Source organism: Haliotis rufescens, unplaced genomic scaffold, assembly GCF_023055435.1.
Source record: "Haliotis rufescens isolate VD_foot unplaced genomic scaffold, xgHalRufe1.0.p SCAF_14, whole genome shotgun sequence".
In the NCBI taxonomy this organism is placed as follows: domain Eukaryota; kingdom Metazoa; phylum Mollusca; class Gastropoda; order Lepetellida; family Haliotidae; genus Haliotis; species Haliotis rufescens.
Window position 1 is genome coordinate 21,832,919 of NW_025963824.1, and position 60,415 is coordinate 21,893,333.

At 40.5% G+C, this 60,415-nt stretch overlaps 2 protein-coding genes across 2 annotated transcripts; both read left to right on the top strand.

Moving 5' to 3' along the window:
* The first annotated feature begins 343 nt into the window (after positions 1 to 343).
* LOC124115118 (glycoprotein-N-acetylgalactosamine 3-beta-galactosyltransferase 1-like) lies at positions 344 to 34,620 on the top strand. Its single transcript, XM_046475941.2, has 8 exons — positions 344 to 380; positions 3,798 to 3,984; positions 23,220 to 23,344; positions 24,910 to 24,957; positions 28,648 to 28,698; positions 32,029 to 32,510; positions 32,969 to 33,160; positions 33,552 to 34,620. The coding sequence occupies exons 1-8, from the start codon at positions 344 to 346 to the stop codon at positions 33,783 to 33,785; spliced, it is 1,356 nt and encodes a 451-aa protein (XP_046331897.2). The 3' UTR covers positions 33,786 to 34,620.
* Positions 34,621 to 43,187: 8,567 nt separating this feature from the next.
* On the top strand, positions 43,188 to 55,764 carry LOC124115120 (glycoprotein-N-acetylgalactosamine 3-beta-galactosyltransferase 1-like). Its single transcript, XM_046475942.2, has 5 exons — positions 43,188 to 43,406; positions 45,030 to 45,089; positions 47,349 to 47,830; positions 51,459 to 51,650; positions 53,746 to 55,764. Exons 1-5 carry the CDS (start codon positions 43,220 to 43,222, stop codon positions 53,989 to 53,991), a joined length of 1,167 nt encoding a protein of 388 aa, XP_046331898.2. The 5' UTR covers positions 43,188 to 43,219; the 3' UTR covers positions 53,992 to 55,764.
* Positions 55,765 to 60,415: the final 4,651 nt, after the last annotated feature.

A 60,415-nucleotide genomic window follows, 5' to 3' on the forward strand; every position in this document is an offset into this window, starting at 1 on the left:
ATGCCAGTAAAACTGTTTATTTTGTACGTACTTGCAATTGTATACAGTCTACTTGATTCAGTGAATTAAATTGCTTGTGAATATAAAACATGGATAGACCAACCAGGAAAGATATCGATGATGGTACCAGTTAAATTCAAAGTACAATAGAAAATAGTGTTTGATAATACTTTGTGCGTGATCAAGTACATGTCCATTGAAGTATTGTACATACAAGTAAATTTCATTATAATAAATAGGCGATGGTGTTAATTATGATATATCCTTACTTGTCATCGATGTCTTGACATCGGACAATGAACGATAATACGATATTCTAATTCAAGATATAAATAACTTCGTAATGGGAATGTGCCGGAAGTCCAAGAAATACAATGTTCGTAGGTAAAATTAAAAAGCTACTAAATAGAATCCAAATGGAGCCGAAAACAATGCTTTTTTCAGGCCAGAACTGAGGCAATATTGACTTGCCAAATCATTATTGACTTATACACTAAGTGCTTGATCTTGTACATATCCATTGCAGTAATGTAAATACAATTAAGTTTTGATTATAATAAATAAACCACAGTGTTAACTATGATATATCCTATAGAATCCAAATGTTGCCCAAAACAATGCTTGATTTCAGGGCCCAAACTGAAGCAATCTTAAATTGCCAAAATTAATCATTCTTGACTTGAGTTGGAGTTCTTTTCAGGTTTATATTCTGGGGTCTGGTAGACACACAACGCTGTGAGTATCGCATGGAGAACTGACCAGTAGAGAGAATCACGCTTGGATCAGCCTGGGCCAGTGTAATCGGTATCCTCCCATAAGTTACACGCCCAATTTGTCACACACCTTAAAACAACGTAGGTCACAGCTGAAGGCACTGACGGGTCTACCCTATGTTACCTAAGTATTAGAATGGAGTGATCCAAGAAAAGTAGAAAAGTAATCTTGTAATTTATGTACTTATATAAAGATATATATCTAGATATATCATACTGTAGAAACATTCTGTATTCGCACTGGTTGTAGCACTGATTAATTAATTGAATTGAATGTCTCTGAATAGTCTTTGTGTACTCCAACCCTGCATGGAAGCCTGCACCAAAGTCGCTGAAGAACAACTTCCCTTCAAACAAACACAGGCATATTTTGATAAATGAAACATCTTCATGTGCATTAATGGAATCCCAAATGTCTACTTTGTTTGCAGAAACCGTTTCACTGCGTTCTACATGTACATACATTTCATACATGATAAATTGATTTAGTCCCAGCTGCAAATACGAGTCCTTTTCAAATTAAATCCATTTGCTTGTTTCTATCTAAGTAATATATTTTCGGAGACAAAGCGTTAATCTAACCGTGAAGTACAACTATCCAAATATCCCATGCGAGTCTATAATTGTTTTGCTAGTCCATATTTCTTCAGGCGGGTGCCACCCGCTGAAAGAGGTGCACAAGCAGACTCTCTACATGTCCCTTCCGATTATGTATCAAAAGCCACTTAACTTTTTTAAATTAAATAATTTCAATTCATAGTGTCTACGGTAAATTAGAGGCTGAGGCTTGCTGAACAGATCATTAGATCATCATTTTTACCTGTGTTTTTTTCAACACTGGTGGATAGGTTATATGTGTATGTCTGCGCATATCCCTTGAGATCCTTTTGTGAAAACACATGTACTGATTCACAGGAACAGGCAGGAACATTCTAAACACGTCGCTTCACAGGCAGGCACATACTTAATACGTCAGTACACTGGCAGGAACATACTGAATACGTCAGTATACAGGCAGGAACATACTTAATACGTCGATGTACAGGCAGGGACATACTAAATCCGTCAGTACACAGGCAGGAACACATTAAATACGTCAGAATACAGGCAGGAACATACCGAATTCGTCAATACACAGGCAGGAAATACTAAATACGTAAATACAGACAGGAACGTACTAAATACGTGAAAAAACACCGGCAGGAACATACTAATTACGTCAGTACACAGGCAGGAACATACTAAATACGTCAATACACAGGCAGGAATATACTAAATGCGTCAGTATACAGGCTGGAACATACATAATACGTCAGTACACAGTCAGGAATATACTAAATGCGTCAGTATACAGGCTGGAACATACTAAATACGTCAGTACACAGGCAGGAATATACTAAATGCGTCAGTATACAGGCTGGAACATACATAATACGTCAGTACACAGTCAGGAATGTACTAAATACGTCACTATACAGGCAGGAACATACTAAATACGCCAGTATACAGGCAGAAACACTAAATACGTCAGTATACCGGCAGGAGCATACAAAATCCGTAAGTACATAGGCAGAAACACACTAAATACGTCAGAATACAGGCAGGAACATACCCAATACGTCAATACACAGGCAGGAAACACTAAATACGTCAATGCACAGACAGAAACGTACGAAATACGTCAATACACAGGCAGGAACATACTAATTACGTCAGTACACAGGCAGGAACATACTAAATACGTCAATATAAGGCAGGAACATACTAAATACGTCAATATAAGGCAGGAACATGCTAAATACGTCAATATACAGGTAGGAACATACTGAATACGTCAGTTTACAGGTAGGAACATACTAAATACGTCAGTATACAGGCAGGAACATGCTAAATACGTCAATATACAGGTAGGAACATACTGAATACGTCAGTTTACAGGTAGGAACATGGTAAATACGTCAGTATACAGGCAGGAACAGGCACGACGAAAGACAAATCCTGATTGTTACAACTAATGATTGGTGATATCAAAGTCATCAAAGATGCGATGTGGTTGGGGGACAGGGAAGTAGAAACCTTCTTTCACCATAGGATAACGTCGGATCATAGGTTTTCGGACATCATACGTTTTCGGACGCTCATGTTTACCCCGATTACTCGTGCTATAACATAGGGTGTGGCGTCACACAGACTTCGAAATAGTTAGATGATGACCTGTTTTTTAAGATAAAGTCGTCTTAATATGTTTGACAGCTGTTCTTGTGATTAGTAAGAAAGCTACGAATGTTTCTTAAGTGTCCGAAAACCAATAACACCGGTATAAATATGAAAAAAACCAGGGGACTTGCTTGTAAACAAACGATGAACATTTAATCCGGGTGTCTGCTTAGCTGGTGATGCAACTGGTTGTGACGTCCGTGCGTAGGTGACCTGGTAATATGTATTCCCGAGACTGGATAAGAAACTTTACCAACATAAGGATTTACTATATTGTTTACAGATTAATGTCAGGCAAGATTTGAACAACACGTGTATCATAGTAGCGATTTTATGAATGAGAGTATGAAGGTTATATCAATTGCAAGTTTGTTTGTTTGTTGTTTAACGCCGCACTCAGCAATATTCCAGCTATATGACGGTGGTCTGTAAAGAATCGAGTATGGACCAGGCAATCCAGTGATTGACATCAAGAGCATCAATCCACGCAATTGGGAGCGATGACAAGCATCAACCAAGTCAGCGAGCCTGACCACCCGATCCCGTTAGTCGCCTCTTACAAGCACATGCAGTAGCCTTTATGGCCTTTTATATGTACCTATTTTACCCCGGATCTCCAAGGGTCCAATAGCAAGTAGTAAATTGGTTTTTATATGATTTTTTATATAATGTTCTATCCATATAGGAGTGGTACCAGGTTGATGATAATGAAACGACTTGGTAGTGACAGCACTGCCCTTACGTTTCGGCTGCCATTTAGGGAGGTCACTCTATCTATAAATACGAAAGAGTTGCCTTTCCTTTAAGACCTTCGCACCAAGCTCCTCACAGCGATACCCCGTTCGCGGAGCTCTTTATACTATGTTACCGAGAGTGTAACGAAGGTGTCAGGGGCTTTGAACAAGGAGCTTGACCTTCGCATTCAGTCGTCTACCTTTCAACTGCAGACATTTGCGAAGACGTGTAGTCAGTCCTGTATCATGGAGCCAATAAGGTATGGTACGTATGCTGCTACAGCTTGACATGCACATGTATTACTACATCACCATTCACGGTGTCCTTTACTGTATTGTACTTGTAGTGATCATTCTGAAACGTCGCCCGTAACCCTCGAATTGTTCATAATGTTTTAGAAAATACGCAAACACGAACGCCGAAGTGACATTTCCGCCATATTGGACATTGAATACAAAACCACATTTCATTGTAGGCCGGTCACATGGGACGCCTACTATATAGCATCATCACGTATATTTCAGCAACAATACATACATCCCTGATTTCCTCATATATATTAGAATCAAATGACAAATGGTCTTTGTCACCAATACAAAGTGTCTAGATGAAATCAAGCGAAATATATTAGGTGTGAAATGAACGCTGTGCTCGGTAAACTGCACTTATTTGAATTGTGAAGAAAGCTAAATTCATATTTTTACACTGTGTAGCATTTCTCCTATTTTGAGACACCCATTTTATTGTAGACATTAGCTCAATGTTTTTAGAGTATGCCAGGGAAGAGTATCGTAGCAAGAATTAGGGAATTAAAGATGGATACATTACAATTACTTGGTAAATGCAACAGAAAGAGTCAAAGTTTCGGTACTAAAGGCGTTTCTGACTATTTTTCTTGGATACAATGGATAACATAATATTTCTGGTTATTTACAAGACAAATTTATGTATATACGATCCCTGAATCAGCGAAAGTCCCCTGGTAAAAATCCGCGTACTGATGTCATCGTTAGTGATGTCATAAGTCAACATTGTTGAACATATTTGGTATTTGTTTTGAGGTGAATGAAAGTACACACGGTCATTTATCCTGCTGCTTACAGTTACCATCGCTATATGATGGAGATTTAGCGGATGTTTTACATATTTTTTCACAAAACTAATTTCATGGATGTTTATCAATGTTCTCAATAAGATGTCACAGGGCTCCAGATAACTTTTTGAGCAATTGAGTTTTTTAGGGTTTCTATTTTAATTGGGTTATTGGATCTATATTTCTCAATGGGTAACCAATATTTTTTAACTCATCTGTTCATCACTCTATTTAGGTTTTACTCAAAATGAGCTAAAATTTTGAGATTTCAAAAAAGATTTTTTTTTTAGATATATATAAGGGTTCTAACTAAAGACTTGACTTGGAAAGTAAATTAGCTCGTAATTGTTGCTTCGGAAATTAGCTCCATTGTATGCATGCTGAAAAAGCTTCATTGGGTATTTACACATTCTGTTTTTATACATTTGAGTTTGTCATTTAATGCATGCGTTTCTGTACGCAAGTTAATTGAAAGTTATTGGGTTTTGAATATTTTTTGGGGGTATTGTACGCAAACAACAGCTAATCTGTAGCTCTGCTGTCATACGTAGATAAAGGCCATAACATTTATGAACCATTGATAACATCCTGTTGGATTCAACACTGTTTGCATAGGATATTGTTGTATACGATGTTTCTTTCCAATAGAAAAATGTTCGAAATGAATTGTTAATGTAACTGCAACATGTACGTATTTCTTGGGAGTGTAATAGTCAACATTGTAATTTCATATAAACAGGTTAATGAATAGCCGTTTCATTGTATTTTAAAACTGAAACTGAATATATTACTTTAACAAAATGGAGGTTTGTTAAATATATATAAGTACACATTTTTAGAAGAATTTGTCTTGGTCTTGGTTTGATTTACTGAAACACTGATGTCGAACGATTCGCCAGGTGCGCGTTGGTCACAAATGATTTGCGAATTATACCTGTCGTTTAATATTATATAATCAATCAAATTAAGCTGTTTACTATGTTTATCTAAAAAAATGTAATTCAATCAATCAAGTTTATTCTCCAAACCACCAACCGTGGTACATGAGTTTATAATTTACATTATACATAGTACAGTATTCATAAAAAGATGGCAGATGTATGAAAAATGTTCTATTTTATTTTTTTTCAATTTTACTAAACAGTTGTAAAAACAATTAATCTGACCAAATTTTATTAGGTCTTTAACGTTACGTACGTTAAGTAATGTACACATTTTAACAGGTTTGGCCAGATGATAGATTTATTAGGAATGACGTCAATTCTTTGATGGAGAAGGGCTTCAGATCTAATATGATAATAAAACTTGTCTCCAACTGCAGTAGAGTTACATAATTGGCGATGTCGATCTTCTCTTTGTACACCACGTCATCGGCCAGTCTCGATGAGTAAGTTATGAGTTTTAAGGAGATTATTACGTTCAAGGTTTTGTTTTAACTTATAATGTTGATAATGTTGTCCCTTAGGTCTTGAGATGATACTATTTCTCCGGTTTTTGTAAGAATTGGTATTTTAGTATGCTTGCCCTAAAGGGCGACTATGCTTGTCGTAAGAGGCGACGGGATCGGGTGGTCAGGCTCGCTGACTTGGTTGATGCATGTCATTGATCCCAATTGCGTGGGACACAAGAAGTACAGATGGATTTGCTCTTAATAACTGTTAGTCCATGATATACATAGTTGCATGCGAAACATATTATTCTCTATGGTGTTTATCCCAATTCTGGTTGTTACATTTCTGCAGGTAGGGTTACTTTTAGCATGTAGGGTTACTTTTCTGCAGGAAGGGCTACTTTTCTACAGGTAGGGTTACTTAACATATTATTCTCTATTGTGTTTATCCCAGTTCTGGTTGTATCACACTGTTACATTTCTGCAGGTCGGGTTACATTTCTGCAGGTAGGGTTACTTTTTGCATGTAGGGTTACTTTTCTGCAGGAAGGGCTACTTTTCTACAGGTAGGGTTATCACTGCAAACACGAAAACGTCGTTTTTTCCGTATATGGTCATTGGACGGAAAAACGACGTTATTTGGACGTTTTCAAACCATCGTTTTTCCGTCCAAATAACGTCGTTATTTGACATCGGAATTTACTGGGAGAGAACGATAGCGTTAAGCTCCTCCCTTTCTTGATTGACATTGTCAATCAAGCAACAGCGTCTACCGGTGTTTCTACTTCTCAGATTTCATTGGTCAGTCCCCGCGTGTTAGATTACAGGCCCGCGTTTGACGCTGCACTCGAAGCGCTTAGCGGAAGTACTGAAATCAATCGTTCTGCGCATGCGGATTACTTAATGCCTTGACCAAATTTTCCGTTCTGTGCATGCGCGATTTCGCGTATTGTTTCCTAGATTTAATGTCACCACTATTTGACAATGTTTCATAAACACAGTCACGTGAAGGTTCGGAATCGTAACGAGTAACTCCATTTAAATTGAAGAGGATCCCCATTGATATGGGAGATTCCAAGATGAAACTATTCTATGGCTATCTAGGCTGCCACCCAAACCGATCTAAACGGGACCCTATAGCTTATTGTATGCTATATAGTCATATGGAAGTGGACAAGAACTATACATTATATTCCGGCCGATTGTTCTTGCATTTAAGTCAGGAAAATGGACTTAAAAGGGGAGTTGTTTAAAATAATTATTTTAATTATTCAATGTTGCCTATACACTAATCTGGACGAACTTCTCATTGTTCTGTTTATGTCATCCTATATACTATTAGTATGTTACCGTTCTAAAGTCAACCTCTCACATAACATTATATTGTTCATAGTATCAAAGTTTAATCAACAATATCAAGAGCAGCGATTTAAACCACTGAAACACCCAAACACAAGGCTGTTATCAAGCGCTAGTGCAGACGTGATGCATCGTAAAAGCTGTATCGTGATGTCTTCAGAAATTCAATTATACTACGAGATAGTACGGCTAACGCTGACTCACCGGTAGAACAAAGACAATATCGCTAATACAGATATAACGTATTTGAATGTTAATACTAAAGACAAACAATCATTATTTTTGCAGTGACGATATAACACGTATACACGTTTATTGTTAACTTTCATCAGTTTTGCTCTTCATTTTAATAACTTTGTTTTCACATATATATGTAGCAATACCCGACAAGCATGTCATACATAATTATGGGGCAGTTTTCAATCTTGTACTGACTTACTCTGGTGTTAATGAGCGAAGTTTATTGGCTTGTGTGTAAAACCCCGTTTTTCTGGTAATCCTATTATTACTTAGTTTATTTCTATCTAATGACACCATGTTCTCTGGATCATGGCTCCGTGACTATCCATAACAGTTAAGATGAACATTCAGTTCAAGTAAATGAATGAGTTTGTTTTGACGCTAAAGTCAGTCAAAAAACCAATGATGTGAGGTTTGATAACACACTTCTACCAGGTCGAACATCGTGGATCCTCATTTTCTGCCTAAAGAGAATCATAGTTCATATGCTAATCCATCTGCGAATACCCTCCCACTCAAGATGACCTTACATGTTGCTAAATCTACCATCTATCCCCCCAATCTCACCCCCCCCCCCCCCTCTCACCCCGCACGCGCACACACGCACACACACACACACACGCACGCACGCACACACACACACACACACACACACACACACACACAAACAACTGACCTAAATAACCTCGACAGGAAATACTGCTGATAGCCTCTGGTCAACTCAGCCGCGCCACCGCAGAATGTTCGTCCAACTCTGCAGGAGGCATTCTCAGTGGCTTCAAACGCGCTGAAATGTTTTCGCCTTTGCATCCAAGATGGCGGACAAGTGAAATCATATGAAATTTGGCTATTTTAGGTCCTATCTCTTTTTTGATTACCCAATAAAGTCAATTCATAGTTACACGGTTGTGAAGAAGCTTACAACTTTATAAGACTTATTCATCTCATTCCAAAAAAGCTACTCGCGCTCACATAAAGTTGTAGTTATTATGTCACTGTTTTATTTCTTTAAAAATATATTACATGTTCAACAATAACAATTAAGATGAACATTCAATTTCCGATATAAGTAAATGAATAAGTGTGTTTTACGCCACAATCAGTCAAAGACCAACGTTGTCCGGTCTGATGACACACAATCTACCAGGTAGCACATTGTGTACACCCTATCCCCATTGAAGTCTCCACTGTGGGTATTCTGGGGACGAAAAGGCCCCATGTACCTAGGAATTTCATCAATACATTCATGCGCGGCATTCTCTGCCTAAAGAAGATCATATAGTAAACATGCTAATCCAACTCGAACTACCATCCCGCTCAAGATGAATGTTTTATGTAACATCCAACAGGCCCACATTTACGCACGCACGCACGCACGCACGCACGCGCACACACATATTTGGATTTACCAATCCCTGAATTGAGAAGACGTGCGTTACGAAGCTCCTCCAAGTCATCATCAATATCCGTATATGTCTGTGATATCATTAACCATCCAAAGCCGAATATACATTTATTGTGTTTTCTTGACAACATGTTATAATTGGGATAACACTTTCCGAGTAAAGTACAGATTCTCGTACTTTCTTGGGTTGAGTCCCGTCCGGGATTTGAACCCACACTGTGAGTGAGGCACCCAATCGCCAGAACACAAAGTTGGCGATCTAACCCAGCCACCGAACCAAAAATGGTAGTCCAGATGACGTATACTTTGTGTACTCCTCTGACAAGAGAAAAATGGCACGGCTTCTATGACCGAAAGCTTTAACCAACAATGCCTTTAAGAAAGTGGTCAACAGTAACACACATTATATTTGGATACCACTTTCTCAGTAAACTACATATTTTTAGGGTGGAGATAATAGACGTTGATGGTTGATTATCAATGGACAAATTAAAGGCAAAACTTAACTTATGAATGATTGGTAATGGGAAATGGACAATGGGCAAACGGGAGGCGGGGTAATCAGCGCCATGCCAGTTATCTGTTGGCTTCCCTTGTTGCGTTCCCTTCTTTGCTATCTTTTTACTTTTGTTGTTCTTACAGGTACAAATATATGTTCTCTGCCTCATAGCATTTAATAATATGCACCTGATGAAGGAGAAAGTATATATTCCGAAACGCAGTGTTCCTCCGTTGACATCCATAAATAGTTTTCCTTGTGTGTATCAGTACTTAATGCCCTTCAAAGACTCAATCTAGCTTTGTTTTTAAATGTGGTGATATTTGCGTAGAATATAATATGGTCATGCCTATATACATTTGGGTCTTTGTCTTCATAAGCATTTAGACATACAATTTAGAGCTAAGGACATTGCTAATTCTGCAGGCATGAAGTACACGTCATAGCAAGCTGTGATCTTTATTCATACTTTAGATATTCGTAATGGAGATCTGTAACTGAAGTTTACCGTAATCTTCCGCAACTCTCACCTCCTGACCAGTTGAACGTCTTAGTGCATTCAGATGCCATTGTAAAATTCCAGGCTGCCCCTCTTTCTGTGATGTTTTGACGGATGACATCTATTGCGTTATAATAATCTCTGTTTGCTGATATATAATATGTACATGTTGTAAAATATTTACGATATGTTAAACGTGTAATTCGATGCATATGCAATGCAATGTGAACATAAGTGCGGATGCACGAAGGCGGTTATAGTCATAGTTATACTGCGATGGATGTAGGGGAATGGTAGGGGGGTGTATGTATGTATGAAAGCACGAATACCGATACATGAGGGCGGATATAGTTATAGTTCGATGGATGTTAGGGAATGGTGGGAGGATGGATTATGTATGAAAGCATGCGCATGGATCCATGATGGCTGACGTAGACATAATGGTGGGGAAAGAAGAATGTGATGTGTGTGTGTGTGTGTGTGTGTGTGTGTGTGTGTGTGTGCGTGCGTGCGTGCGTGCGTGCGTGCGTGCGTGCGTGCGTGCGTGCATGCGTTGTGATACGAGGGTTGGCGAACATGTTGTCAGATGATTGTGTGAGTAAGTTAAGTGGTTGAGGATGTGGCAGGTATGAGTATTGATACATGCAGACTTGGGGTTGGGGGACTGGGTGTGCCTGTACTGAGGTCTTTTGTTTCACTCACTTATAGTGTTTTCTTTCACTCAAATACTGTTTTACGCATTTTAATGACTGAAACTGTAGTGACTCAAAGGTCATACTGGCCGGGCATTCAACATATCTACCCCAACTACATACGTAGCCATTTTTATGGTGTACAATTCTTCTTCTACCTCACACACACACACACACACACACACACACACACACACACACTAATTGTTTTATTAAATGTATCTTCGAGAGTCAGTAAGAAACTAGAAATAACTGCCTTTGTTCGGTAAACCTCACCAAGTTTCAGCTTTCGCCTCTTCCTTTGTGGACTGAGGTTTCACATTTGTAAAATGATCTCTCTTATCTGTCTGTACCATCAACTTAACTGCCCTCACCCCCTGCAGTTTTCCCGTCCCATATTGCCAAGCAGGTGACCCACAAGGAGGAATACCGCCCTCCCTCAGTCCAGTGATACTGTGCCTAGCACAATATGTTGGGGATACGTAGCCTTGCTGTGGGCAAACATTTTGTAACAATTTGGCAAACTTTGATATGTAAACAGCAAATATTATTCAGTTTTATTTCAACAAAAACGGAAAAAATCCGATCCTACTTATTTTGTGGATACCATAACAATAAATCAAGCCAATAGATCGTTTGAGCTGGCATGAATATAAAAAATAATTAGCAAGTCGATAGTCATAATTCCCTCTGTTGGTCCCACGTGAAATGTTCTTCATGAATAGAATAGATGGCTGATAGACGTTCGACCGAATAATATCATTTGCTTACTTCAACTGTTCATCTAATTTCCATGAATGTATGTTACATAGTTCATATGTTCATGGGCTTCTTCACTGAATGTATAGTATGAAGGACTACTTCACTTGAGGATAAGTAACATAAATAATGATGATAATTATGATAGTATTGCCATTATTATTCCTTCAGATTATTAAAAAAAAAGAGAAAAAGAGAGAGAGAAGAGGTATGGAGATTGTGAGATTATTTTTAGCATCGGAATTGTTAACATAATTCTTAAATATATTATGTTTTGTTTGTTTGTTGTTAAATGCTGCACTCAGCAACGTAAGGATATTAAAACATTACATTTAGGTTCAGTTGTATTTTTATATTTGTATCATTTTGCAAATGTTACAGAGACCTGATAAGGGATATATAATAATGTATAGTCGCTATTCTTAAAGTAAGAATATGTTAGATTTATCAACCAGAAGTATTGCACACAAGAGGATAATCAGATTTCATGACACTATTCAACGTCGAAGTCAACGATATTTGTGTATGTTATTGCTACATGACACGGATACGTCATGATAAAGCAATTAGAAATTGGCATTTGATGATATAAGATAGCTACGCGATAAATCACAAAGAACAAAGAAGGAAGCGATATTTATTTCACGATAAACCATTGTTCTATCATGACGTCATTTATTGAGATTCGAACATGCACTCGCACCTTGAAAAGTAAAATTTGTAAATTTGACCTTATTTTTGAGAGGTATGTGTCTAGTGAGTTGTTCCCAATAAATGTTGCTGGAGAATCCGAAAATGAGAGTGATATGACAATCGGTATTGGGAGAAAAGGTACAGATGATTGACGAGAAAATTGTGAGAATATGCGGGACCAAACTCAAATCCTAAAATGGATTTATCTAGCATGGCCGCTGTCGGATTCTATTCAAGGAATCATCATTATTTAAGTACGGGTAAATATTGTAAAGCGTGTATTTTTTCCTAATTTAACACCCTAAAAGAGGCTGTACGTAATGTTGATATCTCATATAGAAATAAACGAGTCTCGGTCGTTGTTTATCGTACAATAAACAACTCCCACTCGGCGTTTGTTTCTTAATGACATGACCATATACACTAACATTATATCTTTTCATGTTTATCGGTCAACAAAAGCGACATAAGCATTTCCATTATCATGAGAAACCCTTGCCAAAAGTAGCGCCAACTGCACCATTGCGACAACATCAGGAGCATGTTTCATGATTCATAAATGATGACATTGGATGCTCGCAAAAACGCGAGCTCATTCCGATCCACTAGTGGCACCCGCCACAAACACATCCAAAGGCAAGCCAATTGTTCACCCGAAAAGGCAGAAAATTGCATCTGACATCATTTTTGTCATTGATACGTCAAACCTGGAAATGCCGTCTACACGTCCAACACAAAGCCCAAGCCAGGACCCAAATCCTTCAAACCCGGCCAAAGTTCTGTTAATTACATACATTTCCCCCTAACCTTAAATAATCTATACTAGTTCTGAAGTAAATTGTATTTACCCGTATGAATCGTCTTATGTTATTTATTACCGATAAACAGAATATGCACACTTTCTGAAGGTACTGTGTGATAAGTCACGCACCAAACCTTTACTCTCGATATACATGCTGCTCTTACTTAAAAAAGAATATTTGGTTAACAAGATACGTATATTAAAGTACCATGCTTTCCTGATGTGCTCTCATTCTAATTTGAAATAATGGCATAAATAGTTACCACTCATCTTTCAATATTTTTCAAGGTTGGGTTAATCACGAACATATTTGAATATGTACAACATCTATACTTACTTATCTTTATACTTAAAGGCATCAGGTTTGTCTGTCATAAGACCCCGAAACAAATATGTCCAACACAGCCCAATATTTGGCTCTTGGCTCCTTGTTCTTATATTTTATAAGTATTGTTTAAACAACTGTTTTTTCTGTAAAATATGTTCATTTCAGAAATTAGATGTTATTCTAGCTTTAGGTCTGTGGTACGTTTACTGCATCAGCATTACATTAAAACGATATTACATTATATAAATACATACACAGGAAATGCTTAACATTTATCTTTTAAGGAAGAGTGCAGGACGACTTGCTTTATACATATAAATGTGGACATATATGTATGGACATTTGGATGATACAGATATACCTCCTTAAAGATAGTGTTCGTAGATGACTGTAGAAAATGGAATAATTATGTGAGTAATCGGGTTAATACCACGTTCAGCAATATTTAGCCATATTGCGATATTGGTTTCCAACATACAAGACGGACCATGAAATTATGACTTGAATTTGGACCTGGCTTTCTGGTGTGATGTAACACCCCAGAATCTCCGGTAGAAAAAGGGCTCAAAGCACGAATTAAGATCACGAGATGATACTGATGTATGCATCTTGACATATATTTGCGTAGTATTACTACCTTAATTCATCAGTATATATGTATTTTGCATAAAAGGATATTATAGGATCGACGCTGACATGCGCATATAACCTATTCACCAGTGCTGTAATATTTCATTTCTTCTGACACATATCGACACGAGAAATTATATTTAAATTTAAAAGGAGCCCAAGTGGGATAGAAATTTGAGTCTGAACCTGTTGAACAAGGCTTGTTTCATTTTGGGCTATAGCATTGCCGCAAGGCCTGGGCGGAAGGGAACACCTGTTTGCACCCATCAGATACCAATCACAACTTCTCTCTCCAAACGAAAACAAAATACGAAAAATGTCGGAAGTGTATCCTTCTAATTTTCTATTCAGATACATGTTTTAACTTTAAAGTAATTATATGTATCTCATGTATTATTGGTATCTGTGATGCTGGTACCGTTTTGTTGCCATTGTGTAGCTTTTGTGGAGTTATTATGAATATCAAATACATGCCTTGAAATATGGACTTGTGAAAGAACTCATCATTGAATCATTTGCATTTAAATTAATGCATATACCATTTACTTGGCGTGTATGGACATATTATCCATCTACTTATACACACTTATTATGGACATATACAGAATTTCATTGTACCTTATTATTTAAAAAAATACCCGTGAAGATCCAGGTTAGAATAGGCATTCAACAAACCATGCTTCTACGAAGGCGACTTGGCTCGCTGACCTGGTTGATGCATGTCATCGTATCCCGAATGCGTAGATCGGTGCTCTTGATGATAATGACTAAATTGTTTGGTCCAGACTGGATTATTTACGAACCACCGTCATATAGCTGGTATATTGCTGAGTGCGGCGTTAAACAACAAACAATCAAACAAAATCTATATAATTATTAAACACCTTCCAACAATGAGAAATTAAACTTATATTTTCTAAATATTCTGTTATATTTATAACATAATTTGATTCATAATTTAATTATTGCGTTCCTTTTTCCCTGTCATTCAATGTGCATGTTCAAACCCCTAAACTTTTAATATTTCATTTTTCATAAATGGCTACGTTAGTGCGTTGCCTAGATCTCTCGTTACCTACTCACAAGAATAGATTAAAATTATTTGTTTAAACACACAAATGTATCATCAAATGTCTTTAAATCTATAGACTAGCATTATATCTACCTATATACAACTTTATAGTGTCTCAGTTCGCTGGCTATTATTTGGCTTGTGTTAGGTCCTACTTGGTCCGGGCTGTCAAAATCTACTTTAAACACATAGATGTATCATAAAATGTGTTTACATCTATAGATTAGTATTTTATCTACCTATATACCACTTTATAATGTTTCAGTACATCGTATTTAAAGAAAACTGGTCCATTAAAGTCAAACACTTTTCCTGTATTTTCTTAAGAAAATCTCTGTCAGAAGTGTTGAGTCCGACTTGGCCCGGGCTGTCAAAATCAACTTAAACCTCACAGATGTATATTCAAATGTATTCACATCTATAAACGAGTATAATATATTAACCTATACACCACTTTAAAGTGTCTCGGTTCGCTGTATTTAAAGAAAACAAGGTGCTCAAAGTGAAGCCCTTTTCCCTCTACATTCTCAACATAGTCTCTATCAAAAGTGTTTGGCTTGTGTTGGGTCCGACTTGGCCCGGGCTGTCAAAATCAAGTTTAAACTCACGGTTGTATCATCAGATGTGTTTATATCTATACATTGTTTTCTTTAAATACGATGTACTCTGACGGGAACATAAACATCATAATGATAATGATGATGATAATTGTTTATGATGAGGATGATCACCATATTTTAACGTCTGTGTTGTGATTAACAAGGAGGCCTTTCATGATTGAATTTAATCGTGCACTATTGCACATATTTATTTATCTGAAGATCCTCTTGTGAAGCATGTCAAGACTGAAAACAAGTCATTCAATGGATTTTCCTAAACGACCCATTGATGCAGTACTGAATATCAATGTTAATGTTTATTTTGTTGATGGTGCTGGACGGTACAGAAATGAGTGTCAATCAAGCGAAGTGCCATATCAAATCGACCTAGAACCAGTCACTTGCTACTCGAAAACGTCAATGTGTGATTTTGTGTCAAAGTTGATGTCCAGCTTGACACAAACACAGTATCTTTGGCATGGTTCGATCCTCTTGTTACCGTAATGTGTGGTTTTGACTCCGAGACCATCAATGGTACGACCCAGAATATGCAGAGGGCGTCGTGGGAAATGATAATTACATATAAAATTCTTTGGAATACGCCCACGTACAGAGTCAGACGTATCCAAGCGAACAAACCTGATATGGTCCTTTTTGATAAATCCAATGAAAGCATTGTATGACCGATTTATCTTTTTCTTTTGAAACTAATGAGATTCAGGAGAAACAAGGCAAAGACAGTATGAGGACCGTACTTACGAAATGTCAAGCTAGCTTCCCAAGTTGTTATACTCGCCATTCATGACAAGAAAAATCCCGTTTCCAGACGCTTAAAATAGTGTTTATATTAATTAAACTGCACACATTTCCAAATATTCGAAATATTCCAGTGTCCATACCGTCCACCATCCTTGAAGGATAATGATGACGTAGACGACAAAAACGACAACGACAACAACGATGTGCTGGATTGACTTTCAGAAAGCATATGATTCTGTCTGTTTGGGAATGTTTGGACATGTTGTAGAAATTTCGTCAGTGTCCACATCGTCCACTATCCTGGAAGGTGTATCTTGCCACAAATGTTTGCGGGTAGAGACACAAAACCAAATAAAGACATGACACATGTGTATGCATACAATTTGGAATAATATGGACAGTTTACAATCCTAGACACATTCCACATTAAGCCATGTTAGATCATGTTTACACTGCTGTTTTATGTATGAGAACACAAGAAAGTACGGATTTGTCAGTCATTCAAATCTCGGGTTCAGCAAAAGTTTTCGTATCTATTTTTAGTAAAAATCGTTAGGAGTTTTGCGATCAGGGTGTTAGTTGTCAATTTAGGTGCTTAAAATGCACTTTAATGAATCCTTGGAGTCTGTAAACTTGAGAAACGTTGTAATGTTATTAATACAGAGATCAGTAAAAGATAAAGCATATATTTTGTGACCGGAACTAGCATGTTCGAGGTAAAGCTTACGTTTTGTGTACCATCAAAAGCATGCCAGTGATGACATTTCTTCAAAACATGACAAAATCCCTATCATCCACAACATGAGAGATATTAACCACGAATGTGTGTACCGAACTCTCGAACCTATTCTCCGATCACGACCGCCTCACCATAAAAATACATATAGATTTGGACCTGTGAAGATCAGGGTTAGAACAGATCTTCAGCAACCAATGTTTGTATTAAAAGGTGACTATGTTTGTCGTGAGATGCGACTAACGGGATCGGGTTGGTTGTCAGGCTCGCTGACTTGGTTGATTGGATGCATATCATCTTATCCCAATTGTTTGGATTGATGCTCGTGATGTCAATCACTGGATTGTCAGGTCCAGACTTGATTATTTGCATGACCTCCGTCATATAGCTGGCATATTGCTGAGTGTGGCGTTAAACAAAAAAACAAACAAACAAACAAAACATATAAATTTAACCGCTTATTTCAAATTCGAGATAAAAATACATAGCGCCAATTCGAATTCCCGAACTGACTTTACAATAGAACTGTGTACCATGATATCGAAGTTTGAATTTGCCACCGTGACAGCTTTAAGAAATCTTAATTAGAATTTTACTTAACTGTAAACAATTCTCCTCGATACAGGTTGAGGAATCCGTAATGAAGTCAAAGAAAGTGATCATTTGCAACATTGTCAAACTTAGTTTCATCCACAGAAACCACGGACCTTTTTCGCAAAATTAAAATTCAACTCAATCCTTCACTTGTTTTTCTGTCACAATGTTTATTGATTATTACCTGCGAAATACATTTCAATTAGTCATCGAGATACATGTCAATTAGCCACACCTTACACCTGTTGTATACTGAATTGATCGTCTATCCAATCGTATTTCTATGGATCTATAATACACAGTCTGTTACTCAGTTTTATTTCGCTTATCGACTTTCTACATAGGTGAACAGGGACATTTATTTTACATGCAAACAACATGTTATTCAGGAAAATATAATTACATGATAGGGGTTTGTGAACACACAAATAATTATTTATTCAAACACCTCTTCCTTTAAAAAACATATATATTAACACACACAAATGGTTTTTACAAACAATAGTTGATTTTATGCTTCCAAACAAACCACACGCAAGCTATTGTTGAATTTTAAAATATAGCCAAGGTAAATGTATCCACAATCATATTTAATCACAAATATCGTTCTGTTCTATATAAATGTAACAAGTGAACTAACCATTTCAGTGTATCTCAACATGGACAAAACTGTTGAAGATGTTCAATGAGTGAATGTTTATTTAATGAAGTAAAAACGTAGATTCTTTCTTTTGGTAAATACATGTAGCTGTACATCTTATAGATGTTCCAAGAAAAAATGATATAATATCTACCTGTATACCACTTTATAGTGTCTCAGATCGCGGTATGTAAAGAAAACTTGGTGCTCAAAGTGAAGCCCTTTTCCCTCTACATTGATGATACAGCTGTGTGTTTAAAGTTGATTTTGACAGCCCGGGCCAAGTCGGACCTACCACAAGCCAAACACTTTTGATAGAGACTACGTTGAGAATCTAGAGGGGAAAGGGCTTCACTTTGAGCACCTTGTTTTCTTTAAATACGATGTACTGTGACATTATAAAGTGTTTTATAGGTAGATACCATACTAAGCTACAGATATTAACACATTTGATGATACATCTGTGTGTATAATTGATTTTGACAGCCCGGGACAAGCCGGACCGAGCACCACTTCTGATATAGACTATGTTGAGAATGTAGAGGGAAAAGGGCTTCACTTTGAGCACCTTGTTTTCTTTTAAAACCGCGACCTGAGACACTATAAAGAGATATTTAGGTAGATATAATACTAATCTATAGGTGTGAATCCATTTCATGTTACATCTGTGAGGTTTAAGTTGATTTTGACAGCCCGGGCCAAGTCGGACCGAACACTTGTGAGACTGTTGAGAGTATGGGGAGAAGAGGTTTACTTTAACCAACGTGTCTGCTTTATACACGATGAACAGTGACATTATTAAGTGGTATTTTCATAGATATAGTACTATCTTATAAATATAAACACTATGCCGATAGATGGAAATTTGTATCGCGAGAGCTAGAAGTATTTGATACGTTTCAAATCTTATTTCGTTTAACGATTGCTCTTTTACATGTTACCTAGATCAGCGACGCTTACACACAGCTCCACTTTCTGGATTTCAAGCGATTTACTCCGAAATACCTAATTATGTTTCACGTTTTTGGTTGGTGATTGTTCATTAATGTCATGTGTGTATGTTGCATCAATAATATGTAGGTATGATCGCCGATAATGAAGTAATTAGCCAATAACACTTTGGCCCGTCTTGGCCCGGCCCGGCCCGACTTTTAGGCAATGCCCTCGTCAGTTGTCTAATACGGTCAAGAGTAAGATCTTCCGGAAGACCACTGCACTGGAGGTATGTGGATTATTGAGGAGGTACTACGTGTTTGGAACTGGGAATTGAACACTAAGCACTTTTAGAGAAGAGCTCACAATAAAACGTTATGGACTCGCGGACGGACTTGTGTTTTCATTTCAAGACGTACATTTATCAGGTTGAACTTCCTAACTGTAACAATAACTGAACTTTACGCCTTTTATACACATTTGTGATGGGGCGACAATGCGACAACGAGACATATTTTGACCTTGAAAATGTCGCGTTACGGCATCGTCGCCCTTTTGTAAAATAAAGAAAAGGATTATCAAAGAGCGACAATGCGACAAATGGCCAATTGTCGCGCTTTTGTTAATTTTGACACGTTTTGCTTGTTTTTGTAAAGGCGTCAATGCGACAATGCGACAACGAGACAATGTCCCTTCCATAGTAATCCGTGCAAATAAAACTGAGTAATGAAATAGAAGTCTGACATGCCAGTTAAAAGATAGAGTGTTGCAGCTTCTGATTTCATAGATCTTCAAGAAGGGTTATCAATAATGGGATGGGTGATGAGTTCAACTGCATACGCTGTGATTAACAATAATGCTCCGAGTCAATACATTTTGTCAAATGTATGACATGTATTACGTGAATGAACATATTGTTTATACTCGTCCATGTTTTTGACGGACAAAATAATTTACATGCTCGGTAAAACTGAGGACGGGCATCATTGTGTGTTTCCGTGCTTTGTTCAGGTGAACAATTGACTTGTCCTTGCATGTGTTTGTGACGGGTGCCACTTGTGTGGCAGGATACGTTCACCTTTTCCCGAACACCCATTGGATGACCTGAACCACTTCGGATTTTTATCCCACATCAGTCTGATACACCATGATATAACTGAAATACTGATATACTGTACAGTTGAAAATGATGTTTAATGCGATTACCGTAGTGTGTTACTGCAACTGTTCATATTTTGTGATGTTATGTAATACGTAAAAGAAAGCATATTCAATTAGCCAATTGATTTGAATAGAATATACTTGCGTCAGTGTATTTTATTAACGCCCCAAATCGTAATTTAAACACATAAAATAACAGATCACACATGGTGCCTTGACTTACTACTAGATTTAATGGGCCACCCCGGAATAAAATAGTTCCCCCCAAAGCGAGGAACATATGTTTTAGTATGTTTACAAGAAATATATTCCAAACAATATCCTCATTAGATGAGAAGATCTTTTACAGAATTACCTGAGTAAGTCAATTATAATGACAGAGCGTCGTAATACGTTTACATCAAGTACAATACGTCAAAATGGCCGACACGATAAACGTGACGGGAGATATTTTCGAAGTTGTTAATTAACCTGTGGCTATTTCAAGCCTTTGGCATCACTGATCAATTGGCCGATCATTGAAAGGTGATTGTGAAGATGTGTCAAATAGATACTAAGGTAAATTCATAGATTTCTGTAAATTGTCACTGCGACAGTTTGGATTTTTTTTCGTGTTTTTTCTCTCTGGGATGGGTTGTAGCGAGGGTATCCTTAAATGGGCTTGCAACCACGCTTCTGTATGAATTCGTACCAGGGAATTCCAAGGGTTTTCCCCAGGAATGTGGAAGTAGTCAGTGTTTACGCCTTTTCAAGAATACAGTCACGTGAAGAACGTCATGAGACCGACCTCGCGTCCAAGTCGTATATCTTGTAAACTTCACATTAAAAAAATAGTTATTGTTATAACCAAATGAAACACAACCCATTATCCGATAGGGGTAACTGTACATAGCCGTTACCACAATAAACTTGGTAACATTGTTTGGTTTGACTTCTTGGCGCGTGTCTGAATTCCATTAACATGTAACATATCCTAAAACTAGCTTATCATCAAATCTCGCTGCACTGCGCGCGAGAGATACTAGAGCAAGGCGTCGGGGGACCAGCGCCATCTGATTGGCCGTTAACAGTGGTACAAGGCGGAGCAAAAAGCATCGTTTTTCCGTCCATTTTACGCTTGAAAAACTCGACCCTTTTCTGGACACTTTCTAGACGCTGACCAATTAATCAATTTTAATGAATATTTAGTCGTTTTTCCGTCCAATGACCATATACGGAAAAAAACGACGTTTTCGTGTTTGCAGTGTTACTTTTCTGCAGGAAGGGTGACTTTACTTCAGGTAGGGTTGCTTTCTTTTGCAGGTAGGCTTCTATTTGCCGGTAGGGTTACTTTTCTACAGGAAGGATTACTTTTCTGCAGGAAGGGTAACTTTTCTACAGTAGGGTTATTTTTCTTCTGCAGATAGGGTTGCATTTCTTCTGGTAGGTTTACTTTTCTGCAGGAAGGGTTACTTTTTCTACAGATATGGTTACTTTTCTGCAGGTATGGTTACTTTTCTGCAGGATGGATTACTTTTCTACCGGTAGGGTTACTTTTCTGCAGGAAGGGTTACTTTTTCTACAGATATGGTTACTTTTCTACAGATATGGTTACTTTTCTGCAGGTGTGGTTACTTTTCTGCAGGATGGATTACTTTTCTACAGGTAGGGCTACTTTTCTGCAGGACCCGTGAAGATCCGGGGTAGAATAGGTCTTCAGCAACCCATGCTTGCCGTAAAAGGCGACTATGCTTGTCGTTAAAGGCGACTAACGGGATCGGGTGGTCAGGCTCGCCGACTTGGTTGATACATGTCATCGATCCCAATTGCGTGGATCGATGCTCATGATATTAATCACTGAATTGTCTGGTCAAGACTCGATTATTTACAGACCGCCGTCATATAGCTGGAATATTGCTGAGTGCGGCGTTAAACAACAAACAATCCAACCATCCATCCATACTTTTCTGCAGGAAGGGGTACTTTTCTGTAGGAAGAATTACTTTTCCACAGGTTGGGTTGCTTTTCTGCAGGTAGGGTTATCTTTCTACATATAGGGTTACTTTTCTGCAGGGGGGGGCGGGGGAGGGGGGGGGGGGGATGTAGGGTTATTTTTCTACAGGTATGGTTACTTTTTTGCTGGTAGGGTTACTTTTCTTTTCCATTTTCTGGAGTGCATGGAATCTGTTCACAGCTGCACACATACTCACGCAACAGTGCCCACCCACGTTGCACTGATATCAAGGACTTCTTGTTGCCGTATTAGTATTTGAACAATGTCAATACACGTGTTGGATTTCGATACACGTGCATAACACACATTTTGCATATTTTTGCAAGACATTGCACAACATGTTAAGGTATTTGGTTGGGTCATTTGAGAATTGAAAAATTGGTTCTCCACAAAATAAATTTTGCTATTTAATTGTGCTGCACAGGACCACATGGCTTCTTCAGACGCTGTCGTATTCCTCTCTGTATCCCTGGCGGTGCTGATAACACTGTCACTGTCATGTCACGGACGTCCGGGCGGTGCTGATAACACTGATACCAGCCAGGTCAGGGATGGGTTGACCTTCGTACTATTATAGATACTAGACAGTCAGTCAGCAGTGTGTTTGTGCTATTGCAGGATCCCCCCTCCAGACGACCCTGGTATGAGGCTCAAAATATACCTTTTCCTGGTGCTAGGCTGTCTGTCGGTTGTCCCATTTGTTATGTGGATGGGTACCAAGTACACCCGCACTCGTTTCCAAGGTAACGGGAATCTGTTTTGTGTTGTGTGAGTGTTGGGGTGGAATGTGCATGTGCCATGAGACTTGAGTTGGTGCATTTTCCCGAGGCAAGTGAGTTAACTGACTATAAAAGTCAAGTGTCCACCCTTGCCGAACTAGGCTGGCTATTACGAGTTATGTCCCTTCTGTGCCCCCCTATTGATCAATGAGATTCCACTTTCATATCACTTGCATTTGCTTCAAACAAAATGGTGGTGCACAGTCAAGACGATCTAATCGTAATCAAGATCTACATGTAATAAAACGGGTTTTACCTCGCTAAGTGCATCTAAACGACTGAGCACCTTGATCAAAAACAAGAAAAGATTAGCAAGACATCTGTCTAAATTAATGTTGTTTACAAACAGGATGCCTTGTTTGTTACGCGATTTTGATTGGACTATGCATAGACTCGTTAGTCCAGCCAAAATGTTACTCCGGAATTCCAGCCTAGTTCGGCAAGGATGGAAAGTGGACTGTTATAGTCAGTTAATTCCCTTGCCTCGGGAAGATGGAGTTGGCGTTGATGTTCCACTGTCATATGTATGTTTATTGTTTTATGAAGGTGTTCCGCCCTCCAGCAGTCTGCACCAGGCGAGGTCTACACGGCTTTGTGTGAAACTCAGCAGCTATGTAGTGAAAACTCCCATTCTTAGTAGATGTGCCAAGGTCACAAGATTGGAGTTACTAGACGGGATTAATATTGTATTGTTTACAGAGTATTGTCTTAAAATCTTGAATCCTACTGTTTCAAATTGTTCCGAATCTAGCACGTCTTGTGTGCGACATCCACAGAAAATGCTCCTGCAGACAGACTAGATTCCCAAGTTCTGCCCACGTGCGGTTTGGATCCGGTCAGTCGTGGTATGCAATCACCGTTGTGGAGAGCGGCAGAATCTTCCTTGTGTCTCACCGGTCGCGTGTCTTTGCTGCACTGCTCAGGAAGAGGGAGTAAACAGCATTTCATATCAGGGCCTAAGTGACTCCGATCGTAGACGTTAAAGCTTTGGTGAAACACGTGATTCGTCTGCAGGGGTGGGCGGTTTGCTTGTAGACCACACGACCTGGCAAATTGACGCAAATATAAACGATAATATTTTGTAAAAGCGACACATTGACACGTTTATTATCAATCCTTTAGCTAGGTGAGATAAGGGATGTTCTATAATAATAATCTTTGTATTGAGGATTTGTTATTTGATTTGCTATTCACAATAGTGCGGCGTCGTCTACCGGGCAGCTTACAAGGTTCTGTTCTGGATAATAGTGAGTGAGTTGGGTGTTACACCACTTTGAACAGTATTCCTCGAAAAACACAGCACGTCAGGGATTTTCTGGGAGGAAAGCCCGAAGTGTTGCAGGTCATAGACTTGTGCTGACAAATCTAGAAACATAAACGGGGCGAACCGGTATTCGAACCCAGCATCATAGGTTTCTGTTTTCCCAAGGGACTATTTAGACGACAGGACAACCTGTGCATCCTCTTTCCCCGGATTATAACTGCGAGCAGTATTAGTTACAACTTGACCAATCTGTCTTTATTTACAGATGCAATAATTTCCCGGAATCTGTTCCAGGCTCTGCCATCTGTGCCATGTAAGTACAACATTCATCCTATAAACATTCGTGTGTATCATATTCTTATGACACAAAATAAGGGAAAGATGTGTGTTATTTATTATATACGTTAGCATGAAAGAATAAGTTTTCCGAAATTGAGAAAAGGGATATTTTCATTGCAATTAACATAAGGCTTGATGTTAACACGTGGACGGAACAATTGTCATGCAAGAGTTACCGCCCCTCAAATTGTCTCCCTTTATCATAGTGTCTGGCCCATACACAAACAGTTGACTTACTGTTTACGTTAGTTCCACATTGACAAGGCGAAATAATGACTGATGGTCATTTATGGGGTTAATATCGCTTCTTGCTGTTTATTCTATTGAAATTGTTTCGTTATAATCTGTACATTTCTCTTTTAATTCGTCAAATTCGTCAATCGAACAAATGCCACTTTTGTTACATGGCCAGCGTGTATTCTTTCACTTCCATCAGCATATTCTTTTGTTTAAGTTGTTTTTGTATATAATCAAATCCAAATGCATGATTAAGAATTTTCGTGACCCTAAATAGTTTTTATTACTTTTGTTTTTATGTTTTAAGATTTTGCAAACACGGAACTACTTTTTAAGTCTCAATGACAAAGGGTGGTGAAACGTCGCTGCATGTTAGGTAGGGGGAATTAACGTTTCAAAGTTTTGCTTCTGAAATGAAATAACTAGAATATTCCATGTGTCGAGTATTCGATATTATTATGGTTGATGAAACATCAACATATAATAATCCTATACTAATTACTATGATGTATGCTGATGATACAGTAATATTTGCTGAAGATATTGTAGACTTGGAGCATAGCTGTAATAATGATTATAACTGGAAACTGACTGTTACTATTGATAAGACTAAGGTAATCAAGGCATTTCAGACATAAATTTCTTCTAAATTTAAATGAAATAAAAGAAGTAAATCAATGAAGTACTTTGGGATTGTTTTTAATAAGTCATGTAAATTCCTGGCAACAAACACCACATTAGTGACTCAAGCTAAGAAAGCAAATGCATTTATTGTAAGTCAGAATCACAGCTAAAGCTCATCATTGCTCCATGGTATGGTGGTAATGGAAATTTAAATATTACTGAAAACATTCACACTAATTTCTTAAAATATTAAGAGTACAACAAGTACCCCACATGACATGCTCTATGAAGAGCTGGGAAGGCTACCAATCGCCTGTGTTATTCAGCAAAGAATGATTAGGTTCTGGGGCAAGCTGGTCACTGGTAATGTACTTTTATTTGATTAAGCAGGTATCCATGGAACTCGTTTGATTTAGAACTTATAACCACAGACTCCCAATAGATGGGAAGATAGACGATGTTCTCCGTAATAAACGACTTTGTCCAGTATGAAGTGTCCACCTGCACTTCACCCTGGAGTGCTGCCATGTAGATACACATGTTCACCCTGGAGTGCTGCCATGTAGATACACATGTTCATCCTGGAGTGCTGCCATGTCGATACACATGTTCACCCTGGAGTGCTGCCATGTAGATACACACGTTCACCCTGGAGTGCTACCATGTAGATACACATGTTCATCCTGGAGTGCTGCCATGTCGATACACATGTTCACCCTGGAGTGCTGCCATGTAGATACACATGTTCATCCTGGAGTGCTGCCATGTAGATACACATGTTCACCCTGGAGTGCTGCCATGTAGATACACATGTTCACCCTGGAGTGCTGCCATGTAGATACACATGTTCACCCTGGAGTGCTGCCATGTAGATACACATGTTCACCCTGGAGTGCTGCCATGTAGATACACATGTTCACCCTGGAGTGCTGCCATGTCGATACACATGTTCACCCTGGAGTGCTGTCATGTAGATACACATGTTCACCCTGGAGTGCTGCCATGTCGATACACATGTTCACCCTGGAGTGCTGCCATGTAGATACACATGTTCACCCTGGAGTGCTGACATGTAGATACACACGTTCACCCTGGAGTGCTGACATGTAGATACACATGTTCACCCTGGAGTGCTGCCATGTAGATACACATGTTCACCCTGGAGTGCTGTCATGTAGATACACATGTTCACCCTGGAGTGCTGCCATGTAGATACACATGGTAGAGGAGATAAAGCTCACTGTCTTCTAATTTGTCCTGAAGAAAACTGTGCACTTTAATTAATTACCTTGAAAGACCTATTGTAATACACATAAAGACTTATTGAATATTTATAACGTCATGGAACTGTGTAATTTAGCAAGGTTTCTGAATGTGAAATAGTAAGTCTTGCAATGAACTGTTTGTTGTCAAGAATACTTCATGTAATTGGGTGATTGTTCAGACGCTTCATGTGCTGTTCACGCCAGCCACTGGTTTACTCTTTACACCTAGGATGTCTTGTCTCATTACCTTAAGTCTGTATTACTCTCATTACTAGATATGGCTGTATTGAAATGTTGTTATTATAACAATCTGTGAATATTGTAAAAAATATATACTCACACGCAAAAGAAACGCAATTAGTTTTAAGCAAATAGGTAACAAACACGGAACCATAAGCTGGAGAGTCTGTCCAAGATGTTGCCCGTCATTTCAACGTTAACATAACCACAATTTACCGTCTCCTGCATCGAAACAATGCTACACAGACCCCAGATGACCTTCCTCGAAGCGATCGTCCTAGGGTCACCACACCTCGACAAGATCGGCAGATTACCCGTCAACACCAGCGACATCCGTTCCTAACTGCAAGTGAAAGTGCTCGACAGACCACAGGAACACATAATCGACACATTAGCCGGGACACTGTGATCCGACGTCTCCGTTCCAACAACCTCAGATGTCGCCGACCTGCACGTCGTCCTCTTCTCCAACCACGGCATCGACAAGCACGACTTCAGTGGGCACAGGGTCATCGCAATTGGCGTCATCATGAGTGGAGGCGTGTCATCTTCTCTGATGAAAGTTGCTTTTGTGTCTCCCATGCAGACGGAAGAGTCGGAATTTGGCGGCGTCGAGGGGATCGTTTCGCTGACAGAAACGTTGTTGAAAGAGATCCATGGGGTGGACCTAGCGTCATGATATGGGCAGGGATTGGACTTAATGCGAGACTTGGACCCATGTGCTTTCTGAATGTTGGTCAAGGTCGGGGACACGTCGTCACTGCTCAGCGGTATATCGACCAAGTGATCAGACCCCACGTTGTTCCATTTTTTGAACAACATCAACAACACATTTTCCAGCAGGACAACGCTCGTCCCTATGTTGCTAGAGCTACCATGGCCTTTCTGCAACAATACAACATCCGTGTTCTACCGTGGCCAGCCCAGGGCCCTGATCTGAACTCCATCGAACATCGGGGTGCATTCGTGTGTGTGTGTGTGTGTGTCCGCGCTTGTACTAGTCCGGACTAATGCCGATTAATAGTGCTTGCCCACTGAGATACCAAATAGATATGTGTACCTCATTATCCCACTATAAATCCTGTAGGCAGACTTGGTATATTGGCCGATGGGTACCGCTGTGCACGATGGCGTTGGGCGTTGCTGTCAGTTACTATGCATGCCTGGCCCAAAGACTGCATGGGTAAAAGCAACAACCTCACAACTTGACATCAGCCCTACATCTTCCAGCATAGTGAACAGTGACTAATGCCGACCTACCTGTGTTAGTTATTACATGTATAGGTTTTCTGTTGTAGCGGTGGAGATCTCGCCGACAAGAGTGGCCACCGGCGCACGGAACAGTACAGGTAGGCGTGATGGGAATACTCACCACACAAATGCATCTTCATAAGGAGCTTCGGATATAGTTGGAGTATCTGCACGTTTTCTTGAAGTCAAAAGATCGCTGCCCCCATGTAACGTTCAAATGAATCGCACATGAACACGTTTATATAGAGGATTATATAGAGTATTATATAGAGGATTATATAGAGTATTATATAGAGCACACTCGTGATTAATCTGCAAAATTAGAACTCGGCAAAGCCTCGTTCTAATCGTGACAGATTAATCACTCGTGCGTAGATTTTTCGGTAACAACCGAACACAGTGGTTAATCCTTTTTTCTCCCATTACAATACGCCATAAAATGTCGAGCTCGTAGTTGAAGATTTCCCGTGTTTAGTAACCGCTCGGGATTCCCCCCAGCCTCGTTTTCGAATATGTTCAGTGAGACAACTGCACCATAAAAAAGGGATCTAGCGAAGACAACTCACACGAGTTTTCCGTGACAGGAAAGCCACTTGTTAGCATTCATGTTATGTTTTTTGTTAACTATTAAAAGCTGATGGGAGTAACGTTTTGAGAATTAGTAATGTGATTTGATATTTGTTAATGATTTTGGATTACTCGGCCCATAACTTTATTTGCATTCGTCTCGCCGTGAATATCATTCTCAATGCGCAACACTAAATAGGCCCACCTTTTTAGTGTTAGTAAATACGTTATTCGTTTATTTGTTCGCTAGAAACAAATGTAATTAACCCAATTAAGAGGAAGTTAAATATTGTCTTAAATATTGTGAAATATTGTTAACGAAAAACAAGGGCCCAAGGCGCTGTCAGCAGGACTGATCAGGCAACATTCTATAAATACCAACTCAGGCAACTGATCAGCTGATTAAATCTTCTTAAATCCATCAATGGAGTGTAATATTTTTGGACGAATTATCCTCGTTAAAACTAATTTTACAGTGAATAATTTAATATGTAAAATGATGATTATTTCATGTCTTTTTTGTTTGTTTTTCTTTTGTTCCTGAAGTGAGCACGTTTTTATTAAAAATATATATAAAAAAGTTATTCATTGGACAATTTTTCTTTTGAACATAATATTTAACATCATGACACCAAAAATGTTACTAAATGAGTCATCTAATTTCCCCATATTTGTGAATGACAAGAAACAATGTGAATTTGACAAGCACAATAATTTATTGTGTGTGAAACATAAATACATAGGATATATGTAAACAATTTTTACTGCAACAGTTACCTCCAAACTTTATTCTTTTGTTATTTTATCAGATTAGAAGTTGAGACTTACTGATAATAGGTAATTTAAAATTAACATTTTCATCTTTTTATCTTCATGGAAATAAGACATAATAATAAATATGTATTTTAGTGACCTGTTCATATGTGATTGTTTTTGTAAAAAGTATTAAAATTGAAATTAGACATTGCTAATGTAAAGAAATGAGGTTTATGGTAAAATGTTATAAGATGACCTCTTGTTGGTCATTTCTTCATCACCCATAAATTTGAGTTTTTCTTTTCTTACCATGTTCTGAAAATTTACAGATTAGAATAATTTAAGGTCTCTTGTTAAAATAGCGACACAGCTTTTCACTCTCAGGCAGCCAATTAGATTATGTGAAAAAAATATACCACAGTAAACCTTGTAATGGGAGAATAATAAATAAAAATATATTTCTTTTTTTGTCATATGTCCAGTTTATCATCCCAAGAAATAATTATCATTAAAGTTAAGCTAGCTATGCATATTGGGGATCTTTATCTGCTATGATAATATAACAATTGCATTATTAAAGAAGTGTTTTTTTCAGAAAACATGGTAAATAATAAATCTTTGGTTTAAAGAATATACTTGAGACAAACATAATTCTACTTGTCTTAATACTCTGTATTATCTGTTAATTCTTAAAATAATCAAGTGTAATATTGAGTTTCTACCTAAAACTAATAATTAATAATATGAAATTAATTTTTAGATTATTTAATCCTATCTAAAATACAAAATATATTTAAAGATGCATAAATGTACATCATTGTTGAAAAAAAAAAATGTTTTTGAAAAAAATACCTAATAAGGTTGATTGGTGCCCACCATCTTTATCTTCATCATTTTGTCTGCTCCATATAATAAATCAAAATAGTTAAGAAAAAATATAAATACATATATTACTTTCTTGAGTTTATATAGATTTAGGTATGACTTAATACATTCAAGTTTAAACGGGGTAATTTTGTTTTTTCATAATGAGTTTCTTATTTGTCCTGAGATAGTATGTTTTAATAATTGAAGTCTTCATGTTTAAAAAACACCAAATAATTATAGGGCAAAATACATTAATTATATTGATCTGGATAAACTCCACCCGTTGAAAGGGGAAACAACTGCTGTGGTTGCAAAACATCTTGGTCGTGAGATGTACGGTCCGTCCGGCAAATATTGATCGTTTCCTGCATTAAAATTGAGTATTGCTTTGGATCCAAATTATCTGAGTGTTTATTTTCTTAAAATAAGAATTTAAGTCTCGATTATTTTAATATTACTTTGTAATATGTTTTTGATCGATCGGCTCTAGATCAACACTTCGTTATAACGTGACATTTCTTATGTGGTTGGTGGTTATTTTTAAAAATATCGATGCGGTATCTCGCTTCGCTTACCGTCTTTTCATTCTGCAACTGAATCTGGTACATTGGGAAGCCGAAATTCTCTGATATATCTCCACATATCACATCCCTTCTTCCCCCACAAATTTTCTCTCGGTCACCAACTTTCGCGGAGATGGAAACAGTGTCACTACGGTAATGTTTGGCCAGCTGGGGATTTCCTTTACCAGACGACCTCGGGTATCCTGATCCGAAAATAGTGCCGTCAATTATTTTTAGCCAGCCAATCAAAAGGCGATGACACAACTCTCCACTCTCAGCCAGCCAATCAGATTGGGTGACAAAAAATAAACCACTGCGAATAAACCACTGCTGGCGATTGAAAATCAAGCCCTGTTATGGGAGAATGAACAATACATGTATGTACTTAGGAAAAATATTTGAAAACTTACTGACGGATCGGGGTCAGGGTGCTTCTATCTTTGAGACAAGTGAACTGCGTCTTCGGACAATACTTGAGTCATACCTCCAACCTCTTCTCTTAAGCTACACACACACACCCTGTCACTTAGTGAAACAATAACGTACTCGTTTATAGTGTATAAATGGAAGTCTGAAGATGTCCTGACAGCATGACATCGAGCCCCAATCACTCACCGACTGCACTACAGATTTCTTATTCGGATCTTTGAAATATCAATATTTTATATTTTTCAGTATTTGTAGATGATTCCGTTGCAATAGAAACCTTATCAAAACTGAAGATCTTCTGTTGGATAACAACAATGGAAAAGGAAATCAACAACAAAATCCCCGCAGTGAACGAGACTTGGGCGAGACGATGCGATAAAAGAATGTTTGTCATGACAACCAGTAAAAAATATCCAGGAAAGGAAATAGTGAACCTTGGCATCAAAGATGGCCGCCAGCACTTGACGGAAAAGTCGATAGCGTCTTTAAAGCATATTTACAAACATCATCTAGACAAGTATGACTGGTTTCTGAAAGCGGACGACGATACGTTCGTCGTGATGGAGAACTTGAAGTTTCTGTTGTCGCACTATGACCCGACTGAGGGGGTGTATGTGGGTCACCTGTTCAAGAAATACACCAAGTGGGGGTACATGAGCGGAGGCGCTGGCTACGTGATCAGCAGACAGGCTCTACGACTTCTGGTGGAACAAGGGTACAATACAAAAGTATGTTGCTCTTATTAAATACGTTGGGTTTTTTTACTTTATGAAACGAAAGTACGAATTTCCCGACATGTGTTTTATTGAAAATGTTATTGATATTTAATTTCCCGCGTAGTATTCCATGTGTTATAGTGTTTATTTGACATTTCACAAGAAAACGATTTGATCTCACGAAAGCGGAAGTAAAAGGTGTGCTGAACATAAGATGACTTTTCTCAAGCGGATTGATAGAGGCTTCATTGTCGTCGCTCCTGCAGTTGACTGGCACTGACACGGTGAGATGACCACACAGGACTCACTAGTCATAATAACAATACGTCACTCTCAATAATGGATTATATGTCATCGTATCCAGGCAGCGGGAAAAGTGCTGTGTATTGGCGTGATGTAGTTCAACTTTTGCTGCTTGTTGTGTTTAATACACATTTGCTCACTCAACACTAGTTATCTCTCTTGTCCAGAACACGTGCGCGAAGTCCGGGAAGGACGAAGACGTGGAAGTAGCGAGCTGTCTACACAATGTCGGAGTCCCCGTCCACAACACCCTAGACAGGTTCGGTCGGGAGTCCTTCCACGCCTTCAGCGCCGGGGACCATATCATGGGCTCCCTGCCTAAAGCTATGCAGGAGTGGGACCGCCATGAAACTAAGAAGGTAAGCTTTGCAGTCAAAGTGTATCAGGGCATCACGGCGGAGCCCTGTTACTATAGCTGTTACAAGGAAATAATATCAACTTTAACATATTCATTATTTCTAAACCACAAACAATAAACAATTCAGCTAAATCTAACGTTTTGATATCTGAACTAAATAAGGGTGTAAATGTCAATCTACCACAATCCACTGATATTAAATAGGATTTTATCGGGGGGAAAAAATGTCACCATAACTTATTTAAAGAAATACTTATGCTTCAGGCAGTTGGAATAAAAAATGCCGGCCACAAAAATTACATTATTGCAAGGTGTGTTTCTTAAGATTCTTACTCATAGTTTAAAATAAAACAATATATGGCTTTGTAGCTGAAAAAAATATCTACTTTCAGGGCAAGGAATGTTGCAGCCAGCTGACAATAAGTTTTCACTACGTGGATCCTAAACAAATGAGGACGCTGGAGTTTCTGTTATATAGGACTAGTGTCTATGGAAGAAAATCCGAACCACGATTTTTTCACAATTTCTTCCAAATAGGTGTCGTGCCGTCATTACCTCTACCGACCACGACTATCCGCAAACCAGGCGCCGAAAAACAAGCTGGTAAACATGCCAAAAAAGGGTGAATGGACACACATCAAGAACCCAATCTGAAAAGTGTCATAAAAAGGAAAACAAAGAAGATCCAAAATATCTCTTGTTGAATGACGAACATCATTGACTTAGTACTGCATTTGGGGGTCTGGTGCCTTTTGCTATTTTGCAATCTTTCTAAATTTTATTTTATTACGGTTACCATGGAAACAATGTAACAACTCAAGGTTTCGTTTCCGAGCCATAACTTGCAAACTAATGAATATTTTTGTATGAAACATGTACAATGACCACATGCTCAACATGCCTTTTCATATTTTTCAGTTCTGTTTTTTAATTTCTTGTGTTTCCATGGAAACAAATTTGAGATCTTCCATTATCTTTCCGGTCTATATTGCTATTCGCAATTATTGTTATTTGGATTTGCAAGCACATTTACGGTAACAACTTGAACAAATGTATAACAAAACGAGAGTTGGGTGACATAAGATTTTGAGTATAAACACATTCTAGTTAGAAAATGGTCTTGGATTGATACTTTGCACTGCTGGAGTGCAGATTAGATGGCAAAAAGTTCTGTATTTAAATGGGAATAGCTGGGGTTTTTTATATTATGGGAATGAGAAGTAATTGATATATGTTCAGATACATGGATACCTATGCCAGTTGTATTGTTTGTGTTTTGTGATGCATCTTTGTATGTGTGTGGGTGGTGTGTGTTCGGTTTACTTCAGTGATACATTTTATTCCAGTTTTTGTTTGTTTTTGTTGGTTGGTTGGTTGGTTGGTTGGTCTGTTATTTAACACCGCGCTCAGCAATATTCAAGCTATATGACGGCGGTCTGTAAATAATCGATTCTCGACCAAACAATCCAGTGATTAATATCACGAGCATCGATCCACAAGATTGGGATACGATGACATGCATCAACCAAGTCAGCGAGTCTGACCACCCGATCCCGTTAGTCGCCTCTTACCACAAGCATAGGTTGCTGAAGACCTATTCTACCCGGATCTTCACGGGTCTGAGTGTAATTGGAATGCTGTGTGTAATGATGTATCGGTTCTAGTGGGGTGTTGTTGTGGATGTCTTTATTAGAGAGGGGAGGATGCGGTATGTAGTTTAGGTTGTGAGTTTGTAGTAGTTCATGTAGTGGGTAAGGAAAGGGGCTTGATTTATTGGAGGTATCTTTTGAGCCTTGTTTTTGTTGTGTTTTGGGATTTATCTGTTGGTAGTTGGTAAATTGGGCTGTGTTCTGCCCGAGCCCAGTAATTTAGACGTATTGAGAGTAGTAGTAGATTGTTTAGGCAGGTTCCAGTTCTAGGATCCAGGGCTATATTAAGAGCGTTATATTGGACCGAGTTTAATTTATTACAGCCTTTTATTTATAATGGGTTGAGGAGCGGCGTAGTCAATTCTGACATCATGAGCATCGATCCACGCAATTAGGGATACGAGGATATGTATCAACTATGTCAGCGAGCCTGACCACCCGATCCCGTTAGTCGCCTCTTACCACAAGCATAGTCGCCTTTTACGGGCAACTAACGGGATAGGGTGGTCAGGCTTGCTGACTTGGTTGATGCATAACATCGTATCCCAATTGCGTGCATCGATGGTCATGTTGTCAATCACTGGATTGTCTGGTCCAGACTCGAGTATTGACAGACCGCCGTCATGCAGCTGGAATATTGCTGAGAGCGGCGTTAAACAACAAACAAAACTTAATACATAATCAAAGAAGTCATTGTAGTATGACGTTTGAAAATGATGTTTTGAACATGTTCATTGGCTAGTTAATAATGTTTTTTCGTTGGAAGTTGAGGGCAGAAAAACATGTCACCACTTACATTTGCACTTTTTCATGCTATTTATTTTTAACGCATCTGTCCTGATTGCACGAATCGATCTTAGTATTTCGACTGAGCTGTCTTACATGAATGGAGGGGCGGTCGGGTAGCCTAGTGGCTAAAGCGGTCGCTCGTCACGCCGAAGACCCGGGTTCGCTTCCCGACAAGGGTACAATGTGTAAAGCCTATTTCTGGTGTCCCCCGCCTTGATATTGCTGGATTATTCCTAAAAGCGGCGTAAAACCATACTCACACACTACATGTATGCAGTATATGGATCTTACAACGAACCAATCTCATCTAAATCATCTTAGTTCTCGCTACCGCTAAACAAAGATCCGAGGACATACCATTACGGGTCACGTTAGTCCGACCTTGCGCGAACTTTGACCGACCAATGGAATGACCAATCAGAAGGCAGCTTTCTCGTGCTTTACGGCACTATTTTCAAATTGGCGACAACCTTTGAAACATTTTGATAAATTCTCGATTAAAAATTTGAAACCTGAACAAAAGAAGATTCTGGAATCGCTAATAGATGGTCTAGATAGTAGGGATTCAGTTGTTTAACCCGTAACTATCGTTCGGGATACACCGTGTTAAAGTTTTCGAGGATACATGATTAGAAATCACATTCCAACTGTCACTTTCATGATCTGGTAAGCGACGCTGTGATTGGTCGGATGAAAGGTCGTTCTGACGTGACCTCTACTGGGATGTCCTCAGATCTTTGTTTAGTGGTAGCGAGAACGAAGGTCTGATTTTCATGAGATTGACAACGAACGGTATGAACGGCCTCGTTATTACTTGTTTCTTTTGTCAAGTTATATAGACCCGTGAAGATCCGGGGTAGAATAGATCTTCAGCAACCCATGCTTGCCGTAAATGGCGACTATGCTTGTCGTAAGAGGCGACTAACGGGATCGGGTGGTCAGGCTCGTTAACTTGGTTGACTCATGTCATCGATCCCAATTACGTGGATAGATGCTCATGATGTCAATCACTGGATTGTCTGGTCCAGACTCGATTATTTACAGACCGCCGTCATATAGCTGGAACATTGCTGAGTGCGGAGTTAAAGAACAAATAAACACACTTGTCAAGTTATACCGATGGCAGTGTGTCTTCCTCAAAGCCTATTTTTCTGACGACACATTAAACAATGTCAGAATTAATCAATCAAGTTGCATTATAAACATCCAACTGCTTCCTGTTCAAAGACAATACGATCTCTATGAACGGGTACCAAACATAGTGAGAACCTGTTCCAGTAAACCAGCCGTGAAGATCCGGGGTATTATAGGGCTTCAGCAACGTATGCCTTCCGTAAATGGTGACTATTCTTGTCGTAAGAGGATACTAACGGGATCGGGTGGCCAATTCGTGCATCGATGCTCATGATATCAATCACTGGATTGTCTGGTCCAGACTCGATTATTTACAGACCGCCATATAGCAGGAATATTGCTGAGTGCGGCGTTAAACAACAAACAAAGGCAACTGTTCCGGTAAAACAGTTTGCCACCAGTGGGGATCACCCTTGTGTTCATGTTCTTACATGGTTTTATTTTGTTGAAAATAAAATATTACACTACGACTGCTCACTTTGTTTTAAAATTAAAGTAAGTAATGGATTAGCAAGTTTATTTTCTCAAGAGCACGGGACACCGAGAATCCTGAATTCGGTGTGCCGCGTCACCAAAGCCTTGCCAGGAACCTGGGTTCGAATCCCAGATAGGAAGGTATCCCTGGTGTACAAGCTAAAGCACCTGGGGCGCTGAGGTGATAGGAACAACCACACTTTAACTTTGGCTTTCGACTGACGTCACGCTACGATCGCTTTGTGCACCGGGGCTGGGATCACTTCCCGACCACTCTGGAATGTGATCACTGACACATTTGCTGTAGGGAGCTTCGCACAGACACATTCAATGTTATTCGCTGTCGTCATTTCATAAAGAACAAGAAAACGTTTGATGCGTCGCATCAACACTGCGTCAATCACCAGATTACATTTACAATAAAATAATTTCCCCACCGTGAACGTCGATTGACTGAATGACGTAAACATGCGGATTCTTCTTGTTATAAACTACGAAAGAAAATGCGAAAAGACTGTAACATATTAAAATAAATTACATTGTTAATTCAAATTTTTATTCAAACAAATTACAATGAGAAAAAAGTTATTCACAATGTTATATAAACACAGACACATTTACAAGGGGGAAAAATACTCGTTCGAATGCAATGTTCGTTCACTGGTTCCACTTTTAAATGTTTCACTATTGTTTTTGTCTCATTATTATTATTATTAGTAGTAGTAGTAGTAGTAGTAGTAGAATTAGTATTATATATACCGCACTTTTCCAGCCAGGTACTAGTGTATAAATGCGGTTCCCTCCCGAACTGAGTTTCTAAACATCTGTGGAGCCCGTGAAATAGACGCGACAGACTATTCAGGGTCTCCTTTCATTATTGTAAAATTGCGTGACACTTTTTTATACGAATTTAAAAATTTCATTAAAAATATAACTGAACAACAAACAACATAACGAGGATTATGTAAAACACTTTTACCAAAACAGAATTGTCACAGACAACTGCTGACAAAATTAGAAATGAATGCATTTTCTATACATTTACCCATAATCCCCATGTCCCTACAGACTCAACTGTTACAAATGGATCACGGGAAGTAGATATGTAGATATGGGCTGTTCTTAGATAAAAACTGAACATACAAATCCTACCAGTCTTTGTACAGGTGGCATGTTCCATATTTGTGCAGGACGACTTCAACTTGTCTGGATGTGATGGAGTCACCAAGTCCAACTGGCGACGGGAACACAGGAACACGCATACTTGTGGGGATACTGAGGCGCCCGGGACATCCCCCTCCCCTCATCTTTATGGTTAAAGTTGCCTAGGTCGGCATTAGTTGATAACAAGGTGTCAGTTGTTTGACTGCATCTGCAAGATTGGTACATTATTGTCATAAAATGTCGACAGATTGGTAGATGTATATAGGGATGTACAGATGTACATTGGTAGATGTATTACACGAGCATCAATTAATATGAAGTTTGTCTCTTTTGAAATAATTACTTGCCCAAGGTTTACAAAGGACATACACTCGATATCAAATTTGAAGCCAGTGAAATATTCTATTTATTACCACAGATGTAATCTGTAGAGAAATCAACAAGAAAACACACAGTTTCAGTACCGTCTGTATAGCAACTGAGAGAAAGGTCAAGGTTACAATGTTTGTTGGGCGGACGTCAGTGATGTGGCGCTGTAAAGTAGTTTCTCCTTTGCCGACTTCGCCCGTTGAACTAGTAACCTGTCCAAGCACATATGTATAGTAGACTAGACAATCGGCATACGCAGCAGACAGTCAGTTCAATATTCGTGCTGAAAATGCCGACGCAGTCAAATCTTATGAACTCATATACACTGACATTTTATCGGCTGTTTCAGTGAACACCTGCGGTTTATTTAGCCCAGTTGAAACCGAATTCAAAATGACTGACGCTGATGTCCATATTAAAAGAAAATAGTGAAATATTTTGGAATGTTGAAAGTATACTAAGTAGCTTGTTCCTGTATTTTGATAATTCTATCAATGCGTATAAACAAATCATCATTTTTATTTAAATACCTCTTTAAGTACATATGAAATCTAAACGTATTTCATCCAATAGTAAAATATATATCTGCGGGTTGCGTTTTCTGTTATTTGCACTGGGTCGATGATTCACCATAAGCTCATTAACATTATATGCTTATATGTGTACATCCATATGCTTATATGTGTACAAAAGGTTGGATTAATGTACAAAAAAAATAATATATTTTGACCACCCTGACTACGATATTTCTGACAACAACCAAATTTCTGCATACCAAAGACTGGAAAAAGGAAACTGCAGAAACTATTGAAATACAAAGGAAGAAGCCAGCCATTTACCGAGGCAAATGTCAACTTAAAATTTATAAATCTCATTTCTGTGTCAGGTTCTGTGAAAGGTACACAATGCATTACTGGGGCTCTATCACACGTTAGTGATACTCCCAAGCTGGTGTCAGGGAGTCTTAATCTGCTCATCTGCTCAACACGCCATGTTCTCCGCACCCGGAGCTGTGGCCCCACAGGGGGCGGGTGTCAACCCACAGTCTCTATCATACAGCCTCATGACCCAAGATCTCAGAGTTGAACGAGAAAATGAACTTCATTATAAGCAAACTAGACAAGCTGGACACTTGAAACTGCTGTGAATGACGTGAATATGAAAATGAGCCACATGAACACTAGGTTGGAGAAAACAGATGCTACTTTTAGGACCCTCCCCAAAAGTGTTCAATTCATGAGCAATGTATGTGATGACATTGTCGAGGAGCAGGCTGTAACTCGCTCAGCCACTGAGACATTGAACAAACAGCATAAGCTGGAAGTGGATTACTTGAAAAATGATGTTAAGAAGGATATAGAGCGTGTTGGCTCCCTACCTAGTGATCTACACCAGGTGAGAGAAGATATGATAGACATACAGTGGAGGAAAATGAGGAATAATCTGATATTCAGCGGGATAACAGAACATAACACCACTCATAAAGGAAACTCTTAAGTGGGAGAGGTGCACCGTCTAGGGCCCCGTCGGGACTCCAAAACGCACCCCACTCAAATGAGGGGTACCCCGTAGGGAGTGAATGAACAGCTCTCCAGAGTCATGAATGAGGAATATGGTTTTACGCCGCTTTTAGCAATAATCCAGCAATATCACGGCGGGGGACACCAGAAATGAGCTGCACACATTGAACCCATGTCAGGAATCGAACCAGGGTCTTCGGCGTGACGAGCGAATGCTTTAACCATGTATAGGCTACCCGACCGCCCCCAGCGTCATGAATGAGAGGAGAAAGAAGCTCATTCCCCCAAATTGGTGAGAGACAAACTGGAGAGAGTATATGTTGATCAGAGTGATCTGAGTGGAGAAATGATGTCATGGGACTGTCAACGAGGTCACCTTGACCTGCAACTCTCTCAATATGACAATGTAAACGGACTTGACCCGGTCATAAACAAACACAATCCTGGATGGTCACGTGACATTCGACATATATATCTAAATGTATGCGATCTGAATACTAGACTTTAATCACTTCTTACAATTCAATAGCAATTTTGATGTAATTGGTTTTGCTGAGACAAAACTGGACTACTTTGACTCGGTTGATATTCCTGAGTACAAAATTCATAATTTCCCTGCATAAGAAAACTTGCATTAATCGATCAGGATTAATCCCAGTAGCAACTTGGGAACATACGCCCAATGTAACCACACAGAGAAGCAGTGAATATTGTGTATGGGTGAACGATACATGTTTGTTTGTTTATTTGTTGTTTAACGCCACACTCCGCAATAGTCCAGCTATATGGCGGCGGTCTGTAAATGATCGAGTCCGGACCAGACAATCCAGTGATTGATACCATGAGCATCGATTCACGCAGTTGGGATACGATGACATGCATATACTTAAAAAATCACAAACAGGTAAAAAGAAAAAAACATGTAAACCATGGTTTGGACGTGAGTGTAAAATATCTTGGAGAAACCATCTTTCAGCTAAGAGAGCATTTTATGCAAATAGAACAATGACGGACAAGAATGACCTCCGGAATGCAAGTAAATCATATAAGAAAACTTTAGTGAAACACGGCAATGATTTTAGAAGTAAATTACAGCACAAATTTGATTCTCTAAGCAAGAATGATTCGAAATAGGTTTGGTAATGGTTAAAACAAGGACATTCTGAAGATATTACTTCCTTTGGAAAAGCTCTATGATCATTATAAGGAAATGATTGAGGAGAGGCTGATTTTGACAAAATTGTACATGTAGATTTAAATGAACCCAATGAGATTCTGGATAAACCTATCACATCTGAAGAATATTTCTTGCTGTTTTTAAAAAAAAGATACGGCTGGTGGTATAGATAACGTCATTAATGAATATACTGAATGCTCTATAGACCACATGATCCATGTGTGCATAAACTGTTTAATGGAATGTTACGGGATATTATCCTGCTACTTGGTGGAAAGGGATTGTAAAGATAAAGGAGCTGTTCATCCATATAACTTATCCTTACTTATCTAAATAGGGGGCACGGGTGGCCCAGTCGTCTAAGGCGCCGCGATTCGCTGTGCAGAGTTGTGTCCCTTGGGCACGCCAGAAACCTATCATTGTGGGTTCGAATCCCGGTTCGCCCCGATTATGTTTTCTAGGTTTGTCAGCACCATACCCGTGCTCGTGGGTTTCACCGAAGTGGTAAACATCTAAGACCTGCATCACTTCGGGCTTTCCTCCCACATTAAGCTGACATGGGGCGATATAACTGGAAAACTGTTAAAAGCAGCGTTCAACCCAACTCACTCATTCAACTTCTAAATGCCTCTCAACGAAGTTCAATAACTGTGTACACACACACACACACACACTAAAAAACTCGATTGGTTCAATTCAGACTTTCTTGTGACTGTTGAAACAGGAAGATGGCAGAACATTACTCTTGTGGAAAGGAAATGTACATTATGTCCATCAAAAGATACTGCAGATGAATACCATTATTTGTTTAATTGTGTGTTTTACTGAAACAAGAAGAAGGTTTTTATCTCCTTATTACATGAATCGAAGTTTTCAAAATGACCAAGGTATTTTAATGTAAAAACATATCTTCCCAGAGGAAACTGTCTCATTTCTGTTGCCACATTCTTTGTAAATTTGTATATTGTGCCACCATGTCAGAAATCATTTTTTAGACCTCTGTAAAGTCCTCATTATGCTATGTTCACAGCCCTGAGTGAATAAAGGTATGTTCTGTTCTGTCTTCCATCAGCGCTGTACAGACAGAACCAGCTTTCATCATTGAAGACGATGTGACATACACTCCGGCCCCATCTCAATCTCTGACGACGATGTTGCGCTGTCAATAAGTGTCCTCTATAGGGTCTGTAAGCCCTAATTCCTTGAGCCCTGTGTCGCCTGGACACTGTCTGTCGTCTGACCATATGCCCTAAGACATTCGTCGCTGATGATGTCACTGTCAGGAATCGATTCCGGAGATGCAAACAACGCAAGTACCGGTCTACATTGGATGTAGTTACCCTGGGTCTGCCTGTTCTTGGCCTGTCTAGTGCCTGCCCACCCTGTCTGTTACGTTACATCAGGTTAGTTACAGCAACACGGGAGCATTGATTTAGTTTTAACTTGTGTTTTTATATTTTTGCAATTTCATTTTTAAAGTGGTAAAGTTTCTTTTGGCCGTCAATTCGGCAATTATATTACGTCACAATGACGGAAGTACCATCACTTGGAACTAACCAAGTAACCAATTATAGAATGGCTTGCTACATATTGGTGATGTATTGACCCTGCGACAAAATTATAACGGCTAGTTTACTTACTTTCGGATTACGAGTTAAACTGACGTTAAAATAAGCATGATTTGAAAACAATGTGCCCCAGGTAAACTTTGAACGGGTCTCACGTTACAACATTCCACCGTGTCCTATCTCGTCAGTGGCCTGCTGGTAGAAGCCAGGGCCGGGATGGGCCAACCTTCTCTCACTGCACCTAGCCGTCAGTCAGCAGTGTGTGTTTGTTGTTGCAGGATCCGTCTACAGGACGTCCCTGGTAGGATGTACAGAGGATACTGTTTCCTGGTGCTAGGCTGCCTGTTAATGCTGCAGTTTATTCTGTGGATGGGTGGCACGTATACCGACACTCGTTCCCAAGGTGACGGAGATCTTGCTTTGTGTTTTGTGGTGTTGGCATGGACAATGGGAGGAGACTGGAGTCGGTAAACTTCTTTGATAGGCATTTAGAAGTTGGAGTACGGATAAGTAAGGATAAGAATTTATGGATGAACAACTTCTGTATTACAATTAAGAGCGACGTTTCGGTGTAGGTTCTAACACTGTTATCAAGCACGAGATGACCTACACCGACACGTCGCTCCTGATTGTAATACAGAAGTTGTTTATCCATAAATTCTTATCCTTACTTGGAGTCGGTAAAGTTAAAACAAATGTATGGTTCCATTGTTTGATTCACTAGATGGTACTTGTGTGGCACTGATTTACTAGACGGAAGTCGTGTGACGCTGATTCACTAGACAGTTGTGTGACACTGATTCACTAGACGGTAATTGTGTGACACAATTTGCAACGACAGCAATACATTTTCTTAAGTTTGTGGCGAAATATCTGCTCCCTCACACAGCCAGCCGTATGCCGCTTGATAGGAAACAGCTGTCCAGAGATTCCTGTATCACAACACACACGACCTCCGGGGCATGCCGGGAAATGTGATCACCTTATTTTCTGCATAGAGTGACATCTGGTCTCTGAAATGATATGTTACAGAAAATATGGTTAAATAATCTTAATAAAATATAATAAATAGGAGCCCAGATATTATCTTCATTTTCAGGAATTGCAATAATCTAGACTTGCCCACTACTATTGACTTATCAGATGTATTTGTTTCAGGGTCTGTATGATAGATAATGTATTGTTACGGTGGAAATGTGTTAAGGGTTTTTATTATGTTAGCTGGTTGCAAGGTCATTTAATCTGACACGAGGTTGTCGAAGGCATGCGTTTCATCAAACGTAAGGCAGCGATAGAAACTAAAACTTTTAGCCCACTAGTCTTTATAATAATAACATGTAGCAAAACTCTTAAAAAGCGCTATTTTCTAGTCGTCCTCGAGATACCTTAACTATTGGGTAGTTTGGCTACAGGACTACTGCCAATTTCACTGTATAACACTGTGAAATGCGTGGTGTTATGTAACAGTTTGGGGGCTACTTTTGTTTTTGCAAGTACATGCGAACACTTTTCTAATTGAAAAGCCTATATGTGGCCAATACTCACCAAGTTTCAACAATGAAATTTGGTATCTGTTTAGGTCAATGACATATGTTCCAGTTTTAGCATAATAGTAAACATGGCGCTTGTTTTTACCATGCTCTGTATTATTGTCAAAATGCATTTTGGGCTCAGTAAATATTATCTGAAATTGTCACGGTGGAAGCTGAAGTTTGGCATGATTGTGTTTCTTTATGACGACATCAAATGTGTCCAAATCTTAAGCATTTAACTGTTGTATGAAGACCTATGCAGAAAAGTTTGAAATATCAATGCACCTTTTGTTAATCGGCTGTCTTTGTTGACTGTGATACTGACTACATCTCACGGCGGGCAACAATGCCCTGGCCCTGTTTTTACAATTTCATTCTATATTTTTATTGAGACCGTCAACCCGATGGTTGTGGAAAACTAATTGCGTTAACCGAACGATTTAAAAAAATAGAGGGCTGAATCACTGCATCAAGTGGTCTGTTATCTGTTGTAGCGGTGGAGGGCTCACGAACAAGAGTGGACACAGTCATGCGTGACACCCTAGACAGTTCAGGTAGGACGTGACGGGAAGACATAGTTACAACTACGAGGCGCACACTCTAAGTTGTCGCAGGATCACTCCGGCAACATTGGGTTTTAGGCGTCCCGCGTTAGGTTTCATAAAATCCCATGTCCCCCGAGGGATCCTGCTACAGCGAATTTATCTTACGGACATGACATCTTAATGTGACATTGTAAAAGCATTAACACAAATTCAAAACTGATAGAAAACAGCTGTTCCATTGACATAGCACACTTGGGTATAAGGGGTTTATTCTGCCTCTGAGAAATCCACGTGCAGCCTGTATTGCTCGTGGCGGGGTATAAGAGATTTATTCCCCCGCTGAGAATATTTTTACCTCCAAGGCGGATCTCATCATTCTGACATGAAGGTATGAGGAATTCATTTTCACGGAGACTTGTTATTTAGCAGCAGCACTTGCGTGTTTCCTTGAAGCACGTCTAACGATCGTCGCTCCCTGTTGAAATGTCAAATGAATGTCAAGTGAATCGTGCATAGATTTATGCGTGTAAATACGTTCAATATTTTTATTGATGCTTTATTTAAAAAAATAATTTTACATATGCGTAATGTACAACAGAAATTCTGCAGACATCTTTGTTATGTTTTTTCACCCAAGTCAAGTGAACTGTTAAAATGTTAAAGAATATTTGACATCTGTACTTTTTTTTATTACTACAAGGATGTGTTTTAATGCCACAAATATTTATTATATTTATAAACAATGTAAGTACCCTTATGGAAAGAGAGGGTCAAGGTATTACTGCTACCTCTTCTATTAATGATTTGTGCTCCCTCGTGTTTACTGATGATGTCTCAGCAATGCCCGACACCTGTTCACATAAGCAAAGAAAGATAACTGTACTAGAAAGGTTTGGTAAACGTACTGGCATAAAAGGAAATTTGAATATAACTAAGATGATTACGTTTAGAATGGTGGTCCCTTAAGGTCAGACGAAAAATGGTTTTATTACGGTACACGTGTAGAAAAACAGCTTTATAACAACACTTGGGGCTTGTAGTCACCTCTAAGTTAGTCCGGAGCAGGTCAGGCCTGTCTTTTATCACCAAGCACATAAGGCAGTATGTTCAGTGAATAATTACCAGAGATAACTTAGTAACATCAGTTGTCTAGATCTGAAATGGTATTTGATTGTATGACAACACATATTCTATGTTATAGTTCTGAAATATGTAATATATGAGGGGTACCACATGTTGTTAAACTATTGAATCTGTACTTATTAAATTTGTAAATATAGTTTAAAGGTTGGTAAATCAACTATCAATCTATCAAACATGGTTCTTGGGGAATGTGGAAGAGTCGCTTTGCAGTAGGTATGTATTACAGAGGCAATTAAGTATTGGAGCAGAATATTACACCTAGTAAACAATAGGTTACCAAAACAATGTTATATTATGTTGAAATCTCTGTATAATGTAGGCCGTGACACATGGGCATCACACATAAGAAACATTCTGTTTACATTTGGGCGTGGCGTAGTCAGGAAATAGGAAACCAGGCACACTTCATTGCACGTTTTAAGCAAAGATTTCATGAGGATGAGCTTCATTGAGCACTTTCAGTCATCACGAGTGTTTTACTATAACAAGTTTAAATAACTTTTAAATATTAAAAAGTATTTAGGCATAGGTGATCTTCCTCAACATTTTAGAACATCCTATTCTAGAATTAGATGTTGCAGTTTCAAGCTTGCTGTTGAGACCGGCAGATATGAAAATATATTTTATGATGAAAGAAACTTTATGTCCTGCAAGCTTAAATGTTACTTTGCTGTAGAAGATGAATTTTCTATATATGAGAAACATGTTCATTTTAAAATATATTTGTAAATATCCTGCACATACCAGTTATATTTCTATCATGCAGAGTAAGAGCATTGATGTTATCAGAATTGTCAGTCTATTCCTATACCATGTAAATATAAAAAGAAACACCTAATTGTAAATATGATATTAAATGCACAGGCATGGTCATGCTATTGTACGTATTTTGGGCCGGAGGCCTTCTACTGAATAAAAGTGTCTGTCTGTGACAATTATGACATCCCAACCAGGGTGTAAGTCGTCGCATCCTGCTGTGCAGGTCGGCGACACACAGAGGTCATGTAACGGCTGTCCGTCACGTTAGTCTTTCCTCCCGCCTCAAGCTGAAACGCTGGAATACTATTGAAATCGTGTTATATTGAACAGTGTATTATAAGTGAAATAAGTATGTTCCATTTTCAGTATTAATAGATGATTCCGTTGCCATGGATACCTTATCAAAACTGAAGATCTTCTGTTGGATAACAACAAAGGAAACAGAGGTCAACAAGAAAATCCCGGCAGTGAACGAGACTTGGGCGAAACGTTGCGATCACAGAATGTTTGTCATGACAACCAATAAACCTAATACTGGATTGGACATATTAAACCTTAATATCAAAGATGGCCGCCAGCACTTGACGGAAAAGTCGATAGCGTCTTTAAAGCATATTTACAAACATCATCTAGACAAGTATGACTGGTTTCTGAAAGCGGACGACGATACGTTCGTCGTGATGGAGAACTTGAAGTTTCTGTTGTCGCACTATGACCCGACTGAGGGGGTGTATGTGGGTCACCTGTTCAAGAAATACACCAAGTGGGGGTACATGAGCGGAGGCGCTGGCTACGTGATCAGCAGACAGGCTCTACGACTTCTGGTGGAACAAGGGTACAATAAAAACGTATGTTCCCTGTTTGTAAACAAACACTTGATATCCATCAGGATGGTGGTGCTTGAAATCTCTTTAATGCATTTTTGTTTTCAGTTTTATTATATTAAAAAATATATTCCTCGTCAATTTCCACGTCCCGTGGGTTCCCTAAACAGACCGACAGCTTCGGAGATTGTTGTCAAAATACCCAATTGTCCAGCTTTATCTATGAACATATTGAAAAAAACCCAATTAGGACATCACTCGAAAATTTAACGATATATTTAACTTTCCAAATCGGGGCAAGGTACTTGGTGTCATCGCCTTTTATCATTTTTTAGAAATAATATGCTTGTTTTGCAAAAAGAAAAAGAAAAGAAATTGTGAATCGCACCCACGAACAAACACATCTCAAATCCACTCCACAAACATACAACACACACTAGCAGAACAGCACACCATCCAGTCAACTCACCATGTCCCGCACACGCAACACCACACCATCCAGTCAACACACCATCCAGTCAACACACCATGCCACACCTACGCATCACCACACCATCCAGCCACCTCACCATGTCACACCCACGCAACACCACACCATCCAGCCACCACACCATGGCACACCCACGCAACACCACACCACCCAGCCACCTCACCATGTCACAACAACGCAACACCAGACCATTCAGCCACCACACCATGTCACACCCACGCAACACCAGACCATCCAGTCAACACACCATGACACACCCACGATACACCACACCATCCAGTCAACTCACCATCCAGTCAACACACCATGCCATCCCCACGCAACACCACACCATCCAGTCAACACACCATGCCACACCTACGCAACACCAGACCATCCAGTCAACACAACATGCCACACCTACGCAACACCAGACTATCCAGTCAACACAACATGCCACACCTACGCAACACCAGACCATCCAGTCAACACACCATGCCACACCTACGCAACACCAGACCATCCAGTCAACACAACATGCCACACCTACGCAACACCAGACTATCCAGTCAACACACCATGTCACACCCACGTCATACCACACCATCCAGTCAACACACCATACCACACACACGCAACACCACACTATCCAGTCAACACACCACCCAGCCACCTCACCAAGTCATACCCACGTCATACCACACCATCCAGTCAACACACCATGTCACACCTACGCAACACCACACCATCCAGTCAACACAACATGCCACACCTACGCAACACCAGACCATCCAGTCAACACACCATGTCACACCCACGCAACACCACACCATTCAGTCAACTCACCATGCCACACCCATGCAACACCACACCATCCAGTCAACACACCATCCAGTCAACACAACACCCAGCCACCTCACCATGTCACACCCACACAACAACACACCATCCAGTCAACTCACCATCCAGTCAACACACCACCCAGTCAACACAACACCCAGCCACCTCACCATGTCACACCCTCGCGACACCAGACCATTCAGCAACCACACCATGTCACACCCACGCAACACCACACCATCCAGCCACCACACCATCCAGCCACACCCACGCAACACCACACCATCCAGCCACCACACCATGCCACACCCAAGCAACACCACACCATCCAGCCACCACACCATGCCACACCCACGCAACACCACACCATCCAGCCACCACACTATGCCACACCCACGCAACCCCACACCATCCAGCCACCACACCATAGCACACCCACGAAACACCACACCATCAAGCCACCACACCATGCCACACCCACGCAACACCACACCATCCAGCAACCACACCATGCCACACCCACGCAACACCACACCATCCAGTCAACACACCATCCAGTCAACACAACACCCAGCCACCTCACCATGTCACACCCACGCAACAACACACCATCCAGTCAACTCACCATCCAGTCAACACACCACCAAGTCAACACAACACCCAGCCACCTCACCATGTCACACCCTCGCGACACCAGACCATTCAGCCACCACACCATGTCACACCCACGCAACACCACACCATCTAGCCACCACACCATGCCACACCCACGCAACACCACACCATCCAGCCACCACACCATGCCACACCCACGCAACACCACACCATCCAGCCACCACACCATGCCACACCCACGCAACACCACACCATCCAGCCACCACACCATGTCACACCCACGCAACACCACACCATCCAGCCACCACACCATGCCACACCCACGCAACACTACACCATCCAGCCACCACACCATGCCACACCCTCGCGACACCAGACCATTCAGGCACCACACCATGTCACACCCACGTCATACCACACCATCCAGTCAACACACCATGCCACACCCACACCACACCACACTATCGAGTCAACACACTACCCAGCCACCTCACCATGTCACACCCACGCAACACCACAACATCCAGTCAACTCACCATCCAGTCAACACACCATGCCGAACCCACGCAACACCACACCACCCAGCCACCTCACCTTGTCACACCAACGTCATACCACACCATCCAGTCAACACACCATGTCACACCCACGTCATACCACACCATCCAGTCAACACACCATGCCACACACACGCAACACCACACCATCCAGTCAACACACCATGTCACACCCACGCAACACCACACCACCCAGCCACCTCACCTTGTCACGCTCACGTCATACCACACCATCCAGTCAACACACCATGCCACACCCACGTCATACCACACCATCCAGTCAACACACCACCCAGCCACCTCACCTTGTCACACCCACGCAACACCACACCATCCAGTCAACACACCATGCCACTACCACGTCATACCACACCATCCAGTCAACACACCATGTCACACCCACGCAACACCACACCACCCAGCCACCTCACCTTGTCACGCTCACGTCATACCACACCATCCAGTCAACACACCATGCCACACCCACGTCATACCACACCATCCAGTCAACACACCACCCAGCCACCTCACCTTGTCACACCAACGTCATACCACACCATCCAGTCAACACACCATGTCACACCCACGTCATACCACACCATCCAGTCAACACACCATGCCACACACACGCAACACCACACCATCCAGTCAACACACCATGCCACACCCACGCAACACCACACCACCCAGCCACCTCACCTTGTCACGCTCACGTCGTGCGCAAAATCCAGCCTGGCAATAGAAACCATGGGTTGATAGCATGATCAACATGAAGGTACATAATCAGAAATCACAAAGCCTGACCACCCGATGCCTAATTTAGTCGACTTTTTTTAACAAGCATGAGGTACGTGGGGCCTTATTCTGAGGCGGAGTCCCCACAGGGTGTGTCGCTACAAATAGCCGACCATATGATAGGACGAAATATTCTCATCTTGCTGTAACTGGGGGCTCCACAAGCCATCCCGTAACGATGTTGGCGACTGGGTGGCCTTGTTCTTAAAGCGTTTCCTTTCCCGGTTTTGAATCCCAATATGGGTACAATGTATGAAGCCCATTTCTGGTGTTCCCCGCCGTGACACTGCTGGAATATCATAACTTGAAGCCGTGTAAAATTTCACTCAACAACTCAAACCCTGCCCACTCATCCCTACTCATCTCCCTTGTCCAGGACACGTGCGCGAAGTCAGGGACGGACGAAGACGTGGAAGTAGCGAGCTGTCTACACAATGTCGGAGTCCCCGTCCACAACACCCTAGACAGGTTCGGTCGGGAGTCCTTCCACGCCTTCAGCGCCGGGGACCATATCATGGGCTCCCTGCCTAAAGCTATTCAGAAGTGGGACCGCCATGAAACTAAGAAGGTAAGGTCCCGCAGGCGTCGTGTATAAGGAATTCCGTTTTATGATGTGACTTGTGAGAAATGATTCGTACAACAAATACTGTTTTTTTTAATATATATATCTAATATTTAAAGATGTCAATAATTTATTTTACATGAATATATGTTTTTATATAATTATTGTAATGAATAGTGTCATTTAATTAAAATAGTTGTGTGTATTATATCATTATCATTTATAATTAATTGGAACTATTTCTCTCCAAAGATCGATTTATCTATATTCAAATCATTACATGTGCATTTTGTTTTGTTCAGGACAAAGAATCTAATTCTTACTTCTCGAGAAACTTGATTTGCAAGTTCACATACGACATTGCTTCTTTGTGATTGATATGTTGAGCATCGATCTACGCATTTGGGTGACGATGACATGCAATCAACTACATTCCCGAGCCTTACCACCCGATCAATTAAGTCAAATATATCTATTTAAATCACAAAGATATTGGTTTTCGAGGTTGACCTGTATTCTTAAACGGAAAGACATTGCTGGTCGTAATTACGACTTCAAACACAACTTTAGAATGTGGAACCGTAACTGAATTTGGTATGCCAGGCCGGTCTTAAGGTCGGTGATGGTGAGAAACAAAGCATATCATATACTTTTGTACCTTTTACACTCATTGGAAGTTGTTTTGTCGAATAATCGAGAATCTGCATACTCTGGCTTTGACAGCCTTAGCGTTAGATTAACAGTGGTTGGCGATCTCATGGTATATTTCAAAGAAGTTAGTTCAATAGACGGTGGTCACATTGAGAGTTAACTGTGACGTCGCTGAATATACCAATAGACGGTGGTCATATTGAGAGTAAACTGTGACGTCGCTAGTTATACCCATAGACGGTGGTCATATTGAGGGTTAACTTTGACGGCGCTGATTATACCAAAAGACGGTGGTCATATTGAGAGTTAACTGTGACGGCGCTGATTATACCAATAGACGGTGGTCATACCGAGAGTTAACTGTGACGTCGCTGATTATGCCACTAGACGGTGGTCATATTGAGAGTTCACTGTGACGTCGCTGATTATACCACTAGACGGTGGTCATACTGAGAGTTAACTGTGACGTCGCTGATTATACCAATAGACGGTGGTCATACTGAGAGTTAACTGTGACGTCGCTGATTATACCAATAGACGGTGGTCATACTGAGAGTTAACTGTGACGTCGCTGATTATACTGCTAGACGGTGGTCATACTGAAAGTTACAGTGACGTCGCTGATTATGCCACTAGACGGTGGTCATACTGAGAGTTAACTGTGACGTTGCTGATTATACCACTAGACGGTGGTCATATTGAGAGTTACCTATGACGTCGCTGATTTTACCACTAGACGGAGGTCATACTGAGAGTTAACTGTGACGTCGCTGATTATACTACTAGACGGTGGTCATACTGAGAGTTAACTGTGACGTTGCTGATTATACCAATAGACGGTGGTCATATTGAGAGTTAACTGTGACGTCGCTGATTATACTACTAGACGGTGGTCATACTGAGAGTTAACTGTGACGTCGCTGTTTATACCAATAGACGGTGGTCATACTGAGAGTTAACTGTGATGTCGCTGATTATACTACTAGACGGTGGTCATACTGAGAGTTAACTGTGACGACGCTGATTATACTAATAGACGGTGGTCATACTGAGAGTTAACTGTGATGTCGCTGATTATACCAATAGACGGATGTCATACCTAGAGTTAACTGTGACGTCGCTGATTATACCAATAGACGGTGGTCATACTGAGAGTTAACTGTCTGTGACGTCGCTGATTATACCAATAGACGGTGGTCATACTGAGAGTTTACTGTGACGTCGCTGATTATACTACTAGACGGTGGTCATAGTGAGAGTAAACTGTCTGTGACATCGCTGATTATACTACTAGACGGTGGTCATATTGAGAGTTAACTGTGACGTCATCAAACGCTGGTCATCAAACTTCCACATTACCGTGGAATTGAATCCCTTGAATATTGGCAGTGCTACCTCCCGCTTCTCCCGTCGTGGAACTCATCTAAACACTGTCTCGCTCTACTTGCAGGGCAAGGAATGTTGCAGCCAGCTGACAATAAGTTTTCACTACGTGGATCCTAAGCAAATGAGGACGCTGGAGTTTCTGTTATATAGGATTAGTGTCTATGGGAGAAAATCCGAACCACGACTTTTTCACAACTTCTTCCAAATAGGTGTCGTGCCGTCACTACCCCCACCGACTACGACTACTCGCAAACCAGGTGCAGAAAAACAAACTAGTAAACATGCCAAAAAAGTTGCAAAACAAGGGTGAATGGACATCAAGTGCCTGTTCTTTTGGAATGACGAATACCAGTTTACGGGTCGACAATGTTCCAGGATCTGGTGCAGAAAGTCTCATTAGTTCCCTGTGTGAAACTGGAATAGTGTCCCTATGGTAACAGAGTAATCATTCTCCTGCATATATGTTCGGGGCATGGGTGGCCACATCATTGAAGGAGTCGCATTCGGAGTCCAACAGGCGTGGCAGAAACCTGTGCCCGTGGGTTCGAATGCCAGACTCGCCCTGTTTGTTTCTAGGTGTGCCAGCACTATACCGGTGCCCGTGGGTTCGAATGCCAGACTCGCCCTGTTTGTTTCTAGGTGTGCCAGCACTATACCGGTGCTCGTGGGTTCGAATGTCAGACTCGCCCTGTTTGTTTCTAGGTGTGCCAGCACTATACCGGTGCTCGTGGGTTCGAATGCCAGACTCGCCCTGTTTGTTTCTATGTGTGCCAGCACTATACCGGTGCTCGTGGGTTCGAATGCCAGACTCGCCCTGTTTGTTTCTAGGTGTGCCAGCACTATACCGGTGCTCGTGGGTTCGAATGTCAGACTCGCCCTGTTTGTTTCTAGGTGTGCCAGCACTATACCGCTGCTCGTGGGTTCGAATGCCAGACTCGCCCTGTTTGTTTCTAGGTGTGCCAGCATTATACCTGTGCTCGTGGGTTCGAATGCCAGATTCGCCCTGTTTGTTTCTAGGGGTGCCAGCACTAAAACCGCTGCTCGTGGTTTTCACCAGCGCGGTAAACGTCTAAGACGTTCCTCCTGTGGCAGACGCTCCGTGGTGTAACTTGAGTACTGTTAAAGCGGGATTAAGCCAAAGTCACTCGCTCATTAATAAGAGCGTGTGATTAATCACAAAACATGGAACTGACTAAGCTCCGCCCAGGTATATATTCAGCAGTAAAACTTTGTCGCGAATAGCTGCACCAGTGCTCATGCGGCGTTAAAGAATTGTGTGAGTGAGTAAGTTTGATTTAACGCCGCTTTTAGCAATGTTCCAGCAATATCACGGCGGGGTACACCAGAAATGGCTTCACACATTGTACCCATGTCGGGAATCGAACCCGGGTCTTCGGCGATCTGCAGGGAACCTCCCAAATGTCAGGCGAGGTAAGATTGAATGCACTAGTACGTGTTACCCGTTGTCCACTACAGATAACAGAGAACCAAAATGAGGTACATGAATGGTATGTTTATTATATATTTATATTGATGACAAATTTAAGCAAAGTATGGTATATTTGAATATTGTGACAGATTGGTGATAGTTCCAACAAGATATCACTCTATATGAATCACAGTTCGTGTGATTGCTCATCATTCGAGATATTCATGCTCAAGTCTGCTTTAGCAAATGTCTATCTGCATCCTAATATCCAAGAGGGGTCTTCTGCCCAGTGCACAACTTCTCCTTCAGACGCCTCCGGTTCGATTCTTGGAGCACGTGAACCCCTCAGGCAAGATGTGGGGCTCCTTTCTGCGACTCAATGAATTCGTCCGACTTTCATTTCATGTTATATACCACATGTGGGATTGTTAATATTGTGAATGTGTTCTTCATGGTAACATTTAATAAATTTGATAAGATGCTAAATAAACTCTAAGGTCAAACGATTTTATTAAAATACACTGAGTCTCACAACTATATCATCAGAAAACAACTACGTGCAACCGGGGGGCACGGGTGGCCCAGTCGTCTAAGGCGCCGCGATTCGCTGTGCAGAGTTGCGTCCCTTGGGCACGCCAGAAACCTATGATTGTGGGTTCGAATCCCGGTTCACCCCGATTATGTTTCTAGGTTTGTCAGCACCATACCCGTGCTCGTGGGTTTCACCGAAGTGGTAAACGTCTGTGACCTGCATCACTTCGGGCTTTCCTCCCACATTAAGCTGATACGCCGTGATATAACACTGTTAAAAGCGGCGTTAAACCCAACTCACTCACTCACATGCAACCGGGCACAGATCAAACACCACCTTTTAACACAGTCATAATCTGGTTCATCTGTATCACCCACATGAGCTCACAGTTGGGAGATGCTCATTAATTAAGTAGGTAAGGCTAGGCAGTGATACTAGTCAGACCTTACCTACTTGTCTTACAACTTCGAGTGATCAGTGCAGTTGATCCTATATTCATTTTCAGGTGGAATTAGCGTTTCGTTGAAAGTTCATCTACACTGTGTTGCTCATCGATGAACATGTTTCAGGCACCATGTAGAAGAAGTTTTACTACCGCTTCAGTCACTGTATTCCGGGACGTAAAGTTCAGTGAAACGTTGGTTTTGTTGTTTTACGCCGCACTAAGCAATATTCCAGCTATATGACGGCGGTCTGTAAATAATCGAGTGATTGATATCATGAGTATCGATCCTCGCAATGTGGGATCGATGTCAAACATCAAACAAAGCAGCGAGCCTGACCACCCGACCCCGTCAGTTGCCTCTTACGACAAACATGGGTGCTGAAGAACTATTCTGAAACGGATCTTCACGGATGGAATTGTATATGAAGAACAGATACTTTTCCCCCGAGATTCTAGCTGTTACTTTGGCATCAGATTGTCTGGTCCAGACTCGATTATTTACAGATTTACAGTGCGGGGTTTAACAACAAACAAACAAACAAACAAATCACTTTGGCCAGTTCTAAATTATCAAACATTAATATGTGAAATAACATCTGAATGTGGGATGGTAGGGTAGCCTACTGGTTAAAGCGTTCGCTCGTCACGTCGAAGACCCAGGTTCGATTCTCGACATGGGTACAATGTGTGAAGCCCATTTCTGGAGTCCCCCTGCCGTGATATTGCTGGAATATTACTGAAAGCGGCGTAAAACCATACTCACTCACTCATCATCTAAATGGTTAAAAATGATACGCGTTGCCTTTTACATTCAATAGAGCAACAGCTGAGCGCGTGTCTTATCACGAGAGAGTCGTGTTGCACGCGCGGAATTGGGTAGGTTCCTGTGCTCGCATGCTTTTTCGTGAATTGTATTCGAGCGACCGTTTTCGTCTACCAAAATGTGTACATAGATATTCATCTTTTTAAAGTATTTTAAAGTGTAAAAGTTGGTTTATAATTTGAATAAAGCACTTTTCCTCGAGTTTTTCTCTATGAGATTCAAAACTCACAAACTAGGAATAGGATGCGGGGTATAAATCTCATAATATATTCTATTTATTTTTAAAATCAAAACTATATATCAAAGCTCGTGATAGTGTTTTTGTCTCTCCGAGAAGTAAAATATGTTAGACCATCAAACAAACCATGCAACGACTCCTTCCTTATTTAGTGTGCAGTAACTTGCTTGTACAAATGTACCATGTGTCTTATATAACTACGTGAAGCTCGAGCATATTTTGGACAACGCGAGTTCGCGCCTTTGCAATGAAAAGGGACCGTCTCAGTATGTTTTGATTATAAACATTCGCCCTGGGAGAGAATGCGTCTTAAATGTAGACTTTGTATACCGCCCCGTTGTTATGAAAAAGCATTGACGCGTTTTCAACACGTGAAGAACGAGAGAAGCATGAATTTATCGCCTTGTCTTGTGGTATAAATATGAAAACGAGGTCAAATGTCTTTAATAGGCTCGGAAAACCTAACTTAGCAGGGGACTACCTTTCTTGTACGATGGCGTCTTGTGAAGGAATTGCACGTGAGTTAACTGGAGCCGTACAACTAAAAATCCTTCAGACACACACCATGAGATCTTCTTACCTGGTGTTGGTCACTGCAAGCTGTTGGACGTAATTCTTGTTTGGTTGTGACAAGTAGATCAAATAGATTAGGGGCGGCCAGTACTGCTTTGCAGATGTGCGTCGGTGGGGGTGCGGGGGGTTATGATAGCGGGGGTGCGGTGGGGGTATGATAGCGGGGGTGCGGTGGGGGTGCGGTGGGGGTATGATAGCGGGGGTGCGGTGGGGGTATGATAGCGGGGGTGCGGGGGGTTATGATAGCGGGGGTGCGGTGGGGGTATGATAGCGGGGGTGCGGTGGGGGTGCGGTGGGGGTATGATAGCGGGGGTGCGGTGGGGGTATGATAGCGGGGGTGCGGTGGGGGTATGATAGCGGGGGTGCGGTGGGGGTATGATAGCGGGGGTGCGGTGGGGGTATGATAGCGGGGGTGCGGTGGGGGTATGATAGCGGGGGTGCGGTGGGGGGATGATAGCGGGGGTGCGGGGGGTTATGATAGCGGGGGTGCAGGGGGTTATGATAGCGGGGGTGCGGTGGGGGTATGATAGCGGGGGTGCGGTGGGGGTATGATAGGGTGTGTGTCACGCAGCTTGTTGTATAGTTTTGGTTTTCTCTAGTTGTGAAACTGGAATGGAAAGATTCGGTACTTGGGAGCAATTTACCCCGTCCGCTGAGACCGTTTTCTCAGCAGGCACGCGAAGTAGGGTCGTACGAGCAAGCTAGCCATTAGCTAGTCTTCTTTAGTGCGGCAGTAAGTGAAGGTTTCTGCAACTGGTGACAATGTGCGCTGGGCTGAGTCTGCTCGAGGTGCGGGTTAAATGGCACAACTAGGAATTAGCGACTGCGTTGGGTAGGGCGAGCATGACGAAGGAGCGACATTGGACGAACCATTTGACTTCACACACTTTTGCTAAATTCTTGTTGTCATTGGCTAGCTGGTCCTTCAAATTTAAAATTTGGGGCGACTGCGAGGCACCAGTGCGGCAGATGGTACTCCCCGACCCCCTGATTATTTATTTTACTCCCATTGACTGGAGATTTTGGACCGCTTTAGTTTAATTAAGGCTCCTGTAAAAACCTTGGTTCACTGCTTTTAATACACTTTAGAATAACGATAGAAGCATGTTTTTATTTTTTTCATCACAGAATCATCAGAAAAGGGGTGCTGTTTTTATTTGTTTCAGTCAATTGTTCGTCCATTACTTGGATTTGTTCTTTTTGTATATATGTTTATTAATATATGATGTACCCTGTGTGTGAGCGTATGTACCCCGAGCCGTCAGGTGTGATGTACCCTGTGTGTGAGCGTATGTACCCCGAGCCGTACAGAGGCTCACACACGGGTACATCACACCATATGCCCCGAGTGATCGGTTGACAACGAATTTCTCTCACATTCATTCATACAGACCCGGAATATATATGTCCCAAGTTTCACGGAGTAAAGGCTTTGACTCGACGACACAAACGAACCGAGTTCGCTGTACCCAATGCATTCAGATAAAACTCGGCTCATTTCAGGTCAAAAATAGTATTGCGAGATACGCAAGTTGCCTAATGTGTGTTCCGATTGATTTCTCATCGGGCTACATGGAAAATAAGTTTCCTTAAGCAATCAGGAGTTTGTATTTTAATGTAATAAACGTTTAATGCTACTGATAAAACCATAAATTGACGTATATATTATCCTTGAAAATCAGTTGTGAAGCCATTTTGAATGTTTATCCGCAATAATTCGCAGTTTAATCCAACCGCAAGATACCCCACGCTGTTGTGCATGTCAACAACACTGCTCACATCTTCATCTTAAACCTAATCTGAGAAATTGAGACGTCACTGCCGAAACAAGCCACGGCGGGGAAAGGGTCGAGGCTATTTATAGTAACTAAATGGAGATACAACACACTGGATAATCATTTGATCAGGAGAAGTAAACTCGCCCAATAACACATCAAATCTATGTAGTACGTTTCTTTTAAACAGTGGCATACGTTTTCTGATATTTGGACATTTGTAAACGTAGGTGTACAAACATGCGAAAATATTCACCTTAATGGTTAATATCAGAAAACCTGTGCACATATTGAAAAGACACCTACCTACATAGATTTGTTAAATTTAGAAAAAGGTGATTTCGGTCATGCTCTGATATTTCATACACTTAAAGCTGTAATGCAATCTTTCTAAAGGGAAGTGATTAAAACTGCTGGATATGTATATAAACACGCTGAAGGATATCGATATTGCAAGGACTGATACAAACGGTTGTCACGCTGGCGGCCTCGGCTGTCAATCAGAAGATGAAATTGACACGTGCGTTCTCCTCATGCACGAAACACACAGATCACGGCCACGCGAGTCTGTATTGGTTCGTGTGTTCAACTCACGGAAATACTCGAGACAATTTCAGGAGCCACTGTCCTCGATATTCAATTATTGTGACTTACTCCTTTACGGAAAACAAATTGTGTACATGTTATTTGACGAAGGATTAAGTGTCGTGAATCTTGCTTTCGATAGCAACATTTCCACCCCAAACTTCATTAACCAGTTGCAATACATACAAACCAAAACCCTTTAAAAACTGCAGATATTAATATAAACATTTTCTCCATTCGTTATAGTTTTAAAATAAACGGGGTTGGTAATGTTATGGTGAATTGTCCCTAATTCATCACATTGCCCATCCATCCACATTTCTATGATCAGATC

Coding starts and splice junctions, on each gene's coding strand:
- LOC124115118 (XM_046475941.2), top strand. CDS start 344: ATGGGAATGTGCCGGAAGTCCAAGAAATACAATGTTC. Junction 381..3,797: donor GTCCAAGAAATACAATGTTC/GTAGGTAAAATT, acceptor CTTTCCTTTAAG/ACCTTCGCACCAAGCTCCTC. Junction 28,699..32,028: donor CGGCGCACGGAACAGTACAG/GTAGGCGTGATG, acceptor TATATTTTTCAG/TATTTGTAGATGATTCCGTT.
- LOC124115120 (XM_046475942.2), top strand. CDS start 43,220: ATGGGCCAACCTTCTCTCACTGCACCTAGCCGTCAGTCAGCAGTGTGT. Junction 45,090..47,348: donor TGACACCCTAGACAGTTCAG/GTAGGACGTGAC, acceptor TTCCATTTTCAG/TATTAATAGATGATTCCGTT. Junction 51,651..53,745: donor ACCGCCATGAAACTAAGAAG/GTAAGGTCCCGC, acceptor CTCTACTTGCAG/GGCAAGGAATGTTGCAGCCA.